Source organism: Oncorhynchus kisutch, linkage group LG30, assembly GCF_002021735.2.
Source record: "Oncorhynchus kisutch isolate 150728-3 linkage group LG30, Okis_V2, whole genome shotgun sequence".
Lineage (NCBI taxonomy): Eukaryota > Metazoa > Chordata > Actinopteri > Salmoniformes > Salmonidae > Oncorhynchus > Oncorhynchus kisutch.
The window spans coordinates 14,313,741-14,374,688 of NC_034203.2; the positions used below are offsets into that span (position 1 = coordinate 14,313,741).

Consider the following 60,948-nt stretch of genomic DNA (forward strand, 5'->3'; position numbering starts at 1 on the left):
AATCATCTCATCATCTACCCTCCTTAGATTGGAAGAGGAAAACAACTTACAAGCCATGGCTACAAGTAAGTATTCCACTCAGGGAAACAGCACAGCAGTACTATACACTCACTCCTTTCTGAAATGTTACTGACAGTTGCCACAGTCACCTGACATGCATGGCTCTTCCACACAGGACAGCTCGTCCAAGAGCGACGTCGATCGACCAAAGAACGCCAGCGTCCATCCACTCTGGTAAAACAACATAGCAATTGAAATCGCATGAACTTAGGAGGTAGACTGACACCATCAAACAGTAGGGAATTGGACACAGAAGAGACATGAAACACAACCTTAGTGGCAAAAATAACTGCAATGAACACTTAGCCATCCTAGAAGTTGGCAGATTTGGGATTGTAGATCCTCAACTGGTCAGATATTTGGGGATGGTGTTTAAAATATCCACCGTACAATATCTTTAATGCGGAGTGCCTAACAGAGACTCATATGGTCACATGTTCTAAAAACTTGGTATGGCTTGGCCAGGATCGAACAACCAACCTTCTGACTTCAAAAAATAAACTTTAACCACAAGACTACAGGGTAGGCCCAATATATGGGAATAATACCAAAGTTTAGGATGATGACTGACAGGTGCAAGCATCAGTTTTTTTGTTGGCTGTTTCATTATTCACCTCCTGCATCTGTCTACTTTCTGTTCCACTGTCTGTTTCTTAGTGATCTGCCTTCCTTCATGTTAACACTACGGCTATAAGCCTCCTTCTGACCTGGGTATCTGTTGTGCTTACAGGGAAACAATGCAGGTGGAGACAACACATATGGACAAGGCAGGGACATCATAAATCAAGTCAGAGGACAAGGAGGGGGGGGGAGAAAAGGCTAAATCTATCCAAAAGAAAAATGACTGAAGATGAGTCTCTGTTCTCAATACTCTGTTATGCTCTAAGACACACAACCACCAAGATAGCTCTCAGTAATTTATTGGACATTATACATCTCCGTTGTCCAAAGGGGGAAAACGGCATTCCCAACAGCCAGGTGTATGAAGTATTTTGACTGTAATGACACTTTTGAAATGCAGTATATTTGTCCAACATGCCAGTATTTCTTTGGCAGTGAAGTGCCAGATCATTGCACATCGTGTTCTTGCCTCCCTGGGGATATGCCATCTCTTGTCAAGAGTGGATCAGTGTTTATGAAATTGTCAGTCAAAAAACAACTAGAGGAAAAGTTATCAGATCCCATATTCTGAGAGAAATAGAGTGCATAAAGAGAGTGCATAAACAAAAGATTGCTTGCCACAAAACCACCTGTAATACTTCACACCAAAGATTTTAAAGCACAGATCAATAGCCAAGATACTCAGCTTTCCGCAGACACCATGCTTTTGCAGATAGATGCTTCTGTTCTCATACCAGACTACATTAAATGTTTTTAAAAATCAAGTAGGGTCCCCAAATATTGGGACTTTACATTTAAGAGGTACTTTACACCACTGGTATCCGCTTGAGAGTGAGCCAGAACCACGCACAGACACTAAACACCTCAGAGAGGTTGCCTTGGTGATAGTCAGGGAACATCATACATGGTGTTAAGGGCCCATCTCCTTTAATGTTTCTTACTGTTTTCAACATGATTGCAGGGTTTGCTTTTGATTACAAGCATGGCATCTTATATGGCATATGTTGGCAAATGACTACACTGTGTTTTGAGTCCAAATATCCAAATATCCAAATATCACCCTGAGTCCTGGTACATTGGTAGAGAAATAGAGTGCATAAACAAAAGATTGCTTGCCACAAAACCACCTGTAAATGTGACAAGACCACCACGCTCAATTCATTTACTCAAATATTGGAAAGCCACAGAGTTCTGACACTTCCTGCTACAGCTACTTTTAGGTCTCTCCAGAGATGTTCGATCTGGTTCAAGTCCGGTCTCTGGCTGGGCCACTCAAGTACATTCAGAGAATTGTCCGGAAGCCACTCCTGCATTGTCTTGGCTGTGTGCTTAGGGTTGTTGTCCTGTTGGAATGTGAACCTTCGCCCCAGTCAGGTGGGTGACTGTTGTTGATGTGTGCAGAGGGTCCCTGGTTCGCGCCCGGGTATGTTCTAAAGTTATACTGTTACACTCAGTTTGGCCGGGTGGCCAGCTCTTTACAGCACAGTAAAGAATGAAAGTCTTGGTGGTTCCAAACTTCTTCCATTTAAGAATGATGGAGGCCACTGTGTTCTTGGGCACCTTCAATGCTGCAGAATTGTTTTGGTACCCTTCCCAGTTCTGTGTCTTGACACAATCCTGTCTCAGAGCTCTACAGACAATTCCTTCGACCTCATGGCTTGGTTTTTGCTCTGACATGCACTGTCAACTGTGGGACCTTATATAGACAGGTGTGTGCCTTTCCAAATCATGTCCAATCAATTGAACTTACCACAGGTGGAGTCCAATCAATTGAACTTACCACAGGTGGAGTCCAATCAAGTTGTAGAAACATCTCAAAGATGATTAATGGAAACAGGATGCACCTGAGTTCAATTTCGAGTCTCATACCAAAGGGTTTGAATACTTATGTAAATAAGGTATTTCTGTTTGAATTTTTTATACATTTGCAAAAATAGCTAATAACCCGTTTTCACTTTGTCATTATGGGGTATTGTAGATTGATGAGGAATGTTTTTTTACTGAATCCATTTTAGAATACGGCTGTAACGTAACAAAATGTGGAAAAAGTAAAGGGGTCTGAATACTTTCCAGATGTTCTGTATAAACATTATTACATTGACTGAACTGTGGGCCTCCTGAAACCATTATCAAATGTGTTGAAATCAAATAAAAATAGCATTCATATTGTATGTGGACATTGTAAGACATTGCACTATATTTCAAACGTATCTTTTCTCTGTTGTCACAACATACTGTATCTCAAATCCTGTAGTTAACTTGAAATTGCCACATCCTGCAGGAATATCAAAATCCTGCAGGTTTAGGTCCTGCAGGATCCCTGCAGGAATTTATTTGGTCCTGCAGGTATTGCCATATCCTGTATGAATATCAAAATCCTTGTTTCAGTCCTGCAGGATTCCTGCAGGAATTGCCATATCCTGCAGGAATATCAAAATCCTGCAAGGTGTGGTCCCGTAGTATTCCTGCAGGGACGCATTTCTTAGGACCTTTTTTCTTATATTTTTAACCACAGATCATGAAACATACTGTTTTCACATACAGTGCCTTCAGAAAGTATTCATACCCCTTTACTTATTCCACCATTTGTTGTGTTACAGCCGGAATTCAAAATGGATTAACTACATGTTCTTTCTCACTCATCTACACAAAATAGCCTATAATGACAAAGTGAAAACCTATTTTCAGAAATGTAAGCACATTTATTGAAAATGAAATACAGAAATATCTTATATACATAAGTCTTCAACCCCTGAGTCAATCGCTACTTGTAGAATAAACTTTGGCAGTGTGTCATGCCCTGACCTTAGAGAGCTGTTTTATTTCTCTATTTGGTTAGGTCAGGGTGGGATTTGGGGTGGGCATTCTTTTGTTGGGTATTTCTATGTTGGTCTGATATGGTGCCCAATCAGAGACAGCTGTTTATCGTTGTCTCTGATTGGGGATCGTATTTAGGCAGCCCTTTTTCCCACTTTCTGGTGTGGGATCTTATCTACATTTAGTTGTCTGAGTACACAACAGTAGCTTCACGTTTGGTTGTTTGTTGTTTTTGTTCAGTGAGTTTCGGTTTATTAAAGTTATTTGGAACTCTACTCACGCTGCGCCTTGGTCTCACCATTACAACGAGCGTGACAGAAGATCCCACCAAAACTGGACCAAGTAGCGTGCCCAGGAGGAGGAAGTATCCTGGACTTGGGAAGAGATCCTTGATGGGAAGGGATCCTGGACTTGGGAGGAAATCCTGGCAGGACAGGATTTTAGGTTAAGGTCCTGCTGAAAGGTGAATTCATCTCCCAGTGTCTGGTGGAAGCAGAATGAACCAGGTTTTCCTCTAGCATTTTTGCCTGTGCTTAGCTCCATTACGTTTATTTTTTATCCTGAAAAACTCCCCAGGATACCCATAACATGATGCAGCCACCACTGTGCTTGAAAATATGGAGAGTGGTACTCAGTAATGTGTTGTATTGGATTTGCCCCAAACATAACACTTTGTATTCAGGACAAAATGTTAATTGCTTTGCCACATTTTTTCCATTATTACTTTAGTGCCTTGTTGCAGACAGGATGCATGTTTTGGAATATTTTATATTCTGTACAGGCTTCCTTCTTTTCACTCTGTCAATTAGGTTAGTATTGTGGATGAACTACAATGTTGTTGATCCCTCCTCAGTTTTCTTCTAGCACAGCCATTAAACGTTGTAACTGTTTTAAAGTCACCATTGGCCTCATGGTGAAATCCCTGAGTGGTTTCCTTCCTCTCCGGCAACCGAGTTAGGAAGGACGCCTTTATCTTTGTAGTGACTGGGTGTATTGATACACCATCCAAAGTGTAATGAATTACTTCACCATGCTCAAAAGGATATTCAATGTCTACCAATAGGTGGCCTTCTTTGCAAGGCATTGGAAAACCTCCCAGGTCTTTGTGGTTGAATCTATGTTTGAAATCCACTGCTTGACTGGGGAACCGTACAGATAATTGTATGTGAGGGGTACAGAGATGCAACTTATCATGTGACTTGTTAAGCACATTTTTACTACTGAAATCAATTAGGCTTGCCATAACAAAGGGGTTGAATACTTGCCGACTCAAGACATTTCTACTTTTACGTTATGGGGTATGGTGTGGCCAGTGACAAAAAAACAAATATATTTTTAATCAATTTAAAGTGTTGCCTGTAACACAACAATGTGGGAAGTCAAAGGGTTTCTGGAGGCACTGTACAGTATGTAGACACTGGGTTGGTGCTGGAGATAATAAGAGGATGAAAAGTGGTAGAATTGCCTGCTTATCCTTTGTCCAGTGTTAACTCAGAGGACATTGATTAAGTTCTTTGCTGTTTCGTCTCTCTCATACAGGGTTATGAAAGAGTCGAAACTTGTCCCCAGAAACTTTCACATTGTAGCATCTCTATCTCAAATGAGAAAATAAGTGCAAAATAGAACTGTGTATGTTGTTACAGAAGCTCTAGTCCATTCCCTGTCTTTATATGAAATGGTCCAAAGGTCGACAATCTGTCCAGGTGGACAGTGCGCAGGGTGTTGAGCTTGGTTGGGTTCTCTCACAACAGTGTTTTTTTAGCCCGGCTGGACTCTTTCCCAGTCTGTTGTGTTGTGTTTGTCTGGGTACTCTCCTCTTCTTAACCTTCGGCCCTTTTCTAACTGGTCAGTAAACACTGGACGGTCGACATGTACATTTTGGCCTCACCTGTAGTGCATAAGTCCTATGTCAATGTTTGAGGAGATTCTATCACTTTTGGACCATGGATTCATTTAATCATTTAATCATCAGTTTTATTTGAGTCCGTTTGTTTGGAGTTTGGGAGCAAGATAAGAGCAAAATGACTTTTGATGAAGTGACTCTTGTGGTGTTCTATTGACGTTTTAGTTGAGGCTTGTTTGGAACACACTGCTTGCTACACCTCTATGAATATATATATACACAGTGGGGCAAAAAGGTATTTAGTCGGCCACCAAAAGTGCAAGTTTTCCCACTTCCCAATTTTCATCATAGGTACACTTCAACTATGACAGACAAAATGGGGAAAAAAATCCTGAAAATCACATTGTATGAATTTATTTGCAATTTATGGTGGAAAATAAGTATTTGGTCAATAACAAAAGTTTATCTCAATACTTTGTCATTGCCAACAAAGGGTATATAACAGAGGTCAAACGTTTTCTGTAAGTCTTCACAAGGTTTTCACACACTGTTGCTGGTATTTTTGCCCATTCCTCCATGCAGATCTCCTCTAGAGCAGTGATGTTTTGGGGCTGTTGCTGGGCAACACGGACTTTCAACTCCCTCCAAAGATTTTCTATAGGGTTGAGATCTGGAGACTGGCTAGGCCACTCCAGGACCTTGAAATGCTTCTTACGAAGCCACTCCTTCGTATGTGTGTTTGGGATCATTGTCATGTTGAAAGACCCAGCCACGTTTCATCTTCAATGCCATTGCTGATGGATTTCACTCAAAATCTCACAATACATGGGCCCATTCATTCTTTCCTGTACACGGATCAGTCGTCCTGGTCCCTTTGCAGAAAAACAGCCCCAAAGCATGATGTTTCCACCCCCATGCTTCACAGTAGGTATGGTGTTCTTTGGATGCAACTCAGCATTCTTTGTCCTCCAAACATGACGAGTTGAGTTTTTCCAAAAAGTTATATTTTGATTTCATCTGACCATATGACATTCTCCCAGTCTTCTTCTGGATCATCCAAATGCTCTCTAGCAAACTTCAGACGGGCCTGGACATGTACTGGCTTAAGCAGGGGGCACGTCTGGCACTGCAGGATTTGAGTCCCTGGCGGCGTAGTGTGTTACTGATGGTAGGCTTTGTTACATTGGTCCCAGGTCTCTGCAGGTCATTCACTAGGTCCCCCCGTGTGGTTCTGGGATTTTTGCTCACCGTTCTTGTGATCATTTTGACCCCACGGGGTGAGATCTTGTGTGGAGCCCCAAATCGAGGGAGATTATCAGTGGTCTTGTATGTCTTCCATTTCCTAATAATTGCTCCCACAGTTGATTTCTTCAAACCAAGCTGCTTACCTATTGCAGATTCAGTCTTCCCAGCCTGGTGCAGGTCTACAATTTTGTTTCTGGTGTCCTTTGACAACTCTTTGGTCTTGGCCATAGTGGAGTTTGGAGTGTAACTGTTTGAGGTTGTGGACAGGTGTATTTTATACTGATAACAAGTTCAAACAGGTGCCATTAATACAGGTAACGAGTGGAGGACAGAGGAGCCTCCTGAAGAAGTTACAGGTCTGTGAGAGCCAGAAATCTTGTTTGTAGGTGACCAAATACTTATTTTCCACCATAATTTGCAAATAAATTCATTAAAAATCATACAATGGGATTTTCTGGAATTTTTTTCTCATTTTGTCTGTCATAGTTGAAGTGTACCTATGATAACTACAGGCCTCTCATCTTTTTAAGTGGGAGAACTTGCACAATTGGTGGCTGACTAAATACTTTTTTGCCTCACTGTGTGTATGTGTGTGTGTGTGTGTGTGTGTGTGTGTGTGTGTGTGTGTGTGTGTGTGTGTGTGTGTGTGTGTGTGTGTGTGTGTGTGTGTGTGTGTGTGTGTGTGTGTGTGTGTGTGTGTGTGTATATATATATACATCAGTAATTCAAAGGAACTTTGTCATTCTGTGGTTCCTGATACAGTCATCTGGGAAGACGACGTGGGTGTCAATGAAAGCAGCCCTCCGCACGTCTTTCATTCAGAGCGGTTGGGTTAAATGCGGAAGACAAATTCAGTAGAATGCATTCAGTTGAACAACTGACTAGATATCCCCCTTTTCCTTCCTTCCTCATATGGCTAAGTTTTATTGTACCTACTATTATTAGTACTGTAATTAGACAAATTATCCACTAATTTGAAAGTTTACTATACCCCTGTAATTTGACTGTATCAAGTGAGTATTCTATTTTAAGAAACTACAAAATAATATTATTACCCTCATTTGTAATTTTTCTTGTTCTTACCAATGATATTTTAACTTCCAGGTTTTCTGAATTTCAGTCTATGCCCTATGCTCCAATAAATAGAAATCCATAGAAGTAGGGGAAAAAAGCAACAGGAGTCTATCAACCATATATTCAACAAGTTATGGAGTGTAACCCTTTTTTTTCTCCAATGGAATGGAATGGAATCACCTTCCAAGGTGAAAGAATGTGGATATGGAATAACTTTTACAGTGGAATAGACTCTAGTGTCCACAGACATGTGGTTGTGTGACTGTTCAATTATGTTTTCCATGAAATGTCATAAAATGACGCGGCTAAAAAGCATAAAGCACAAAAGTTACAGAATTGTTTTTACTGAATACTTAACCGGTCAAGTGTTTCCATCTAGTGGCGAAAATAGGAGTCCAAACGTGCATGAGTTAGTATTTTTATAAATCCCAATGTCCCTCATCCTTATCCTGCATTCATTCTTTACTGTGCTGTAAAATACTTATGACTATCAATTATCATTGTCAAATGACTCGTAGGTCTACTATTAGACATGACCCCATGAGTTGTACAGACCTCCATAAACGTACTATCAAGATATCATCTTCATTGAATGTAATATTTTACAGACAGAAATGGTTATTTCAATGACTATTTCAGTCCTCTGAGGGATAAAGATGAATATGTCTTGCTATTATTTTACATTTTTTTATTTATTATTATTTATTTATATATATATATATATATATATATATATTAAACTTGCTATATTGTATTTACTTCGTCACCATGGCCTTTTTTCCTTTACCTCCCTTATCTCACCTCATTTGCTCACATTGTATATAGACACATTTTTCTACTGTATTATTGACTGATGTACACCTTCATATATGCATAATGTACACCACCTCTATGTCAATACCAGCATATAGGCTAATGCATATGGGAACACTCCATGTGCTCTATGTATCAGTGAGTGACTCAGTGTGAGCTGAACTGCCGTCATGAAGTCATACAATATTGTCAGCACAGATGACATGATGTGATTTTAGACATTTACTTAGGTATCACAAAGTTGATAATCCCATTTCACAATACCTGGAGTTACCTCTTTGATGGTTCTGGGATATCTTTATTAATAAACCGGTTTAAAGATGTTTCTTTGTTCAGATAAAAAATAAAGCATTAAGATTAGCCCTTTGGTTCTGTAAATTCAAATTAAATAAACCATTGACACAATGATGAGCATTGTGTGCCAGTAAAACTAGTAAAGACGGTGTTGGGCACTGATTCCAGTCTATACAGTCAATTGGACATTGAACTTGAATGCTTCAATTACTTAGAATGTAAATCTATCATGTGCATTTTCAGTCTGATCAGCAACTGTAAACCATTGATAGATCTCATCCACATGTTGATACTATATACTAATTTACAGATCAAACCCCTTAGGACACATACAATTTGATTTTGAAAAATGTATTTAACCAAATTCTTATTTACAATGATAGGCCTACCACAGCCAAACCCTAACCTGGACGATGCTGGGCCAATTGTGTGCCCCCCTTTGGGACTCCCAATCATGGCCGGTTGTGATACATCCTGGAATCAAACCAGGGTCTGTAGTGACGCCTCTAGCACTGAGATGCAGTGCCTTAGACCGCTGCGCCACTCGGGAGGAATAGATATAGACTTGGCCTATTTGTACAGTATTTAGCCAGGGGTGTTGGAAATGGGACTACAAAACTCAGGCAGGGAGGGCCAAAGAGGTCCCCACAATAGTCCACTATCCCCCCCTCCAACATTCCATCCAGGTGATTGGATCATCCCTCTAGCACTTTCATCAACACCCTGTCCACACCCCAACAAAATACAAAAGTGGGTGAGGTGATCAGGTCATACCAAAGCCTTTTGTCCTTCCTGTTGTCTCTGTCATTCATGCAGTATGTGAGAAACCCACACCCACTACAATATCAGACCCCCATCCAGACCCCTCCCCCACATCGTACCTGACCCCCCCCCCCCCCCCCCCTGTCCTCCGCACCCCGACCCCACTCCTCCCAGGCCACTGCCTTATCACAGCATTATCTGTGAATCTGGGGACTGTTTGGATAGGCAGGCAAGCAAACGGAATCTCACTACTGGGTCTACTGTTGGGATAGTTTGGTATGGGTCTTTATGAAAACTGACATGGAGGTGCCAAAATACATTACATTCAACTAGCTTCATTCACACCAGGGCTTGGTTTACATTGACAACAGAACCTAAATCCTGACACACACAACTGACTGAATATGTACTCACTGGTTACACTTGGGAGTCCAATCTTCTGCAATAGTTGAGAAATAAATTATAATTTGAAGATTGAAAATATGAGTGATAAGACTACAACTCTTTCTTTCCCCTCCTTGCCTCTTTTGACCTCACCCTTCCCCAGACCCCTCCCACTCACAAGGCAGGCAATACGCTTGACCTCATCTTTCCTAGAGGCTGTTCTCCTACTAATCTCACTGCAACCCTCTCCAGGTCTCTGATCACTACTTTGTCCCCCCCCCATCTCTTCCCCTGTATCCACTTCTAAAGCCACTTTCTATCACTCTACATTTCAAGCTTTTGCACCAACGGTCCACCTTCTCCTCCCTCTTTAATCCTCCACCCCCCCCCTCTCCTTGGACGACTGTCAGCCACCTTGAAAAGAAGGTTGGAAGGTTGACGACATCTGCTCCTCATTCATTCTGCCTATTGCCATCCCACTCACACTGAACTACCCTACGCTTTGACTTCTCTCTCCCCTCTCTCTCCAGATGAAATCCTGCAACTAGTGAGGTCTGGCTGCCCGACAACCTGCCTCGACCCCACCCCCCCTCCCTTCTCCAGACCATCTCTGGAGACCTTCTCCCATTCTTCACTACCCTCATCAACTCATCCCTGACCACTGACTGGGTCCCCTTCTGACTTCAAAATGGCTCGAGCCGCTCCCCTCCTCAAGAAACCAACATTTGACTCCTCTGTCATCAAAAACTACAGACCAGTACCCCTGCTTTCTTGTGCTGTCTCTGACCAACTCTCTCGCTATCTCTCTCAGAACATTCTCCTTGACCCTAACCAGTCAGGCTTCAAGACGGGTCACTCAACCGCGACCACTCTTCTCTATGTGACGGAGGCTCTCTGCATTGCCCGCTCCAAGACCTCGCCGTCACGGTTGCCAACTCCACAGTGACCCCTCCCTAAGTGCAAAGGACCTTGGCGTGACCCTGGACAACATCCTGTCGTTCTCTGCAAACATCAAAGCAGTAACTCGCTCCTGCAGGTTCATGCTCTACAACATCCGTAGAGTATGACACCACCTCCCCGCTTGTGCCATCAAACCCCCTGCAACTTATCCAGAGCGCTGCAGCCCGCCTGGTGTTCAACCTTGCCAAGTTCTTCCATGTCACCACGCTCCTCAGGACACTCCACTGGCTTACAGTCAAAGCTCACATCCACTACAAGAACATGGTACTTGCTCCCGAGTGGCGCAGTGGTCTAAGGCACTGCATCTCAGTACTAGAGGCGTCACTACAGACCCTGGTTCGATTCCAGGCTGTATCACAGCCGGCCGTGATTGGTAGTCCCATAGGGTGGCACACAATTAGCCCAGTCGTCCGGGTTAGGGTTTGGTCGAGGTAGGCCTTCATTGTAAATATGAATATGTTCTTAACTGACTTGCCTAGTTAAATAAAGGTTAAATAAAATTAAAAATAAAATACGGAGCAGCAAGAGGAACTGCCCCTCCTTACCTTCAGGCTATGCTCAAACCCTACACCTCAACACCCTACACCCCCTTAGTAGCGCTGATAGAGGCTAAATGTACTTACTATGACTGTAATATGTGGTTGTCCCACCTAGGTATCTGAAGATGAATGCACTCTCTGGATAAGAGCATCTGCTAAATGACTAAAATATAAAAGTAATAGAAAACATTCACTGAAAAGCATTCTAACATCAGTAATGCACCAAATGCATGAACCTGCCCCTTACACAACGCAACTCCGGGGGCAAACTACAGTTGAAGTCAGAAGTTTACATACACTTAGGTTGGAGTCATTAAAACTTGTTTTTCAACCACTCCACAAAGTATCTTGTTAACAAACTATAGTTTTGGCAAGTCGGTTAGGACATCTACTTTGTGCATGACACAAGTCATTTTTCCAACAATTGTTTACAGACAGAGTACTCCTCTTATAATTCACTGTATTACAATTCCAGTGGGTCAGAAGTTTACATACACTAAGTTGACTTTGCCTTGAAACAGCTTGGAAAATTCCAGAAAATGATGTCATGGCTTTAGAAGCTTCTGATAGGCTAATTGACATAATTTGAGGCAATTGGAGGTGTATCTGTGGATGTATTTCAAGGCCTACCTTCAAACAGTGCCTCTTTGCTTGACATCATGGGAAAATCAAAAGAAATCAGCCAAGACCTGAGAAAAAAATGGTAGACCTCCACAAGTCTGGTTCATCCTTGGGAGCAATTTCCAAACGCCTGAAGGTATCCCGTTCATCTGTACAAACAATAGTATGCTAGTATAAACACCCCCAGGACCTCGCAGCCATCATACTGCTCAGGAAGGAGACACATTCTGTCTCCTAGAGATGAATGTACTTTGTTGCGAAAAGTGCAAATCAATCCCAGAACAACAGCAAATGGCCTTGTGAAGATGCTGGAGGAAACAGGTACAAAAGTACAGTGAGGGAAAAAAGTATTTGATCCCCTGCTGATTTTGTACGTTTGCCCACTGAAAAAGAAATGATCAGTCTATAATTTTAATGGTAGGTTTATTTGAACACTGAGAGACAGAATAACAACAACAAAAAATCCAGAAAAAAACGCATGTAAAAAATGTTATAATTTGATTTGTGTTTTAATGAAGGAAATAAGTATTTTACCCCCTCTAAATCAGAAAGATTTCTGGCACCCAGGTGTCTTTTATACAGGTAACGAGCTGAGATCATGAGCACACTCTTAAGGGGAGTGCTCCTAATCTCAGTTTGTTACCTGTATAAAAGACACCTGTCCACAGAAGCAATCAATCAATCAGATTCCAAACTCTCCACCATGGCCAAGACCAAAGAGCTCTCCAACGATGTCAGGGACAAGATTGTAAAACTACACAAGGCTGAAATGGGCTACAAGACCATCGCCAAGCAGCTTGGTGAGAAGGTGACAACAGTTGGTGCGATTATTTGCAAATGGAATACTTATTTTCCACCATGATTTGCAAATAAATTCATAAAAAATCCTACAATGTGATTTTCTGGATTTTTCCCCCCTCATTATGCCTGTCATAGTTGAAGTGTACCTATGATGAAAATTACAGGCCTCTCTCATCTTTTTAAGTGGGAGAACTTGCACAATTGGTGGCTGACTAAATACTTTTTTGCCCCACTGTACATGCCCGTCTGAAGTTTGCCAATGAACATCTGAATGATTCAGAGGACAACTGGGTAAAAGTGTCGTGGTCAGATGAGACCAAAATGGAGCTCTTTGGCAACAACTCAACTCGCCGAGTTTGGAAGAGGAGGAATGCTGCCTATGACCCCAAGAATACCATCCCCACCGTCAAACATGGAGGTGGAAACATTATGCTTTTGGTGTGTTTTTCTGTTAAGGGGACAGGACAACTTCACTGCATCAAAGGGTCGATGGACGGGGCCATGTACCGTCAAATCTTGGGTGAGAACCTCCTTCCCTCAGCCAGGGCATTGAAAATGGGTCATGGATGGGTATTCCAGCATGACAATGACCCAAAACACACGGCCAAGGCAACAAAGGAGTGGCTCAAGAAGAAGCACATTAAGGTCCTGGAGTGACCTAGCCAGTCTCCAGACCTTAATCCCATAGAAAATCTGTGGAGGGAGCTGAAGGTCCGAGTTGCCAAACGTCAGCCTCGAAACCTTAATGACTTGGAGAAGATCTGCAAAGAGGAGTGGGACAAAATCCCTCCTGAGATGTGTGCAAACCTGGTAGCCAACTACAAGAAACGTCTGACCTCTGTGATTGCCAACAAGGGTTTTACCACCAAGTACTAAGTCATGTTTTGCAGAGGCGTCAAATACTTATTTCCCTCATTAAAATGCAAATCAATTCATAACATTTTTCACATGGGTTTTTCTGGATTTATTTGTTATTCTGTCTCTCACTGTTCAAATAAACCTACCATTTAAAATCATAGACTGATATTTCTTTGTCAGTGGGCAAACGTACAAAATCAGCAGGGGATCAAATACTTTCCCCCCCTCACTATATCTATATCCACAGTAAAAACGAGTGCTATATCGACATAACCTGAAAGGCCGTTCAGCAAGGAAGAAGCCACTGCTCAAAAACTGCCAGACTACGGGTTGAAACTGCACATGGGGACAAAGATTGTACTTTTTGGAGAAATGTCCTCTGGTCTGATGAAACAAAAATAGAACTGTTTAGCCATAATGACCATCGTTATGTTTGGAGGAAAAAGGGGGATGCTTGCAAGCCGAAGAACACCATCCCAACCGTGAAGCACGGGGGTGGCAGCATCATGTTGCGGGGGTGTATTCGGCATCATGTTGTATATGTATTTGGCTAAGGTGTATGTAAACTTTCGACTTCAACTAAAACTAAATGTCCTTAGTTCAATCAAAAAAATTGTGTATACGTATGTGTAGTTTTATACAGGCAAAGTGTGTCTAGGATTTTCACATTGCCTGGAAAGGACCCATCTGCACTGTCTTTGATGATGTGGACAATTGAATAAATTGGGGAAGGGCACAATGTATGGAACATCAACCTACAGACACACAGTATACTAGGCTAGCACGTGTAGGCTACATCAGAATTGAATATTGAACTGGACAGTAATGATTTAGATTTAGTATGTTGTCGATGGAATATTTGCCATTTATAAAGGGGGTTCTCTACTTTGATAATAATATATATTGGTTTCTGATAAGAGTAGAATCACCACCGTTGACACTGGATTTAATTGCGCAAGCACTACTGAGCTCATGGAAGCTAGGCTACTCTATGTGATTCATTCTCTGCACGTTCTCTGATCCGTGTGACGCTGACGGTGGTCATTCTCTGCACGGTCTCATCTCTGTGATACTGAGAGTTCTCTATCAAATGCACATAAAACATCCATCAATCACATTCCACAACAAGATTACGTGGTTTTAAGACACATATTTGTTAAAAACTGGTTACAACTGCACAAAGGCTCAGAGATTACATAGGTTATGTAATAACAAGCTAATACAGTACTGTGAAAAACAGTCAGTTCTCGCGATGGGTGTATCTTCCATCTTGCCACGTTCGAGTGCTGACGTAAAACGGTTATGTCTAGATGGGATACAGCTTTTGTCAAATGAATGTCAAAAATATATTTTTTTGCATTTTAGCTAACCCTAACCTTAACATAAGTATCCTAAAATGCTACGTTAATTATACTAACATGCTGCGTAAGTTCTTCTAAAAAACTGCCGCACACTAGGAGCTCAGATGCAATCATTTAATAACCTAATAACCAACGTTTCGACAGACAAGCTGTCTTCTTCAGCGTAGTTCTCATAACCTATGAAAAGTCCATTTTGACAAAAGCTGTATCCCTTATAGTTAAAACCACATAAAGGGGGGATAAACAAGGCGGTTCTAGCCTGCGGGGGTATCCCAATGACTGTATCCATACGATTGAATAAGACAACCACCTCTGAAAGCGAATTGGACGAGATTTTCCTTTCCTCCGCCCACCTTGTCTTCGTGAAGCTCGCACTGGCTGAGGGCGCATTCACGAAACAGTGGACGGGGTTGCTATGGGCTTCGGGTTATGAGGGCAGAGATTTGATTTCTATTGGGCCACCTTTAGTGCAAGAAATTGAGAGTGAAGCTCGTTAATTTTGAATTTGCACATTTCTACTTCAATTCAAGCAACTTCGAATAGCCATGGCCCCGAAGAAAAACGCACGAGGACACAAAATGAAAGGTTCGTAATTTTAATAGTGGCAGTGGTGCATGGAACCAACCTTCACTTAGCTGCAGAATGGCTTTAAAAGTTAATCGGGGGGCAATATTGACATTTTCATTTAAGCATTGCAAGTTAGCCTACAACAATACGATACACCAAATACAATAAATAATACGAAGCCTATACAACTGGACAGTATGTAGCATAACGTCAACAATATACCAACAAAGTAAGCCAGCAATTGTGCCCCTTTTTACGGAACCATCAACTGTACAGTACATTGTTTCGAGTTATAGTAAACAACACAAACAGTGTCTCTTTATATCCAGATTTCAGACGCTTTCCCTATCTTACTATACATACTATTCATTTATTCGATTTGAAAAATGTTCGTGCAATTCGTCAGCTTGCAAAGAATAGTTTGCACAACCAAAGCCCGTGCATTTTAGATTGGCTATGGTATCTGTATCATCTTGTGCTCACGTATGACAATATGTGTCATTTTACGCAGCTAGACCAATTACAATATCAACCTCGTAGACTTCAGCGGAAACGGCATCCGTTGCGTGTATTGTTCCTCCGCATTTACTTTTCCTTAATTTCTCCCAAGTGCTCACGTGTCAATAGTGGGAGAACGTGGGAGGGGTTACACGTGGCTTATATCGTCACTGTTGCGAACCAGGACCCATATGGATCCCTTTGAAATTATATGGACACCTCTTTTTCTCATCGCAGGACCGCTCCCCAAGTTATCGAGATGATGAATTATATTGGCATGGGCTAAGCTCCCTGCTTTAAACTTTCTAAACTATTGGTTTCAGGGCAGACTGCAAGGGGGTGCTTGTACAAGTCATGCTAAATATTGGGCCCCTTTTCAAAAACTCCAGTGTCATTGTGACACGTGTCCTTAGAAAAGTTTACCCGAAATTTTATTGTATTTAAAAAATAATATATTTAACCTTTATTTAACCAGGCAAGTCAGTTGTTTTTCTCGTAGACATCTAGTTCTTGTAGACTTATATAACCTTAGAATGTGTTGCACAAAGGTAAGTAGATTGTGGCAATCTTCTGTTACTATCAGTGTTTCAGTGCCCCACATTTTTAGGCTACTTCCATAACTAGTTTTTCTTATTCATCTGATATAGAACGCAGCATTTATACCATGTTTTGTTACACTTTCAATAAGATGATAATCATCAGGCCACTATCATGCAAATCGATCATATCGGTGTGAATATTATGGTTCCTGCCATAAGGGAACGTTTAGAAGTCATCAAGTAAGCAATTGCAAACTTTTTATCAACTTCAAGTGGTTGCAAATGAGTTGAAGGTACACACTTTGCATGTTATGCATGATCAAACGGTGGTTGTATTAATAAAAAGTCCTTTGGAACATTATGTACTGTTCTTATCGGAGCGTTTCACAACTCAAGGCTCCTCCCCTTACATGTATGTTGAAGTTGTACAGGGGCATATTCATTAGGTGAACTGTTCAGGAAGTTGCTGATAGTTCAGGAAGTTGCTGATAGAAATGTAATTTGTAGAACTGACACTATTCACTATTCAACAAGAAAGACGCATCTGTGATACATTTCTGTTAGTTAACATGGGTTATGTTGCACCCCCCCTGAACAGGCCTCATACTCACTTCCCAACATCTGATGACTACCAACTGCGTGCCTATAGCTCCCGTGTGGCGCAGTGGTCTAACAGGCTGACTACACCTCTCGTGTCGAGTGCGCGAGCATTGCAAAATAAAATTTGAAATCTATATTATTCAATAATTGCACCCACACTGCTCGCACGCACCAACGAGCGTCTGCGTTGCCAAGGGCTAAAATAGAAGTGAGTTCTATTTCTGACGCAGATTGCGCTGCAAGTCCTGCCTCTCCCATCTCCTCATTGGTTTATAGAAGCAGGTACCCACGTGCCATCTCCTCATTGGTTATACCCACGTGGCTGACTGAAAGACAAACGAGGTCAGTGACGGTAATGCACCTAATTTATGAAAGTTGCCAATCGCAATATAAAGTCAAGAGAAGAAAAGGCCTGGAAGGAGGAGAGATGACTAGAAACGATTCGGTTGACCGTTTTATGTGTGAATTAATTGGTGGAGTAGAGGACCTTGTGCATTTCAGGTAAAATAACAACTCAAATGTTTATATCCCAGGACAAATTAGCTAGCAACAGCAAGCTAGCTAAATAGGACAAATTAGCTAGCAAGTGCAAGCTAGCTAGCTAAATTGCCATAAATGTTTAATGCTTTTCGACCTGTCCCCAAATTAATATAATTGAACCTGCTTGCCGTGATCGCATTTGGTGTGGGAGGACAAAATACATTTATGCGCGATGGGGCATGCGCGCAGCCGGGATTGGGTTCCGTGTAAGGCACTGCATCTCAGTTCTAGAGGCATCACTACAGACACCCTGGTTCGAGTCCAGGCTGTATCACAACCGGCTGTTATTGGGAGTCCCTTAGGGTGGCGCACAAATGGCCCAGCGTCATCTGGGTTTAGCGGGTATCATTGTAAATCAGAATTAGTTCTTGACTGACTTGTCTAACTAAATAAAGTTTACATTTCAAAAATAATTTAAAGCTATAGGGACTTATTGATGCCTCAACGTGAAAGCTATTTCCTAGTGTCCCTTTCAACATGCTGCATTTATGTAATAATACAGAAGAAGTATGTGGACGTCAGTTACTATACTGTATGACCAAAATATAAAAACAGCTGTTCCTTTTGAATCTGCATCCTTTCAACATATTGTTTGTTCAGAGGTTGGGTTGTCATTGATATTCTACACAGTGTTTCTATTGACATGCCATATTTTATTATGCCTTGTCATATTATTATTTATAAACAATGAATTTGCTCCCTCCAGCCTCTTCTCTCAGCCTGATGGTTTAATTGGACGAAGGCCACAGAACTGGTAAAGGCAACAACTGACATGTGACCTTGTGTGTTTTCTTTGCAGTGTATCTCCCACCCCCCCAAACTAAATACTATTCTTAGTTAGGGAATAATCTTGCATGTGTGGTGTGAGCTTGTTTGTAGGGGATGTTGTTTTGCTTGCCTGTTCTGCTTTGGATTTTGCACCGAGCTGTACAAGAGTTGTAGGACTGAAAATGTTGTATAACTGATGAATGAGGGTTGTAAACATTTCGCACATTCTTGTCAGCTATGCTGACGTTTTTTTGTTTGTTGCTCTCACTGATCCTTGAGTTAATTTTTACTGCTATTGAATTGATGGCACCGAAGTATCAGTATTTGAATAAGTCAATTTGCCCACTTTATTACTAGAGTCCTTTGTACAGTATGAGGTCCTGCTGCGTCTCAGAGACCGGACTCTGTTTGTTCAGTTTGCACTATGGTTCTGCTGAATGTCTTTGTTCTACAGACGTTAAAAGACACAAGCATGTCTTTATGAAGAGTCAGTAAGGTGGTTTTGAAACGATTTAGGCTAATTGCTTTTAAATTGTGTCTGGCGCTACATCAGCGAAAAAGCTTCATTTTAGATTTCAACTGAGCATCATAGTTCATTTCCTGATGCTCCCACATAGTCCATAGAATGCTGTTATGTTACTGGTAATGTGAGCAGTATCTCTAAAGGTAACTTTGGTTATGAATGGAGGCTGGTGTGTTGGCCCTATGTGCTTGAAGGAAGTATTTAGCAGCATCAAATCACATGTTATCTGTCACATGCGCCGAATACAACAGGTGTAGATCTTACAGTCAAATCTGACTTACAAGCCCTTAACCAACAATGTAGTTTTAAGAAAAATAAGTGTTAAGTTCAAAAAAATAAATAGATAAGTTCAAAATAACCAATAGTTAAAGAGCACCAGTAAAAAAAACAGTAACGAGGCTATATACAGGGCGTACCGGTACAGGGTCAATGTGCAGGGGCACCGGTTAGTCGAGGTATTTGAGGAGGGGGACGTGTAGCCATTTGATTAGTTTACCCTGTATCTTTCCTGTATCTGGTCTGGGAGTCTCTTCCACTCCCCTTTCTGTGGACTTGGTAACTTGTGACTGGCCCTTTTAGCCAAACCATGACAGTGTATGAAGTAACCAGGTGGTATTAGTTGGGAAACCAAACAGATCGTGATTAAATCAAACTGGCCTTGTGTGAGAGCCAGGAGGTGGGGGACTCGAGGACGGTGGTAACATTATCTTGTCAATGTGACCACATGCACCAACTTAAGTCCCTAAAATCGAGGTGTGTGTGTGTCTGTGAGAGAGAGAGAGAGAGAGAGAGAGAGAGCATGTGTTTGAAAGAGAAGGGGACTGTGTCAAAGCAGACATTCCACAGGATCCTTATGCAAGCTCAAACAGAACAACATACCCACAAATGACACCAGCAGAGAAAGAGAACAGAGAGAGCGAGTTTCTTACAACTAACTACACAATTAAAAAGGAAGTAACAGTATTCAGTTGGTAGTCTGTCTGTGGCCAGAAACAAGTCTGGCCAGTGTGAGTGAGGGGGTATGTCTCTCCAGAGAGAGTCGGTAGGGAAGGTTGTAGTAAACGCTTCGGCAGCAAAAATTGGATTGATACAGAGATTAGCATGGCCCCTCTGAAAGGATGACATGCAAAATCCGTAAACGCCTGCACAAATGGCTTAGGGGCTTTAAAACGTAGGTCTGCTAGATTAGGGCTGCAACCTTTTCAGGACTGTCAGTACCCATGTTCCAACGGGGAATGCAAACAGTTTAGACAGTTTGTTGGCATTTATTTTTAGGCTCACTTGGTAGGCTATTTTCATTCTCTTGTAATCTTGTGAAGGCTAAGTGTTTGAAAATGTGAGCGAGTAGCAAATACCTTATACAAAACAGATGCAAATAGTTTAATATTGAAAACGGATAGTAAAATGTTTCCTTGTACCTTTATTTAACTAGGCGAGTCAGTTAAGAACAAATTCTTATTTACAATGACGACCTACCCCGGATGACGTTGAGCGCTGCCCTATGGGACTCCCGATCACGGCCGGTTGTGTTTCAGCCAACCTATCATCTGCCAATATCCTGTTATTTCTGTATTCTGTATCAGCTAAAAATATGTGTATCACTTATACAGTATGCAGGCTTTTAGCATGTCCCCTTTTACACTAGGGATGGGCGATTTTTATTTAATCAATTTGAATTGATGTTTTTACAAAATATTCCAAATGCCTTGTTTAGCAAGAATAACATTTTTCTTTTAGTTTTTTTATGAGCGATTGTTCTCATGTTTTCTTTTTGGTCTCGTCTCCTTCGCTTCTTCTGTGCTGTGTGCACCTTCCCATTTACACCAGAGATCTGTATGTAATGAGGTGATGCTAGGGCAGGGCGGTATACCGTTTTTTATGATATACAGTGTGTTTGGAAAGTATTCAGACCCCTTGACTTTTTTCCACATTTTGTTACGTTACAGCCTTATTTTAAAATTGATTAAATAGTTCTTTCCCCTCATCAATCTACACACAATATCCCATAATGACAAAGTAAAAATCCAAACCGGTCCGTGCATCAATACTGGTTGGTAGGAAGGTAGGTATTTATTTATTGGAGGTCGGCCGATTTAATCGGAATTGCCGATTAATTAGGGCCAAATTCAAGTTTTCATAACAATCAGAAATCAGTGTTTTTGGGCGCCGATGAAAAAAAAAATATATATTTTTTTGTATACCTTTATTTAACTAGGCAAGTCAGTTAAGAACACATTCTTATTTTCAATGACGGCCTAGGAACGGTGGGTTAACTGCCTTGTTCAGGGGCAGAACGACAGATTTTCACCTTGTCAGCTCGGGGGATCCAATCTTGCAACCTTACAGTTGACTAGTCCAACGCAATAACGACCTGCCTCTCTCTCGTTGCACTTCACAAGGAAGCGCTTGTTACGTGAATGCAGTAAGCCAAGGTAAGTTGCTAGCTAGCATTAAACTTATCTTATAAAAAAAATCTATCATAATCACTAGTTAACTACACATGGTTGATGATATTACTAGATATTATCTAGCGTGTCCTGCGTTGCATATAATCTGACTGAGCATTCAAGCATACAAGTATCTAAGTATCTGACTGAGCGGTTTTAGGCAGAAGCAGGCGCGTAAACATGAATTCAAACAGCACTTTCATGCGTTTTGCCAGCAGCTCTTCTTTGTGCGTCAAGCATTGCGCTGTTTATGACTTCAAGCCTATCAACTCCCGAGATAAGGCTGGTGTAAACGAAGTGAAATGGCTAGCTAGTTAGCGTGCGCTAATAGCGTTTCAAACGTCACTCGCTCTGAGCCTTCTAGTATTTGTTCCCATTGCTCTGCATGGGTAACGCTGCTTCGATGGTGGCTGTTGCCGTTGTGTTGCTGGTTCGAGCCCAGGGAGGAGCGAGGAGAGGGACGGAAGCTATACTGTTACACTGGCAATACTAAAGTGCCTATAAGAACATCCAATAGTCAAAGGTTAATGAAATACAAATGGTATAGAGGGAAATAGTCCTATAATTCCTATAATAACTACAACCTAAAACGCCTGAGCAAGGAACTTAAACATTAGCTTTCTTACATAGCTTATATTGCACTTTTTACTTTCTTCTCCAACACTTTGTTTTTGCATTATTTAAACCAAATTGAACATGTTTCATTATTTATTTGAGGCTAAATTGATTTTATTGATGTATTATATTAAGTTAAAATTAGTGTTCATTCATGTATGTATGTATGTATATATGTATATATGTATGTATGTATGTATGTATGTATGTATGTATGTATGTATGTATGTATGTATGTATGTATGGTTGAAAGAATTTCAAGAGTGTGCGAAGCTGTCATCAATGCAAAGGGTGGCTATTTGAAGAATCTCTAATATAAAACACTTTTTTGGTTATTACATGATTCCATATGTGTTATTTCATAGTTTTGATGTCTTCACTATTATTCTACAATATAGAAAATAGTAAAAATAAAGAAAAATACTTGAATGAGTAGGTGTTCTAAAACTTATTTAGTCAGCCACCAATTGTGCAAGTTCTCCCACTTAAAAAGATGAGAGAGGCCTGTAATTTTCATCATAGGTACACTTCAACTATGACAGACAAAATTAGAAAAAAAAAACAGAAAATCACATTGTAGGATTTTTAATGAATTTATTTGCAAATTATGGTGGAAAATAAGTATTTGGTCACCTACAAACAAGCAAGATTTCTGGCTCTCACAGACCTGTAACTTCTTCTTTAAGAGGCTCCTCTGTCCTCCACTCGGGAAGCATAGGAACTGAGAAGTGGTCTGTTGTCACCACCTGCAGAACCACTCCTTTATTGGGGGTGTCTTGCTAATTGCCTATAATTTCCACCTGTTGTCTATTCCATTGGCACAACAGCATCAATCAGTGTTGCTTCCTAAGTGGACAGTTTGATTTCACAGAAGTGTAATTGACTTGGAGTTACATTGTGTTGTTTAAGTGTTCCCTTTATTTTTTTGAGCAGTGTATATATATGTATGTATGTATGTATGTATGTACACATACACACACAAGTAATGGACATTAGACCTGGAGAAATTTGTCCTTTGGTCTGGAGTCCAAATTGGAGATTTTTGGTTCCAACCGCCATGTCTTTGTGATATGCGGTGTGGGTTAACGGATGATCTCTGCATGTGTATTTCCCACCGTAAAGCATGGAGGAGGAGGTGTGATGCGTGGGTGTGTTTTGCTTGTGACATTGTCAGTGATTGATTTAGAATTCAAGGCACACGTAGTCAGCATGGCTACCACAGCATTCTGCAGTGATACGCCGTCCCATCTGGTTTGGGCTTAGTGGGATATCATTTTTTCCCAACAGGACAACTTCCCAACACACCTCCAGGCTGTGTAAGGGCTATTTGACCAAGAAGAAAAATGACAGAGTGCTGCATGAGATGACCTGGCCTCCACAATCCCCCAACCTCAACCAAATTGAGATGGTTTGGGATGAGTTGGGCAGCAGAGTGAAGGAAAAGCAGCCAACAAGTGCTCAGCATATGTGGGAACTCCTTCAAGACTGTTGGAAAAGCATTCCAGTTGAAGCTGGTTGAGGGAATGCTAAGAGTGTGCAAAGCTGTCATCAATGCAAAGGGTTTCTACTTTTATGAATCTCAAATAGAAAATGTATTTTGATTTGTTTAACACTTTTTTTGGGTTACTACATGATTCAATATGTGTAGGTGTGTCCAAACTTTTGACTGGTACTAAAAAGTACAAATAAAAGCTAGGGGCGTGAATCAGAAAACCAGTCTATTTTGTGTGACCAACATTAGCCTCATGCAGCGCGACACATCTCCTTCATATAGAGTTGATCAAGCTGTTGATTGTGGCCTGTGGAATGGTGTCCCACTCCTCTTCAATGGCTGTGCAAAGTTGCTGGATATAGATGGGAACTGGAACACGCTGCCGTACACTTCAATACAGAGCATCCCAAACATGCTCAATGGGTGACATGTCTAGTGAGTATGCAGGCCATGGAAGAACCGAGACATTTTCCATAGGAAAAATCCCACTCCTCTAACAATAGGGGGAGTCATCCCAAACTCGAGAAGGCCGGTGACACGCTTAGGTCCAAAATAAGCTGATAAAATGCATTGGGCTTATTTTGGACAGATTTTGATGAGTGAAACCTTGCCTCACCTCTTCCTCTCTGTTTATACACGCACACAGCAAGCCCCCCCCCCCCCCCCCCCCGCCACTCCCCAAACACAATGAGAGGTCACTTCTTCCTCCCCGACAAAAAGTTTTAACTTGCTATTTGCATTTGAGGTTTGGTCCATCAGAATGGGTCATAGGCCACTTGATTTCAACATCTGAACAAAGTGGACAGGCTAGCCTGCTGTTCAAACAGTTGGAGATGGACAGAACGGTGTGTTCATAACAATTCAACTGTTCTGCATTGTTAACTAGCAAATAGATCGAAGTTGGCTAAACTTAGTGTTCATTTTCCATAATGCCAGCTACAAGACCTAAATGTGCATTATACATGGTGCTGGTTAAAATTGTAACAAATAGGGCATTTTCATGGACAGATTTGAAAGCCAGATCAGTGATTATTGCAACTATTTTGATAAAATAATGTAATTATTCGTGGGTCTTGTGTTTGTGGAAGGCTTATTTAGCCTAAGTATAATTTCACAAGCCCTGAATTCATTAGATTATTGCTGACTGGGCCTCTCGAGTGGTGCAGCGGTCTACGGCAATGCATCGCTAGTGCTAGAGGTGTTACTACAGATCCAGGTTCGTTCCAAGGCTGTGTCACAACCGGCCGTGATCGGGAGTCCCGTAGGATGGCGCAAAATTGGCCCAGCACCGTCCGGTTTGGGCGAGGGTTTGGCAGGGGGGCTTTACTTGACTCATCGCACTCTAGCGACTCCTTGTGGGCGCCTGCAGGCTGACCTCGGTTTGTTTTTGAACAGTGTTTCCTCCGACACATTGGTGTGGCTGGTTCCCAGGTTAAGTGGGTGTTAAGTAACGCAGTCTGGCGGGTTTCGGAGGGCGCACGACTCAACCTTCGACTCCCGAGCCCGTTGGGGAGTTGCAGCGATAAGACGAGATCGAAATTGGGGAGAGAAAGGGGGGTAAAATAGACCCCCAAAATAAATAATAATAACTAAGATTATTGCTGACTGTTTAAAGTACAGTGTATTTGACCTTTAATTGTACAACAAATCTTATTTAGAGATTAAAAAAAATAAAATTCTGTGAATAGCCCATAAGTTTGAAAAAGGCCATATTTTACACCCCTGCTGGCTTAGATTTGTGGAGTCTCTCTCTCGTGCAACCTTTCCTTTTAACATGACCAACAACTTTCCGACCAGGGTTGTGAGGACCGGGATGGTACCAGTATTGTAAAAAAAAATTTCCATGGCAAAAATGATAACACAGAAGCAGAGCTCTCTTTGGTCCTTTCAAAACAATAAAATACTGTATGTTATAGCTTGGAAAATAATGAACTGTGAGACTTGATGACAACATAATGTTTGTTTCCAATGTTTAGGGATGTTTTCCTAAAGAAGTCAAATCCGCTTTGTGCTTTGTTTCCTTGCCACGATACTAACAAGTATTGCGATACTAGTATCTCCTGGCCCTGGTGATTTCCATGTGTGCTTGGCAATGTGAGGCACATTGTGCGTTTTGCTGTGATTTGTGGTCATGTGAGAGTATTCTGGATGAGCAACATTTTTACTTTACCCCCTTTTTCTCTCTTGTGATATCCAATTGGTAGTTACAATCTTGTCTCATCGCTGCAACTCCCCTACAGACTCGGGAGAGGCTAAGGTCGAGAGCCATGCGTCCTCCGAAACACAACCCTGCCAAACCGCACTGCTTCTTGACACACTGCACCAATGTGTCAGGGGAAACACCGCCTGACTGACGACCGAAAGTCAGCTTGCAGGGGCTCGGCCCGCCACAAGGAGTCACTAGAGCACGATGAGACAAGGAAATCCCGGCCGTTAAAACCTTCCCCTAATCCGGACGATGCTGGGCCAAATGTGCACCGCCCCACGGGTCTCCCAGTCACGGCCGGATGTGAAAACAGCCTGGGATCGAAATGCGATGCTGTGTCTTAGTCCGCTGCGCCCCTCTGGAGGCTTGGATGAGCAACATTTAACACATTGGCAATAACCCAGCTCCTTCCCCAAAATGCACACACTTCTTTGCAGCAGATTTGCTTTGTTCTCTACCTATGTCAGGCTGGTGATGTACGTTTGTGAATGACGTCCCTCAATCCTGAGTGTGCAGAGAAGTTTTGAAATGCCTCTACTCTCTCGGAGAGCCTGCTTAAACCGCCCATGTAGGTCTAATGAGTATCCCCCTGGCAGCCAAGCAAAGTCCCTGAATGTCTGCCAGGATTTGCATGGGCTGTGGCCTGTAGCCTTTAAATCCCTCCCCCTCAGCCCGCTCCACCACACGGTAGTGTGTGAATGAGTGTCAGCCAGTTCAATTAGTGAAGCTCTCCCCTTCTCTGCCTGTTGCTGTTTTATTGTTACTGGGGTGGGAGGTAAAAATGACAGCCATTTTTTTATGACCCTTGAATCCCTGGGGTTCTGTCCTGAGGGATGCCGGATAATGTCACATTGGCATGGCGTTAACACCGCCTCTCCATATCAATGCCTGAATGTCTTCTGGTGGACGAGCAGACAGCTCTAAAAATAGCCCTATTAGCCGGTTCAGGTCCCATATCGGGTTCCTGCTGAGTTTGCCTGGAACAAATAGAGGAGGGTAGCTGTTGCAAAGGGGTTTGGGGGAAGGATAAGGGAGATAAGACTCACTGAAGCTTTTCCCATTCGGACGGGTCAGGGACGGTCTGCACGGATGGAAATGCCGATAGTCAAGCCCACCCCGGTGTTGGAACCCGCGGTGGTTGTCGAACACACAGAAGGTAGATGGAGAGATGTCGTCAGTTAACAACCTTCTCCGGAATGAGGGTTACTTTTATAGACATTGGTTCGACCCGTGAAATGTTCCTTTTTCGGTGATGGTGGACAAACCGTTGTTATTATGAGGGGTGCACATCTGGGCGTTTGTTATACTGTCAATGACATAAGCAGGTGCTGTGTGTCTATATATGGTGTCCAGTAAGCGTTTCACTGTTACCCTACACTTGTTGATTACGAAGCATGTGACGAATATCAGTTAATTTGATCTGTATGTGTGAAATGGTTTGACCTAGCTTTAGGTTAGCAGACTCTGCACCTGTTCATTATTCCACTGCCGTCTCTTCGAATATACTGTTGTTTTTACCCATACAGTGCTCTGTGTTCAGTCTCAACAGAAACCTGAATGATTACTCCACTGCTTTTGTATTTTTGCCTCTCTGGGGACCATACTGAATTCTGAATTCAGTTACTTGAAAGCTCTAGGCCTATGTTCAGGCCTCTTGAGGTTTGCAATGTGGCATTCTTAGGTTTTCATGCTATATATAGGCAACATTTTATCTACTTTTCTTTTGTAAGTATCAAAAATGTGGTCAGTGGCTTATGAGATTTCTCCATTCTTACCCATTTAACTTCCCATTTTATATCTCTGACTGCAAAACAAAACAAAAAAAATGCATAAGTCATGAGTATTATCGCAAGATATCTCTTTGCCGTCAGCTTCTTTTAACCACAAAAGCTTTCTGATTTCTGGAACATTTAGGCCTAGGCCTGTATTTTGACCACCTTACACCTCAAATGGAACACATTGCATTTGTGTGTGGCTCATGTATACACATGTCTTTATCCTGTATAGTATTAGTTTCAGGTCTGACTCATCTCTCTCCCACCCACCATCACAGAAGCCAAAGCACAGCTGGCCAGTAAGAATGGCAAGAAGCCTGAGGTAGCAGGAGGAAGTTCCTTCTTCACCTGGTTCATGGTTCTTGCCCTCCTGGGCGTCTGGACCTCTGTGGCCGTCGTCTACTTCGACCTGGTCGACTACCAAGGCGTCATCGGTAAGTGACACCTTAAAGGAGCAGCGCAGTGGAAAATGTGATTTCCCTGTGTGTTTTTTATATATATATATACATACACATACACACACACACATACTGAGGTTGTAATAATATTGTGAAAATGATAATGCACTATAAGTGTAAGAGCTGTTTGACAAGACAGCCTGACATATTTTGGGATATCACCAGGCAGTATAAGTTAATAGACCAATAAATAGTTTGCCCTCCTCTCTGCCAATAATGGCTAGTTTTCAGGTTACATATCCCTACAAATAGGCTCCCCCAATAAGGTCCCTCACTCAGGCCACTCCCAGACAGTCCTAGCAAAAGTCTTGCTTGAGAAATTGCTTTTCTGCTAAGAAGCTGTTTTTGTTTCTTTTTGACCATTTCAATTGAAATAAATCAAAGTAAGGTACTTAATTGTAACCCAGAACCCATTTGATATTGAGATAAAAACGGCTTCATTGAACCTTTTAACAGGAAACATAAATGCTACAGTACTGTAGCAGGGCTACATTTCCTGCTAGCTACAGCAGTCTGTCACAGTCAGTTGGTAGAACCTTCAGCCTTTGCTCCAGTCATGAATGCCATTGAGGACTAACCCAAAGTGATACTGAGTGCTTTGAGGCATTTTAACATTGAACTTTCAACTTCTCAACCATGACGTAGTTTTATCTATAGTGCATGTGTGCACTTGCTCAGTGTGTGGATCTGAATATGTCTGTTTACTAACTCATGTTTGGATCTCAAATTGATAGTTAATCATTTATTAATCTTGCTAATATTTTTATTTCTCCAATGTGAATGTTTTTGTCTGGTCTTAATCTTGCATGCAGCCAATGCAAAGGACTTGCACATTAAGCTCTCTGAGACACTGCAAGGTATGATATTTGCGCCCATGATCATGCCCCCAAATAACCATGAGACTCACCCGCCCTCCAGTCCCAATTGAAATAATCAATTTATTTCCCATACATATCGTCTAATCACTTGCTTTTGACTAAATTCTTATTTCAAGAAAATACAACATTTTTAAGTTGCATTTGTCATAAAAGAGATGTAACCTTTTTTTAATAGTCACACTGTATTTTTTTAATGATGCAAAGCTGGCAAAATAATATTTTGAATCATTGCTTCCTTGCTTTTTTATGCTGAGCTAGTCATGTTTATTTAAATAAGACAGTGTGGCTATGTTGTGATAGGGGTTGGAACCGGTTCAGGGAACAGTTAATAACGTTCTTTTACGTTCGGGGCATTTTTTGGGGTCCCACAAACGCAACAACTCACATGTACCAAAGCACTCACTCTGTCACTCAAACTTATTCCAGGGTCTGCCTGCCAGCTGAAAATCTTTGCACGCTCTTGTGTGTGTGTGTGTGTGTGTGTGTGTGTGTGTGTGTGTGTGTGTGTGTGTGTGTGTGTGTGTGTGTGTGTGTGCAACTTGCCTCTCCCCCTCCGAAGCTTAGGCTACTGTAACCTGCTGACATTCCAAGCGTAGTTCAGAAATTGAGAAGATTTTTAATTAGAGAAGAATGGATTCACTTTTTCAGTGCTAGTTATGGATAATATAGTATCACGTTTCACATTTGATATATTAACTACTACAAGTTGAGACACGTTTTTAATTCTGCACTAACAAGCTCGTTAACTAGCTAGCTCTGGTCCAACTCTCAGAAGTTGAAAGACATTCAAAGTTCCTCTGTAGAAGCCGCTCCTCTGTAGGTGTAATTCTGTGGGTCTAATTCCGATAATGCATGTCATAAGATGCCCAGTGCCTCAAGCCAATCCTCCTCCTCCACCCACTCTCGCTCTCTCCCCGCAAAATGTCAGTCCCATCTAGCGCCCTACACTTGATTGTCTATTGCGCATTGTAAACAACTATTGCTACGCAGCCAATAGCACCCAGGCCAAAATGACTAGGCCTATACCGTGCACGCTCCATAGCAAGCGCCTGTATCCACATTGATTGGTGAAGTAATTGAATGTCAGGCTAATGACTTTTTTGTTCGAATTGGTTCAGGACTTTTTAAATTTTTCCGGTAGGAACAGAACAAAAAAAAGATTGGTTTGTTTCAGAACGAAAAATGTGTAACTCATCATTAAAACATTTAAATATTGAAATGCTAACATGAGGCTAATCTCTCATTGGCAGATTCTGCGCGTAGGCTCATGCTATTCTCGGATCCCGAAATTGAGATCCGAAAGAACTTGGATCTGTGAAATTCCCAGCTCACAGGATCCTGTTATTTCTTTTGAAAGTTAGTATCTGATTCGGATCCGAGGTGGACCAGATCCTACCCAAAATATATCAGATGAATCGGATCCAAATTGGGTCGGGTCTGTATCGGACCCAAATGGATCCAAAATATTAAAAATGGCACATTATTGTTGCGCAAGCCCTGTCTGGCAGGCAGTGAACGTTAAAGTTTCACATGCATTTTCTGTTGTCGGCCTATTTAAAATAATTGAGTTGTGGTCTACACTACAGCTTAGTATTTTGATCAATTACATCCCTAATTTAGAATGTTGACACAAGAAGGGAAGGGGGTGTATGTGTGGAGAAGGCTCACTAGTAGGAACATCTCTCTCCAGAATGCCCTCTGTCTCCAGCTAATTTGTGTGCATTTATTGTTTCATTACGTCAATTGTTTGCTCTTTGTTAATGTTTGTTAAAAGAAATGACTTGAGCACATACAGACGTGCCTGGCCTGTATACCAATTACCCCACTGAAGGCATTCTTTCAAAAAGTATACTCTGCCATAAGACTTTATATGGGTAAATAAAAATGAAAGTTTTACATCTCCCCAAGTCTAAGGGTGGTTTTAATTGTATCAACACGCCACCCAAGGCTTTTACTTGAGACATATTGTTAAATGCACTAAAGAGGAACAATGGGTAATTATACTGAAGATGCGCATGATCACCCCCAGAATATTTTCACATGTATATTTTCAAAGAACATTAACAACTTCATAGTTATATGGAAGAAGAAGATGAAACAGATTCTACAAGAACAAATATCACTCCCAAAAACACTATGGAACAATCCCTGGGAACTGTCAATTACTTGGTAATAGGAAGTAAGTATATTTCCAAAACACAATTAAAAAGCTATTTTGGACTGGCCAATGTAGATATCCAACTGACAACATCTTCGGGAAAAAAATATATGAACTATTGGAACCATGACTTAAACATAACTGATATTGGCACAAGATGCAGAAGGGGGGGGGGCAGCAGTTTCCTTTTGCGAGGGTGGAGACTTCTAACACACATAGACCCAGAAGTTTATCACACAGCTGACCAAATTACACAAGATTTAACTTCTGGGTTAACCAAAATGTGATGTTTTATTACTTTATTATGTAACCAGATTTACTAGAAACGTTAATATGAAAATTTAAAAAATTACTCATGATAATATTGCTTATCGTAGAAATAAATAGCAATACTTCTGGAAATGCAGAAATGAACAGTGATGATTATCCTCATCCAAGAACGATAGCAATTAACATACTGTTTTGTTATTATCATTTAAATGCTAATATCCCCCATCCTATGCTATTTTCATTGTGTAGGGTATAGTAACCCACCCCCATTTCACCATACATACCCAACCCCCACTGACCCGGGGATAAAGACTAACTCCAATTACTTTACTAGGTCAACTTTCGTCCTATGATGCTGATGGAGATGGTGACTTCGATGTGGAGGATGCTAAAGTACTGCTAGGCAAGTTCATCGATTTGAACTGGATTGTTATTTATTGACGTGTGTTTGTGTGATTACATAACTGATTTGGGTTTTCTTTTGCATGACTGACTGGTTTAAGCGATCTCTGCCACAAGATACTATTTTAGTCAATTCTACCAAACTGGACAATGAATCAACAAAGTCTGCATGTGCCTGTTGTGAAAAGGGGTTTCGAAGTTTGATTCCATACTGACTGTTGCGTTTCACTTCCACTGACATAACATCCAGGGCCTATTGCCGCATGCTTTAAGAATGACTCAGTCATAACAAAGACTTCTGTGTTCTCTCATCTCTAAGTCACTTGTTATATGATCTTAAAGTTGCTCATTTCTTTCTAATCAAAAGGGAAGAACCTACTTCAGGAGTGTTTGGTACAATGAGTTGGTTCCATGTTCTGGTACTCGGTCTACTCTGCTGCTGTCTGCCATAAAGACTACTGCTCTGCTTTGTCACCCAGGCCACTGCCTGTCTGGCACAGCTGTGGTCCCTGCTGCTAGTGATAGATTCTATAGAGTCCCTCTGCATGCCCGCCCACCCACCCCCCTCTAGGCTATGCTATTGCTATTCTCTCCTCTCTTTAGTCTCCAACCCTGCTTCATGCAATCTTAGACCTGCATAGTTTCCCTCGCTGCCTGACCTCGCTTAAAACTTTCCACCCTTTCCTTTCCTCCCTTTTCCCCCCCTGCTCTACCACCTTTTTCTCTTCTTTCTTTTTCCCCCTCCCCATCTCCCTTTCCTTGTTTTCCCCTCTGTTTGCGTAGGCCTGACCAAAGATGGCAGTCAGGAAAGGTCGGACTCCCTCGAGGAGGTCCCGGATATGTTAGTGGAGGAGGGCTCCGATTGGTTTCAAGGCTTCTTCACCTTCCTCTATGGCCTCATAAACCCGTTTGAGGATGAGGATGGAGCGGCGGAGGAGGAAAGTGCTGGCACTTCTCAGACTGACGGGGTTCAGGGAAAGAGTTGTGTGATCTTAGGCCTCCACAACCAGTAGGCCTTGATTACCATAACCAGTAGCCAGTTCCCCCGTGGCATGAAGTTCCAAGTGGACTTGTTGCTCCTTTAGACTTGTTTCCCATTTGCTTGAGGTGCGTTTGTTGAAAAACACTCCGTAAAAATCACCATTCCCTGGAAGAATAATTTGAAGGGTTAAGTCGTGTAGATGTTGACCTCTCAAGTCTTTTTTGAAGATGTTCAACGGTGGGACGAAGACTATGCCTTCGGGATTTTTGCAGCAGTTTTAAATGCCAGCCAGCTTTTCTATGATGTGCATTTCCACTTAACAGACTGCAAACACCCGATTTTATGCAATGAACAGCTGCACTTGGGTAACAGATCGGTTCTCTTTTTTCCAACCACAGTACTGCATGCCCTAGGGCCCTAACGTTCGCACATTTTTATCCACTTAGCAGGAATTATATTTATACTTTTTGACTATAGTTTGACCTTTCGTCTAAGTTTTTACTTTATTGAAAGTTTTGTGGAAGATTATAATTTTTTTTATCAGTGAAACATTCCCTCATTATCATGTTTATTTTTCTGTTGTCCATATTAGGATTACCATTCATGTTCTGTGTTTGTTGGTTTTTGAACGTATTCAGGTCTGCTATTTGTCCCTAATCCCTGTCTTCATCATCCATTCGTTAAACACAATTAAAAACGTGTTTTTCAGATGATTATTCGCTAATGTTTATGTGTTTTTTTGTGAATGTTCTTTTTTTCCTTGCATGGTAAAGTATAGATTTGGGGGGTTGAAACTTTGCACATAAGATATTTAGAGACCGGCTTGCTGGAGCACTGCACAGGTGTTAATCATTTCTTGTTAGCTGTCCACTTTTGTTAAAGCCAACCCTTTGAGAAACTAGCTTTCAACTGTTCCTTAAACCAATTTTTTAGACGTCCTGGGACAGGGTTAGGAAATATGATGTTGCATACTTAGCCCGAGGTGGTTTTGGAAAAACGTGCTCCCTGATGTGGAGGATTCCATGCTTTTTAAGCCCGACTATGAGTTCAAGGACTTTTACCGAATTCCACACTCCGTGGACCTTTTACCTGCTTTGAGACGCCGATCATAACCTGAACCCCAGATCTCTGAAATGTATCAATGCTGACTCCCACTCGCCCTAAAGAGACTTACCCAGCTAGTTTAGATTTCAAACTCTCAACATTGTGGTCTATAGATGGAACTCAAGAAATTCCAGTCATTTGTATTGGTATGTATGGTCAAAAATATGTTGTCTATGACAACATTGAAAGCAAACGAAGACAGGTTTCTTGTAAGTACTAGCAAACACATGTCTGGCACAAAAGGTATAAGGAATGGCACTGTCAAAGATACAATAAACCTGCTGAGCAAGCTTTTGGGTGGAATCCATTCGGATTTCGTATTGGCTTTCACTCATTTAGAGGTTTGACTTAGTACTCAAGTACAATGACCAAGCATTGACCGTATAGCTAGGAACAGGTTGAACTGGTGAGATTCATGCTCTCGTGTGAAAATAAGTCATAGTGGCTGTAGTAGATTATGTCGCCGCAGCTCAAGCAGGTCATGTAATACTTAACTGCCCATTTTAAAATAGAACTAGACAAGTGACCCAATTGGTGAGGTGTGGTCATGTTGCGTGGCCTTTTGGGTTATTAGCATTACCCTGTCAAACAAGCCCTGAAGGACTTGATGTTGCTTTTTAAGTCGTCGGGGCTGGCGAAGAGGCAAGTGGAGTATGCGCACAACCAGTGACTCCTGGATGGCCATTGTACAAATGGTGCTTTGACGCCCCTTTTGATTGTGGACAACTGTAAAAATGTATTTCCAGGTGAACAAAAGAAGAGCAGTCGCAGATAAAGTCAATCATAAATCAATTTGGTTTAATATAAGTTGCAACAGGGAAACAACACCAGCCCAAGACGCTTGTAGGAAGCAAAAAACTAAAGGCAGTGACTGTCAGCTGCTACAGAATCATTGTTTCACAGAATACAATAATAATCAGTGTCCTCGGTCCTTGTACCTCCAATCACTATCAACAGATATGAGTTTAATCCATAACATGTGACCAACCAGTGTGTTAAAAACAGAACACTGGATATCATGTGTATTACAGAAAGGGAAAAATATATACATTTGCTAAACATTTTGTTAATCACTCTAAACTGAATATGAACTTTTCTAATCTTACATATTTCCATCGCAACTACCCATCTATTGTTTGGGCTTTGATGATGATTGGTCTTTGGCACCATTGACAAATATGATGTAAACCAAATGTATTGATAAAGTGTAAAATGAGTTATACAGTAATGTCACACTCACATGGTCATCATTTCCAACTCATACTCTTACAAGTAATGTAATAAAACCATCAGAATAGGAGGTACGGGTAAACACAATGCAATCGTGAATGTGTGGCAGGGGTCCACAGTGGGACCATTTTACTTGTATTTTGCACCTAAATATTTTGCTGTAAGACCTGGAATTGTATTTAGGAGCACCAGTGCGTCTAGAAAAATGAAGGATTCTAGCTTTATTACCTCAAAATATTTTGGATTGTGCTCCCAAATTTCCTGGTGTGTTCCTACATTTTTTCAACTTAGGCGCACATGCTGCTTGTAAAAATGGTCAGCGTAGAGCCCTGAATGGTAGCATCTGTCCGTCCGCCTTTGGGGTTTGGCATGGGCATGTTTTGAGTTGTCAAATTTTGTTCTGGTCATTTTTGGATATTAGTTTTGCCTGGTGTTCATTAGTAATGGTCACAGAAAGGAATGGTCATTGTTAGATTCTAATGCCATGTTCCTTTTGAAAAATATCAGATGAATCTCGACCCGATCGGAAAAGTGCGAGACACAGAGGTACTTCACCTGCTCCCCTTTTTTTATTCTCTCTGCTGAGAGCAAAACTTCAAGCAGCTCTGAGTAGCCGACTACGCCACATGTCAATTTTCAGATGCGTGAATGCATGGCATTCCATTCATGGAAAGCAGGTCTGCTAGTTAAAAAATCCTGTATATTCTGCTAAAGTTTTGAAATAGAACATTGCTAGGTTAGTGTTGATTTATGTTGGTGGTCATAGTTTTTTTTTTTTATCTTCTTAGCCAGCTTAATCGAACCAGAATCTCCAAAAACAAAGGTCAAGAAAAAAGACGTGGCTACTGAGACCAAAGGTACTTTGTTGTGGATGAATGTCCAAATTGCTTTGTAGTCTAGTCCATGCTCTCAACATGTGTTGAAGCATTTTGTCTGCTTTTCCATGTTATCAACATGCACATTTAGTTTTTTTTGGGAGGGGGGCTGTAACTTAGAATCTGTTTGAGGTCTGGCTGGTTTTTAGTTTTGTTAATTCGTACTGAATTTGCCCCTGATTTCGTGACTTCACCCACAGCCACTATTTGGCAATGCCAGACGAGGGGTGGCCCAAGTAGATTCTGCCTGCATTATTACTACCAATACTCCCGAAAGCTCTATGTCAAAGGCTTTACTATTAGATTGTGAGAGAAAATCTTAGCCCCATCCATGAGTGAGCTTGCCACGGGTGTCAATGAAAGCTGAGAGAGGTACAAGACTTCCCTCCATCTGTTATTGGTTGAGCCTGGTTTTGTTCTGTTGTAACGGTTGCTCTCCCCTACTATAGGCAAGCTCTGCGATTCGGCTGTTCCTATTGGCGGTTGAGCACCAAGCAGATACACCAGTCTTACTGAGACTATATCCATATTTTAACTATTTGTTTTCCAAAACCTCAGATGAAAATCCAGGACATGTTTCCAAGAGAAAAGCCCAAAAAGGTATTGCATGAGGAACAGTGTGGGTTCCAGTGTGCAGTAGAGTTTGAGCTATGAAGATCTTGCTTACCATAGTTCTAATAACCACATTGGGATCTTTTGAATTTAAGTGTACTAGTAGAAAAAATATGATTGCTTCTTGACATACAATCATGAATTGGTTTCTAGCCGCATGCTGTATTTGTTATGAAATCATTGAAATCCATCATGTCTGCGTGGTGTGCTGAGTGTAATATTGGACAACATCATATAACTGTTGGACCAACTGAATCCCATCTGTGTAGTAAAATGTGTTTGACCACAGATGTTGTCTGGAAAGCGAAACCTTTCCAAAGTGCAGCAAAATGCCAGTGCTTTGCAACCTACTAAACGCTTGAAGTGTGGTCAGCAATATGCTTGCGTTGTGGCCCTAGCAGCGAAAAAACCGTCAAAGCCGCTAAATGGTATTCTCGTGTCCCAGAAAACCCTCTTACCAAAGACGTGGGCTGGAAGCTGAGGGAGGCCCTGAACCAGCAGCTGGCCATCATCCATGAGCGATTGGAGGCCAAAAAGATTGCCAAGATGGCGCTGGCCGAGGTGAGGAACATCCTGGCCAGGGAGAAGGAGAAGGTCCTAGGGGTGACGAGGGACGAGGTGGCAAAGAAGGCTAAGGTGGCAACGGCAGCTAGGATGGAGGACAAGCCAGAGAAGGGGGAGTTTAAGAAGGCCTTGGGCAAGATTAGGAGAGACAAAGAGAAAAAGGGAGAAAATAAGAAAGATGGAGAAAATAAGAAACAGGAGCAGGGCAAGAAAGATAAGAAGAATGCGACAAAGCCAGACAAGAAGTCAGTGAAAGAGGTGAAGGGTAAGAGGGTGGAGGTCCCCAAAGACACCAAAAATAAAGAGTCCCCCAAAGCGGCTGCTAAAAAGCTCAAGATGTCTGATAAGGGGGTCCGGAAATGATGCTAAACTCTTCACACCTGCACTGATGTCGGTGATCTTTCACTCCCTCTGCTGACACAGATGTTAAAAGATTCAGGAGAAACACCACCTGTGAGAGGTCTCCAGTGACAGACCCCTGCGAATGGGAGTAGGAAACCCCATACTGTGCAGGACAGACATTTCTGCAATGTATAGTGCATAGTGTTTTAGCCACTTCCTGCTTGTGGTAAAAATCATAATGCTGTCCTCTATAGAAGTATGAACTGGACAAGGAAAGGCGCCAAGAAGATGGCAAGGTGCTGTAAGCTTAGTTTCAGATGTGGTTTAGTTTTATGTTAATTTACATCAGAAAATATAGCTTTATTTAAAGTCGCTAGACAAGATATTTGTAGAATTATACAATGATTTATTTTGCATTTGGTGGAGAAGTGGATTTGAAAGGATCAGCTATGTGCTTGTTCTTTGTTAATAAAGTTGCTGGATTCTTGAAGGTTTCCTGTTTTTTAATACTTTTTAATAAGATGTTTTGGTGTTACACAAATGGCCAATTGTATGCATACATCCACAAGGTTTGGGTTAGACAGTGTGCCTAAATGGGCATTCCCTCCCAGTCGTTTGTATTGGAATACTCATTCCTTTTTTTCTCTCTCCCCTGTCTTGCTATCTCTTAGCACTGCAGACCTCACCTTTTCACAGCATATCAGAACACAATACCAATTCAGTGTTTAGGTGCAAATGTAAACCCAAATCAGTCTTTCAATGTTATATTATTGTTTTTAATTATGTTAATTTCTAAAAGTGTATGCATATGACCTCCTAGACCTAAATCCCAATGTACATTACTGTATTGTTTCTAGCCATATAAACTCAGCAAAAAGAAGAAACGTCCTCTCACTGTCAACTGCATTTATATGCAGCAAGCTTAACATGTGTAAATATTTGTATGAACGTAACAACTGAGACATAAACTGAAAGTTCCACCGACATGTGACTAACATAAATGGAATAATGTGTCCCTGAACAAAGGGGGGGGTCAAAATCAAAAATAAGTCACCAGCTGCATTAAGTACTGCAGTGCATCTCCTCCTCATGGACAGCACCAGATTTGCCAGTTCTTGCTCTGAGATGTTACCCCACTCTTCCACCAAGGCACCTGCAAGTTAACTGACATTTCTTAGGGGAATGGCCCTAGCCCTCACCCTCCGATCCAACAGGTCCCAAACGTGCTCAATGGGGTTGAGAACCGGGCTCTTCGCTGGCCATGGCAGAACAATGACATTCTTGTCTTGCAGGAAATCACGCACAGAACAAGCAGTATGTCTGGTGGCATTGTTATGCTGGATGGTCATGTCAGGATGAGCCTGCAGAAAGGGTACCATATGAGGGAGGAGGATGTCTTCCCTGTAACGCACATCGTTGAGATTGTCCGCAATGATAAAAAGCTCAGTCCGATGATGCTGTGACATACCGCCACAGACCATGACGGACCCTCCACTTCCAAATCGACCCCGCTCCAGAGTACAGGCCTCGGTGTAACACTCATTCCTTCGACGACAAACGCGAATCCGACCTTCACCCCTGGTGAGACAAAACCGTGACTCGTCAGTGAAGAGCACTTTTTGCCAGTCTTGTCTGGTCCAGCGACGGTGGGCTTGTTCCCATAGGCAACGTTATTGCCGGTGATGTCTGGTGAGGACCTGCCTACAACAGGCCGACAAGCCCTCAGTCCAGCCTCTCTCAGCCTATTGTGGACAGTCTGAGCACTGATGGAGGGATTGTGCGTTCCTGGTGTAACTCAGGCAGTTGTTGTTGCCATCCTGTACCTGTCCCGCAGGTGTGATGTTCGGATGTACCGATCCTGTGCAGGTGTTGTTACACATGGTCTGCCACTGCGAGGACGATCAGCTGTCCGTCCCGTCTCCCTGTAGCGCTGTCTTAGGCGTCTCACAGTACAAACATTTCAATTTATTGCCCTGGCCACATCTGCAGTCCTCATGCCATCTTGCAGCATACCTAAGGCACGTTCACACAGATGAGCAGGGACCCTGGGCATCTTTCTTTTGGTGTTTTTCAGAGTCAGTAGAAAAGCCTCTTTAGTGTCCTAAGTTTTCATAACTGTGACCTTAATTGCCTACCGTCTGTAAGCTGTTAGTGTCTTAACAACCGTTCCACAGGTGCATGTTCATACATTTTTTTAATATATATATTTTTACCTTTATTTAACTAGGCTGATCTGTGAAGTTATTTGGATTTGTACGTATTATCTTTGAAAGACAGGGCCCTGAAAAGGGGACATTTCTTTTTTTTGCTGAGTTTACATGAATATTACTATGCCAAATACAGTATACATTATACAGAGTTGTAGCCTCTGTAAAGGCACTTCTCCTGAACAAGAGCTGTTGCAATGTCGTCCTCATCCCCCTGCGTCACTTGTAAAACCCTCAGGGCTGAAAGAGAAGGCTACCGTCGTCATTACCAGAGATGCAGCACCAGAGGAGGCTCCTGCAGCACCTGTGGAAGAAGGTAGAACTCCTGCTGGTCTACACGTGTACACACACACACCTTAACTGTAGTAGATGGTAAAGGTCATGAGAGGAAATGTGTGTAATGAAACACGCACACTATAACCACAGACACAGGAGAAGGCTCCAGTAGCACCGTACTGGATACAACAAAGGCATCTTCTACACTGTTTTCATCTGTACATAAACAATGTGACCAGTGGTTATTTTTTTTGAAATACTCAAACATAGCCTACTACTTAATTTCCTCATTACAATTCCATTCAACATCCCTTTGTCAGATGTTTATGCAGTATCCTGCATAAGTTATTCATCACTATTCTCATTGAATTTGAACTGTGGGCTTGACTAGACAAAACAGCATCCATCTACAACGTCACAAGCTGTTAAGGCCTTCCCGCAATGTATGTCGGATTCCGTCTTTTACGATTATTAGATGCCGCACTGTGTGACGTTACCGAATTTTAAAAAATCTTGACGTCAACCTGGCCAGATTGTACGATTTGCTTCAGTTCATTTGTCACATTCTGTGATTGGCTTGCGAGGCTGTCAGTCGACGTAGGCTATGTCAACTGCAGTGGTGTGTTTGATCTGAGCGTGTGCAAGCCTCCCTCTATGCTTATGCGCCAGTGAAATGAGTTCGGGAAAAACTGAAAGTATGCATCTTAGAAATAGTTTTCGCATCCAAACTTTGTCTGAACTCGGAATCAAATAGACGTCCCAAAAATAACACGGTCGCTGTGGTAGAACGTTTATTTTGATTGCCGATTTTGTTCGTTTATCAAAATCCCGTCAGGTGGCCTGATTTTCAGATGTCAGGTAAACAAGTTTATTAAGGGAAATCATTCTTCTTGCAAAGCACGTCAATGTTTAAATCTAACCGTGACATGAATATAGCTATCCACAATCATATTATGGTGTGCATACTCTGTGTACCTATTGGTCAGTCACCAGGATCATCTCGTAAACACCAGCCACACGCTACACGATAAAGACACTGACAGAACTTTGTCGGCGCCTACGACCGCACGTGGTGGTACTTAGTCGGCAGACCTAGACCCTGTCACCCCGAACGAGCCAGGACGTCCGACCAATTGTTTACGCCCTAAGAACGTGGACATTTCCCGGGACAGCAGAGTCGTGGCGTAAGACGGCTAAAATCATAGTATGTGTGGGCCTTAATGTCCTCCACCAGACACTCACATGGTGCTGCTACGACTATCTAAGTCAAGAGCTAACCATTAAACTCGTACATGTAAACTGTATTGATTTCATGTCTGCCACCTGTAGGCTCTATACATGAGCCATTCTCTACCCTTTTAACCATTGCCTCTGATAAGCTGGTCTTGCCGCAAGTTGTTGTGTAAAACATGGACGACATGTACACCACATGTTTACACCTACGGTCAACAAGACACCAATACCTGTTATACAAAGTAATGTTACATACATACATACATACAGTGCCTTGCGAAAGTATTCGGCCCCCTTGAACTTTGCGACCTTTTGCCACATTTCAGGCTTCAAACATAAAGATATAAAACTGTATTTTTTTGTGAAGAATCAACAACAAGTGGGACACAATCATGAAGTGGAACGACATTTATTGGATATTTCAAACTTTTTTAACAAATCAAAAACGGAAAAATTGGGCGTGCAAAATTATTCAGCCCCTTTACTTTCAGTGCAGCAAACTCTCTCCAGAAGTTCAGTGAGGATCTCTGAATGATCCAATGTTGACCTAAATGACTAATGATGATAAATACTATCCCCCTGTGTGTAATCAAGTCTCCGTATAAATGCACCTGCACTGTGATAGTCTCAGAGGTCCGTTAAAAGCGCAGAGAGCATCATGAAGAACAAGGAACACACCAGGCAGGTCAGAGATACTGTTGTGAAGAAGTTTAAAGCCGGATTTGGATACAAAAAGATTTCCCAAGCTTTAAACATCCCAATGAGCACTGTGCAAGCGATAATGAAATGGAAGGAGTATCAGACCACTGCAAATCTACCAAGACCTGGCCGTCCCTCTAAACTTTCAGCTCATACAAGGAGAAGACTGATCAGAGATGCAGCCAAGAGGCCCATGATCACTCTGGATGAACTGCAGAGATCTACAGCTGAGGTGGGAGACTCTGTCCATAGGACAACAATCAGTCGTATATTGCACAAATCTGGCCTTTATGGAAGAGTGGCAAGAAGAAAGCCATTTCTTAAAGATATCCATAAAAAGTGTCATTTAAAGTTTGCCACAAGCCACCTGGGAGACACACCAAACATGTGGAAGAAGGTGCTCTGGTCAGATGAAACCAAAATTGAACTTTTTGGCAACAATGCAAAATGTTATGTTTGGCGTAAAAGCAACACAGCTCATCACCCTGAACACACCATCCCCACTGTCAAACATGGTGGTGGCAGCATCATGGTTTGGGCCTGCTTTTCTTCAGCAGGGACAGGGAAGATGGTTTAAATTGATGGGAAGATGGATGGAGCCAAATACAGGACCATTCTGGAAGAAAACCTGATGGAGTCTGCAAAAGACCTGAGACTGGGACGGAGATTTGTCTTCCAACAAGACAATGATCCAAAACATAAAGCAAAATCTACAATGGAATGGTTCAAAAATAAACATATCCAGGTGTTAGAATGGCCAAGTCAAAGTCCAGACCTGAATCCAATCGAGAATCTGTGGAAAGAACTGAAAACTGCTGTTCACAAATGCTCTCCATCCAACCTCACTGAGCTCGAGCTGTTTTGCAAGGAAAAATGGGACAACATTTCAGTCTCTCGATGTGCAAAACTGATACAGACATACCCCAAGCGACTTACAGCTGGAATCGCAGCAAAAGGTGGCGCTACAAAGTATTAACTTAAGGGGGCTGAATCATTTTGCACGCCCAATTTTTCAGTTTTTGATTTGTTAAAAAAGTTTGAAATATCCAATAAATGTCGTTCCACTTCATGATTGTGTCCCACTTGTTGTTGATTCTTCACAAAAAAATACAGTTTTATATCTTTATGTTTGAAGCCTGAAATGTGGCAAAAGGTCGCAAAGTTCAAGGGGGCCGAATACTTTCGCAAGGCACTGTATACAGTGGGGCAAAAAAAGTATTTAGTCAGCCACCAATTGTGCAAGTTCTCCCACTTAAAAAGATGAGAGAGGCCTGTAATTTTCATCATAGGTACACTTCAACTATGACAGACAAAATGAGGAGAAAAAAAACAGAAAATCACATTGTAGGATTTTTTATGAATTTATTTGCAAATTATGGTGGAAAATAAGTATTTGGTCACCTACAAACAAGCAAGATTTCTGGCTCTCACTGACCTGTAACTTCTTCTTTAAGAGGCTCCGCCGTCCTCCACTCGTTACCTGTATTAATGGCACCAGTTTGAACTTGTTATCAGTATAAAATACACCTGTCCACAACCTCAAACAGTCACACTCCAAACTCCACTATGGCCAAGACCAAAGAGCTGTCAAAGGACACCAGAAACAAAATTGTAGACCTGCACCAGGCTGGGAAGACTGAATCTGCAATAGGTAAGCAGCTTGGTTTGAAGAAATCAACTGTGGGAGCAATTATTAGGAAATGGAAGACATACAAGACCACTGATAATCTCCCTCGATCTGGGGCTCCACGCAAGATCTCACCCCGTGGGGTCAAAATGATCACAAGAACGGTGAGCAAAAATCCCAGAACCACACGGGGGGACCTAGTGAATGACCTGCAGAGACCTGGGACCAAAGTAACAAAGCCTACCATCAGTAACACACTACGCCGCCAGGGACTCAAATACTGCAGTGCCAGACGTGCCCCCTGCTTAAGCCAGTACATGTCCAGGCCCGTCTGAAGTTTGCTAGAGAGCATTTGGATGATCCAGAAGAAGATTGGGAGAATGTCATATGACTTTTTGGTAAAAACTTAACTCATCGTGTTTGGAGGACAAAGAATGCTGAGTTGCAGCCAAAGAACACCATACCTACTGTGAAGCATGGGGGTGGAAACATCATGCTTTGGCGCTGATTTTCTGCAAAGGGACCAGGACGACTGATCCGTGTAAAGGAAAGAATGAATGGGGCCATGTATTGTGAGATTTTGAGTGAAAACCTCCTTCCATCTGCAAGGGCATTGAAGATGAAACGTGGCTGGGTCTTTCAGCATGACAATGATCCCAAACACACCGCCCAGGCAACGAAGGAGTGGCTTCGTAAGAAGCATTTCAAGGTCCTGGTGTGGCCTAGCCAGTCTCCAGATCTCAACCCCATAGAAAATATTTGGAGGGAGTTGAAAGTCCGTGTTGCCCAGCTACAGCCCCAAAACATCACTGCTCTAGAGGAGATCTGCATGGAGGAATGGGCCAAAATACCAGCAACAGTGTGTGAAAACCTTGTGAAGACTTACAGAAAACTTACAGAAAACGGGTATAATGGGCCAAAACTTTTGTTATTGACCAAATACTTATTTTCCACCATAATTTGCAAATAAATTCCTTAAAAATCCTACAATGTGATTTTCTGGATTTCTTTCCCTAATTTTGTCTGTCATAGTTGAAGTGTACCTATGATGAAAATTACAGGCCTCTCTCATCTTTTTAAGTGGGAGAACATGCACAATTGGTGGCTGACTAAATACTTTTTTGCCCCACTGTGCCTACCATGGTTTAAGTCAGCCGTTTCTATTCTGAAGGACTACGGGTTAGAAATCTATATTTGAAGGAGCATACACTTTTTTTTCTCATTATTGACACACCATGGAAAGTCACCTCATAAAGTTAGTGCACTTTCTTAAATGTGCCGTAAGACATTTGGAATGTTCTGTGCGAGAAGAAAATTATGAAGTATACCAGATAAGGCCGTAGTTCAAGTAAAAGGATGAACTGCGATCAGGATGGTCTTAACTGTTCCCCTTTACCTCCCTTATCTCTTTCCCCGTGTCCCTTTGCTTTAGCCGCACCAGAACCTGTTGTTGAAGAAGTGATCGAGGCCACAGAAGCAGAGGAAGTTGCTGCTCCCCTACCAGGTCTGTAAGCTTGAAGAAGACATTGAAATTGTCTTTTTTTTAAAGGAAAAAGTCAGCCAATATCATAGACATGTATCAGACATATATCACGTAGTGTCATTTTCAGTTATCAGCTAAGTTGCATAATGCTTTCACTTATTTACAGAGCCTGAGGTTGTGGAAGAACCTGAGGTGGTTGAGGAGGAAGAAGAGCCGGAGGTGGATGAGCCTGAAATCATTGAGGAAGAGCCTGAGGTTCTGGAGGAGGAAGAAGAGCCTGAGGTGGATGAGCCTGAAATCATTGAGGAAGAGCCTGAGGTTCTGGAGGAGGAAGAAGAGCCTGAGGTGGATGAGCCTGAAATCATTGAGGAAGAGCCTGAGGTTCTGGAGGAGGAAGAAGAGCCTGAGGTGGATGAGCCTGAAATCATTGAGGAAGATCCTGCGGTTCCGGAGGGGGAGGAGGTCGCCCCAGTCGAGGAGGAGGAGGTCGCCCCAGTCGAGGAGGAGGAGGTCGTCCTAGTCGAGGAGGAGGAGGAGGAAGAAGCCGCCCCAGTCGAGGAGGAGGAGGAGGACGCCCCAGTCGAGGAGGAGGAGGTCGCCCCAGTCGAGGAGGAGGAGGTCGCCCTAGTCGAGGAGGAGGTCGCCCCAGTCGAGGAGGAGGAAGAAGCCACCCCAGTCGAGGAGGAGGAAGAAGCCACCCCAGTCGAGGAGGAGGAGGAGGCCGCCCCAGTCGAGGAGGAGGAGGAGGCCGCCCCAGTCGAGGAGGAGGAGGTCGCCCCAGTCGAGGAGGAGGAGGACGCCCCCATTGAAAAGGTAGAGGAAGCCGCCCAAGTCGAGGAGGAAGAGGCTGCCCCCATTGAAAAGGTAGAGGAAGCCGCCCAAGTCGAGGAGGAAGTCGCCGCCATTGAGGAGGAAGCCGCACCAGTTGAGGAGGAGGTTGCTGAAGAGGCTGCCCCGGTTGAGGAAGTGGATTCTCCCACAGAAGAAGCTGTTGAGGAGGAGGCCGCTGAGGAGGAAGTTGCTGCATCAGTTGAGGAGGAAGTCGCTGTTGAGGAAGAGGCTGCCCCCGCAGAAGAAGAGGCTGCACCAGTTGAGGAGGAGGCCGTGGAGGAGGCGGAAGAGGCAGAGGAGGAGTCAGCAACAGAGGAGGGTAAGGAAAAATGATCCAGAACAGAACAAAAGGTTTTTATTCCAGGGGTAGGCTTAATCCAGGGGTAGGCTTAATCTGGGTCCAGAAATTATTGTAAGAAAATCCTTTCAAGGACTCGGTTTTTGCTGATGAGGTGTTTGTCTTCACACAGTTTAAAACGAGCACAGTTGAACACCAGGTGCTGCATTGCAGAAGTGTATGCACACATTGTCTTTTCTGATAAGAGTAGCTACATGTTTGTAGAGAGGTCGGGCAGTGGCCCCTTTCCCATCTAATCTTGGGGTAGTGGATAGGGCACTCACTTTTCTGTCTCTCCTATCTGCTTTTTGTGTTGCTCATGTCACCTCATTTTGTATTATTTCTTATTGTTTTTGCATTGTGGAGAAGGAACCTGCAAGTAAGCATATCGTTGGATGATGTATACCATGCGTATCCCGTACATACGACTAATAAAACTTGAAATTTAAGTCTCTCTGCTCATTTTGTGGATGAATTCGTCAATTCTCAATGTGAGGCTGTCATTCATTGTCTTTTGAAAAACAGTGTTCTAATAACTTGTTCCTTTGCTCCACAGAAGAGCTGGTAGAAGAAACAGCAGCAGAAGATTCAGAACAAACAGAAGAAGCAGAATCAGAAGCTGAGTCAGAAGAAACTCAACAGGAGGAAGCTCTTCGGGAAGAGTTTGTAGGTACGTGTTGAGTGTGATTTTATGTACGTGTACCTCCACTCAGTTGAGGGCAAGAATATTCAGAAGACATTCTTCAGTGCCTCCTCTCTCTCTCCGTTTTAACTAACTGCAACTGCTGGTTTTCTGTTGCAGAGGAAGCAGCTGAAGTAGATGAGCTGGAGGAGTTGATAGGTTGGTGATAAGATTATTTTAACTCCAGTCCAATGTTATTACTATGAACAGTTCTCCTGCATAAGCTTTCATGGTGGTCATTGACCCTGTTCTCTGAAAGCATGTCCAGTAAAAAGCATGTGTGTTGAAGCATTTTTATTAGAATTTTTATTCTAACTTTGGCTTGTTTCGTTTCAACAGAAGAGCTTTCCCAGGCAGAAGAACAGATGGAAGATGAGCCAACAGGTACACTTTAATTTAAAAACTTGTCATAAAGCAATTGCATCTTCTCATTCCTTTTTACTCTATTGTATGACTGCACAGCAGGAAGTTTAGAATCAGACATTCAACAAGTTCAGAATCATCATTTCATAGAATCGACATTTCACAGCTGAATGCAGGCCTACTGTAATTAGTCCATAATCATTGTTTAATAGATAGTTTGCACTTTGGCTATTAACCAGCAGTATGGTTTCATGCCATCTAAGAAGCCTAGCTTTCTCAGTGAAGCTGACCTGTGGGCATGTATCCACAGCAGACACAAATAGGCGGTCTTTCTTTGTATGTCGTACAATAAGATATTCCTGACTTTGAAGCCCATGCCAGTGAGGAAACACGTGATTAGTAGGTAGCGTGTGCTCTAATATGTGTAGGCCACATGTAGTCTGTGGATTAATCCTATCAAGGTAGGTAGACTTAACTCTCCCTTGTGGTGAGTAATGAAGGCCAGTGAAGCTATTTGTAGAGTATGCTATAGCTCCCCCTTGAGGCTGGTTTATGAAACACAGCTTATGAAATGGCTCTCACAGGAGTCGACTAACTAGTCAACTAGTCATTCCATGCATTTTCCATATCTTGATATTGTTTGAGGATTTTTGTTAAATGACTTGTGATGTGACTACAACTGAAATAGAAGGCCTCCATCCTGTTTTTGTCTGTTAGATTGTGTGGTGAATTCTTTATTATATGATGTATCAATCGTGTAAAGTGTTATATTGTCAAAATGTTTTTTCTACATGATGTAATTGTATTATGAATTAAATTGAATGGTAACTGCTTTTTTATTCCATCACTGTCACTTAGTGAGGTCAGTATCTTCTTTCCATAGAAACGCAGAGCCTGCGGTCTCAGCGCGGTAAGACTGATTGAGGACCAGCCCACATCGCATCCCACTGAGCACATGCAGCCGCGCTTTCCCACCTCCAGAGAATGAAAAGCGCCATCACGGCCTTCAACACTCTCTCCTATTTGTCCTATTTCTCACTCGCATACCCAGAAACTTGTTTTTCTCACTTCCAGAACTTGTTAGATGTTTTCATTTACCCTATATATATTTTTTTCTTTTCTTTTTTTTCCTTCTTATAATGACAAGTATCAATGAATTTCTCTTACAGATGTAGGTAGATAATGGAAGGGTAGCTTTTCGCGAATGGAATGTAGGTTGTTTTCCATTTCCTGTGTATAGCAAGCAGAGGTACATGTTGCTAGTCAAAGAACTTCACGTCTGAGCCGAGTTCAGTTTTTTGTTAAATGTGAAGATGCAAAGCTGTAGTTTTGTATTACCAGTATGTATTGAGTCTACATGTCAAGATGTTGCATATCTAGGGCAAAGTTATGCTGACAGGTGAACAGACGAGTCTGGTGATGTAGGGTGAGTGTGTGAGCTTCCATATGTGTATGACTGAGAATGTGTATAGATGTACACTACATGACCAAAAGTATGTGAACACCTGCTCGTCGAACATATCATTCCAAAATCATGGGCATTAATATGGAGTTGGTCTCCCCTTTGCTGCTATAACAGCCACCACTTCACTCTTCTGGGAAGGCTTTTCTACTAGATGTTGGAACATTGCTGCGGGGACATTCTTCCATTCAGCCACAAGAACATTTGTGAGGTTGAGCACTGATGTTGGGCGATTAGGCCTGCCTCGCAGTCGGTGTTCCAATTCATCCCAAAGGTTTTCGATGGGGTTGAGGTCAGGGCTCTGTACAGGCCAGTCAAGTTGTTCCACACTGATCTCGACAAACCATTTCTATATGGACCTTGCTTTGTGCATGGGGGCATTGTCATACTGAAACAGGAAAGGGACTTCCCCAAACTGCTGTCACAAACTTAAAGCACAGAATCTGCTAGAATTTCATTGTATGCTGTACCATTATGATTTCCCTTCACTGGAACTAAGGAGCCTAGCCCGAACCAATAAAAACAGCCCCAGACCATTATTCCTCCTCCACCAAACTTCACAGTTAGCACTATGCATTGGGGCAGGTAGCGTTCTCCAGGCATCCACTAAACCCAGATTCATCCTTTGGACTGCGAGATGGTGAAGCATGATTCATCACTCCAGAGAATGCGTTCCCACTGCTCCAGAGTCCAATGGCGGTCCGCTTTACACCACTCCAGCCAAAGCTTGTCATCGCGTATGGTGATCTTAGGCTTGTGTGTGGCTGCTCGGCCATGGAAACCCATTTCATGAAGCTCCGGACGAACAGTTATTGTGCTGACAGCACGTACAGTTGACTGGGGCAGCTCTAGCAGGGCAGAAATTTGACTGCATCCTATGACGGTGCCACGTTTAAAGTCATTGAGCTGTTCCATTCTACTTCCAATGTTTGTTTATGGAGATTGCATGGCTTTGTGCTCAATTTTTATTAACCTGCCAGCAACGGCAGTGGCTGAAATAGCTGAATCCACTCATTTGAAGGGGTGTCCACATACTTTTGTGTATATATAGTGTATGTTTGCGTGTGTGCATTTTATAGACTGTATGTCTATAAAACAATCCTATGAGCCGTAGTTCTCATTAAGATGCGTTTGAGACTCGTTTCAATTTCAGTTTTGTTTGTTCCAACTCCTAGTACCTTGCTCTCACTGTTACTTCTTTAATACTGAAAGTGTTTTTGACTTACTCATACCTCCAGCCAGAACGGTGAACATCTAACGGAACACAATGAGTTATCCCCAAGCCAGGCTTGTTTCCATTTTTTTACTATTTTATTTATTTTGTGGTCTTTAAAAAAATGTTTTTTACTGTATTTGGGTTGGATGTAAACTCTCCAAATGGGAGAAATGTTGGCATATGCCATTTGTTCTGGGAAAAACAGATTTTTACCTGGAGACGAAGGAAGGGCATGTCTCAGAGTCTGGTAGTAACTCTTAGGTGCAGCTCAGTGTGGGCGTAGCTGTTATGGGTTAATGGTCTGACCCAACCCAGTCTCCTGATAAAACAGGCTGCTGTGCAGTGTCCCAGGTCCTCCAATAGATCTGCTCTCCACACGCACACGTGGTCCAACAGGAACATGATTATTCGAAATTCATCATTCAGTACACGTAAACTGTAAAAAAATATATAAATATATATATTTAAAGTCTGCGTCAGTAATGTTCATAAACTTTTGTTCCCTTTCTCTCTAAATGTACAGTTCCACTTTCACTTGTATATTAACTGGCTCATGCCCAGGGTGCTTCATTTGGAACAAAGGTTTTTGAATGTCTGTAATTGTTGCTGATTTAGCAGACACCCGGACCACCTCTTTTTGTCCCTCTGCATGTGTTTCAGTGCGTGACCCCCCCCCCCCCCAACCCGACTGTTTAAAGAGAAACACTGTTGTACATCTAGAAGGGAACTTGACAGTGTAACCTGCTCACTCTGTCCTAGCGACATCTAACTCGACTTGTGCTAGTATTTAATATTGATGTTGTCGTTAATGATGTTGTCATGATTTGTTTTTACTACAAGGATGATGCTAGCTCATGCTTTGAACTTAAGGCTGTACGGTGAAGAAAAAGAAAAATGATTTAATTTTTTTCAAGGAAACTCAGTCGTGTGCTTAGTTTGTGTTCCTCCAACGATGTAATGTTTCTGTGAATTCAGATGAGTGCGTTTTTGTTTGAAATGTTTCCATTGTAGAAGTTTTCTGTACATTGTGGTAATAAGGGGCCTGCCGGATGATATAATGGTGATAAGGTGAGGGACTGTAGGGAATGCTGCAATGCAAATCTTCTCTGAGGAAACCAAATAACGGTTTGTTTCGATGTACACGAAAACAAGTGGTTGCAATCTATTTCTTAGGACTTATTTTGTCTTTTTTCTATAACACTAGTGGGTCTTTTTCTATTACCTAACACTTTTGAAGTCAATGTGAATTTTTAACGTGGTGTTAATTTTACATTATACAAAACTTTACAAGATAGATCTGTTCTAGATTTTTAAATAAAAATACACTTTTTTAGGATCAGACCTTTTTAATTATGAAAATTTAAATAAAAAGTGCTTCACTTTTTTCAAAGCCATATGTGACAGTTGAGGCTCTGCTGCTCAGAATGGACTGTACTCCAAGGGAAAGACATTCCACAACCAGCAGTAACCGAAAACATCACTACAATCTCAGTGTTGAATTTTTTTATTGCAGTTCACATATGAACAGGGGTTTACACACAAAAACATGTTATACATAGAGGTAAACAGCTGTATAGGCTAACAGGTTTTTAAATGATTGTGAAAATGCATTCTGTATGCAGAGTTGGACGGCTGTCACAGTTTCTATAAATCAGGGGTGTCGAACTCATTCCATGCAGGACCTAGTGTCTGCGGGTTTTAGTTTTTTTTTTTCAATGAGGACCTAGACACCCAGGGAGGAGCGAAAACCCGCAGACACTCAGCCCTCCGTGGAATGAGTTTGACACGTGCTGTAAATGTTCTGTTCGAGGGCTGCAATAAAGGTTTGGGACAACACCATGGTGTCGTTTATCATTGTGTAACTGTTTATTGGAATACCTTGACATGGGCATAGTTAGTCCGCCATCCCATGCATGATAACACTTCACTAAGGTACCCTTTAAAAGCCCGGTGTTGTCAATGTGATTTGCTTGTGTTTTATATATACCACACACTAGGAACACCTTCCATATATTGAGTTTTATGCCCTCCTTTTGCCCTCAGAACAGCCTGAATTTGTCAGGGCATGCTCTACAAGGTGTCAAAAGAGTCCCACTGGGATGCGGGCCCATGTTGACTCCAATCCTTCCCACAGTTGTCCACAGTTGTCAAATTGGCTAGATGTCCTTTGGGTGGTGACCATTCTTAATACACACGGGAAACTGTTGAGTGTGGAAAAAACCCAGCAGTGATGCAGTTCTTGACACAAACCGGTGCACCTGGCACCTACTACCACCTACTACCATAGTAGTTCAAAGGCATTTTCAATATTTTGTCTTGCCCCTTCACCCACTGAATGGCATACATACATACACAATCCATGTCTCAAGGCTTAAAAATATATTTTTTTTGACACAAACCGGTGCACCTGGCACCTACTACCACCTACTACCATAGTAGTTCAAAGGCATTTTCAATATTTTGTCTTGCCCCTTCACCCACTGAATGGCATACATACATACACAATCCATGTCTCAAGGCTTAAAAATATATTTTTTTGCCTGTCTCCTTCCCTTCATCTCACTGATTGGAGTGGAGTAAGTGACATCAATAAGGGATGATAGCTTTCACCTGGTCAGTCTGTCATGGAAAGAGTAGGTGTTTAATGTTTTATATACTCAGTGAATTTCCACACTATGGAGTTGGAATAATACAGTGAAATTGTGAAAATGATAATGCCCTTTTAATGTAAGAGCTGTTTGAATAGCCTGCCTGAAATTCAGCCTGTTTTGGTGAGATTGAGTTTTGGTCTGCCTGGTGACATCACTAAGAAAGAGTTCCAAAACTCTGTCAATAACAGCTAGTTTTTAGTTCTCTCTCCACTCAGACCACATTAGTGACACAGCTACCAAAATTCTTGCTTGAGAAATTGCTTTGTTAATAAGAAGCAATTTGTTTCTTTTTTTACCATTTTAATTGAAAACAATCACAGTACTTGAGTAGTTCTTATTAAGGTGTGTTTGAGAAATAGAAATAATTTGATCTTGAGATAAAATGGCTGCTTTGGACCTTTGAAGGGCAACTTCGCCACTTAACATTTGGGTTGTTATTATGACTTATTTAGTGATGTCCTACACAGTTTTAGTGTATTCATGTTTATTGACTGTTTAGTCGCGAGCAAAAAACAGATATTGCTTCTCTGTGAGGTTTTCAAGTAGAATCCCTGAGATAACTAAGAAAGTAAATTATGGACAGTCATTTTCAGCTATTTATATAACCTGTCTATAGATTTCTGATCATATTGGAACTCCCTGCTACATGTTGCTCTGGTTGTCTTCAAATAACATTTTTAAATAGACGCTCAAAAACCTATAGTATGATATTTATAGTTGGCTTGCTACAATATTTTTCTGTTGTTCAAGGCTCAAACTCCCATGATTCCATTCGGCACAACCACTTCCACCGTCACTGTCGCAGCTTTGGCAGCCGTTGCATTGCGCCCTTTCCAAAGAGAGAAAATAGTAATGGTGTATTTTTAGTAGGTACTAACTCCGCCATCGTTCGTTGGACATAGCCCATGGATTAACGCAGAAAATTAGGTTTAGTAGATTTTATATGTTGTGTTCTATCTGATAATCTTCATCAGCTAACTTCACTTTTTCTGAATTTTGAAGAATTTATGTAGTACTAAAAACAAATCCCATAAAGGCTTCTTAATTCATAACGTTCATGTTAACTGACCTCTTATCTCAGAACAAAACGTATATTTAAAAAAGCCCGTGTTAACCTCTGACTTTATTTTCGGTGTTTATTCCCGGAACCCTATTCTTTCCCCATGGGGATGGCTGAACAGACCAGATCTAACTTATTTCCGGGGTTTAAGACTACAGGCGAGCGAGCCTATATTTTCGTAGTAAATGACTTGTAAAATTCACATTGTTGTATTAGTTCCAATATGCCTACAGTGTTGCTGGCTGCTGGTTGCTTGGACAGTAGCTAAGGCTGTATTTGGCAGATAATTTTTGAAAACGCGAATACAGAGGCAACAGGGTTAGCTACTTAGCTAGCGTTGTCAATGTTAGCACCAAAGATGCAGAAGTCTTCAATCATGAGACTATGATTCCGTAGTGATTTTCCTGTACATGTAATAATACATGTTGTTTGGACGGTTATTTAAGACAGTCGCTAAGATTAAACTGGGGTGAAATTGTTTTAATCTATTATTTCAGATGTAGCAGTCGGCTAGCTAGCATGCTAGCTAACCAGCATCAGACACCAATTTATTGTTGGCATCTAATGTCGTCTCATTGTTCAATCTGAATCCGTACTGTTATGGCTGACTGTAAAACAACATGCATGCAAGCATTATAATACGATTATAACCCAAGAGCAATGTGAAATGCACTCTGAATTTATGACAAACTTCAGCTTGGTTTGATTACCTGCTATATGTTGTGGAGTCCGTCGACTCCCATTACTGGATGTGAAGCTTCGATCTACTCCTAAATGTCTATTTTTGCAACGGAGGAAACTATTCTCCGTAGTCTATTTCGAGAACAAACATATTTCACAGCAAAGAAAGAGAGATATAGGGGCATAGGTAGGCATATCGGCCACCAGGCAGCACAACAGAACCGTGTATCGGTAATCAGAAGATGTAGGCTATAGGCCTACAATGCTGTTTTTCGCAATTTCTTGGCTTGCAATCTCTCGCGCAAATTAATTAAAGTAGGGGATATCTATGAGTAAGCGTAGCTATTTTACAAGCAACAGTCCGAAAACCAAACACTAGCTTTTTTTTGCTGGAGAGAGAGAGGATGAGAACCGTACACGTAGGCTATATCTTGGGAATCTGTATCTAACAATGCTTCGTAAATTCACCAAAACTGTATTCAAGTATATATTAGGCTATCAGTGAGTATGGCTCGGCTATTCTTCATAGTACCAGTGAATTGAAGTTGAACGTCGCCAAATGCATGTTTAATTAGGCCTAAATATGCAATAAAAAAGTATTGCCTATAGTTTATTTAATGAAGCCCTGGCTGGCTGTTGATGACCTAGGTCAGGGTTCTCCAACCCTGTTCCTGGAGAGCACCTTCCTGTAAGTTTTCGCACCAACCTCAGTGGCCACGTGACAACAATTTTGGACCCCTTAAATGTGGAGTATGAAATCATTTTTACATAGCAAAGAATAGTTATCGTTTTTTTTTTTTTTTACATCCATTATTAGACAGTGGCAACGATGATGATTATGAACGTGGTATTTTGAAGAAATGCCAGTGAAGAAAACAATGACAACAATAACGTATAATGTAACTGGCTCGTAACAGTACAACTGGCCCCAGCTTGCCCCCCCCCCAGTTGAAATGGTCTAGAACCGCCACTGTTCAGCAGCTCAAATCATCAGGATGTAAGGCATGGATGGATAGCTAAAATAATTATGATCACACTTAATCAATTTAAATATAATGGAGAGACCTATACATTTGGCAGCCAAGCACGAGTTGTCAGTGTGTAGCCTATTATCGTCTAGAAATGACGTTGACATATCTTCACGGATGAAATAAAGTCCGTCATAAGAGTCAAATCAATTTGAAAAAAATAAGAATTACGAATCGTGTGTGAATCGTCCCCTGGAATAACGCACATGCTTGAATAATAGCTTGGATAATGATGACAAAACCAACGTCTCTAGTAATACCGGTCCGAATAGGGCTACAGCCTAACATGGCAAAGAATACGTTTATCAGCGAAGAGTGCGCCACATCATCCCATTGGATCCGTCAAGACTGCACACAGCAGAAATATCACTGAAATATTCTAGTTCCTACACAACACCTATATTCACACAAAATATGCATTTTATAGGCAGCATCATGCTCATGTCAGTCCTCTGTCAAACTGCAGCAACCTTATTCTTGTTCATATAAATTATATTTAGACTAGATTAGGAGGGGGATTTCTGCTACCCAGACACAGAGACAACTGATAGGCAATATAACTCACAGGGTTGAGCTTGCTTTATGTATGTTTGCATCATGCAGGCATATGCAACTGTCGGCCTTGTAAAAAATGTACTCACATCTGTCATCACGTATGTTGATTGATTAATTCCAGTTAATAATTTTGGATTAAATGAATAGACAGCCCAGTCAGCCCAATTTTGAATATAAACCAAATTGGATCACAATCACATTTTCTCCTGACACACAAATGGACTAGAAATACATGAAGTTACCAATTAGTTACCCTGACCAAATGGACAGTGCACATAGGCTGTATGCACATGCTCTTATTAGTAGCCTACAGTTGATCAGACTGAAAAATTGTCTCGTTTTCATACCATATAGCATGTCAGATCTCTAACATTTAGGTGTAGCCTAGGCTGCTGCAACATTTATGCAATTCGTTTTTGCTTCTTTCTGTCCAGAGTGATTGTGTTATCATCTTTGCTAAATAAATACCGGAGGAAAAAATGCGCTGCGTCAACCTCTCTTTAATCTAACTTTTGATGGATGATGGGATGGAAGCTATCAAATAATTCTGAATTCCAGAAAAGACAGTAGAAAGTTCTATATGTTCAACAAGTAAAGCATCCTAACTTGCAATTAGTAAAGCATCCTAACTTGCAATTACCTCTGCAAGCTGTCACTGATTTCCCCGGTACTACTTCTCATTCCGTGCATCAAATCAAAATCAAATTTATTTATATAGCCCTTCGTACATCAGCTGATATCTCAAAGTGCTGTACAGAAACCTAGCCTAAAACCCCAAACAGCAAGCAATGCAGGTGTAGAAGCACGGTGGCTAGGAAAAACTCCCTAGAAAGGCCAAAACCTAGGAAGAAACCTAGAGAGGAACCAGGCTATGTGGGGTGGCCAGTCCTCTTCTGGCTGTGCCAGGTGGAGATTATAACAGAACATGGCCAAGATGTTCATAAATGACCAGCATGGTCAAATAATAATAAGGCAGAACAGTTGAAACTGGAGCAGCAGCACAGTCAGGTGGAAGTTGAAACTGGAGCAGCAACATGGCCAGGTGGACTGGGGACAGCAAGGAGTCATCATGTCAGATGGTCCTAGGGCTCAGGTCAGTTGAAACTGGAACAGCAGCATGGCCAGGTGGACTGGGGACAGCAAGGAGTCATCATGTCAGGTAGTCCTAGGGCTCAGGTCCTCCTCCGAGAGAAGGAGAGAATTAGAGAATGCACACTTAGATTCACACAGGACACCGAATAGGACAGGAGAAGTACTCCAGATATAACAAACTGACCCCAGCCCCCCGACACATAAACTACTGCAGCATAAATACTGGAGGCTGAGACAGGAGGGGTCAGGAGATACTGTGGCCCCATCCGAGGACACCCCCGGACAGGGCCAAACAGGAAGGATATAACCCCACCCACTTTGCCAAAGCACAGCCCCCACACCACTAGAGGGATATCTTCAACCACCAACTTACCATCCTGAGACAAGGCTGAGTATAGCCCACAAAGATCTCCGCCACGGCACAACCCAAGGGGGGGGCGCCAACCCAGACAGGACGACCACAACAGTGAATCAACCCACTCAGGTGACGCACCCCCTCCAGGGACGGCATGAGAGAGCCCCAGCAAGCCAGTGACTCAGCCCCTGTAATAGGGTTAGAGGCAGAGAATCCCAGTGGAAAGAGGGGAACCGGCCAGGCAGAGACAGCAAGGGCGGTTCGTTGCTCCAGAGCCTTTCCGTTCACCTTCCCACTCCTGGGCCAGACTACACTCAATCATATGACCCACTGAAGAGATGAGTCTTGCATCAGTTCTGGAGTTCTAGTCACCGGCATCTAAGCTTCACTGAACTGTCTCATTACGCACACCTGGTCCACATTCCCCCCCGAATAGTAATTGTATATTTAGTGCCCTCTGTTCACCATTGGTGGTTATTGTGCCCTTGGTCTTGTGAGTACCTGTACATTGTGGTTTCAACTTTTGTGCTGTGTGTATTGTGTACTTGTTATTACCTGTGTATTGTGTCACGTGTATTTATTAAAGGTTTAACCTCGCTCTTTTGTTTGGGTTACATCCCTGTGTTTTTGTATGCGTGTTTGTTTTGGGCTTCCCCCTGTGCCTTTCATGGCATGTTGTATTTTTGGGTGGAGTATTAAAACCCCATATTAGGTATTCTTGCTCCTGTCTCCAATCATTGATACCATGTGACAGTATTACCGACCCTAACACAGAACCCAAACCGGCTTCATGCAAAAATATATTTTGTCCCCCCACACCAAAGGCGATCAAGACACGCAGGTTAAAATATCAAAACAAACTGAACCAATTATATTAATTTGGGGACAGGTCGAAAAGCATGAAACATTTTTGGCAATTTAGCTAGCTAGCTTGCACTTACTAGCTAATTTGTCCTATTTAGCTAGCTTGCTGTTGCTAGCTAATTTGTCCTGGGATGTAAACATTGAGTTATTTTACCTGAAATGCACAAGGTCCTCTACTCCAACAATTAATCCATTCTTATCTTGACTCTATATCGCGATTGGCAGCTTTCATAAATTAGGTGCATTACTGCCACTGACCTAGATCATCTTCAGTCATCCACGTGCGTATAACCAATGAGGAGATGGTACGTGGGTACCTGCTTCTATAAACCAATGAGGCGATGGGAGAGACAGGACTTGGTCTCAGCTCCTCAAATGTCGATGCCTGCGTGAAGGCCACATGTGTTCTCCACAACTACCTGCAGAGATCATTCCAGTAGCCGCTCCGGATGAAGACGGGCACTCCAAATGGTTCCCTTCCTGATGTCACCAGGGCAGGTGCCAACAACGCCCCCAGACAGACACTCCAGGTGAGGGAGAAGCTGACCACCTAACTTCTCATCACCAGCAGGTGAAGTCCCATGGCAGTATGCCGTGGAGTGAAACGGCTGTTAGGAGCCCCCTAACAACCAAGGTTATTTTAAGAACCATCCTACATTGTCCATAAAATAGCATTTTTCCCCCCCAGATTATTTTTTCTCCTTGTCCCTCTTCATTTGGAGGTTATACGGCACACAGTTAGTATGATAACAATGTGGAAAGGCATAACCTAGGGTCCATACAAATAGTACAGTTTACCACCATCTTCACTGGTCTGACAAAATACAGGTGAAAAAAACTTTTGAAAGTGTTTACTTTCATCTTGTCTTAGATCTGCAATGGTGTAGGGAAGAAATAAGAAGATTAAGTCTAAATAAACAAATTTAACAACTGACTAGGAAACATTAGAATGAATCACTATTCAAGTACAGGAAAGAACATGACATGTACGTGTGTTGTAAAAAGGTTACTAAAAACAATTGAAAAAGGTGTGTGCGTGTAAAAATCAATGTGCAATCTGTAAGAGAACAAGAGCATGTATTTTTGGCACAACTGCAGACCGATACAGGGACTACTCAAAGCCTAGATGTAGTAGAAGAGCTTCAGACATGGCCATAAACAGAGAGAGGGCAGGGCACTGGAGATCTGATGTACAGAGAGGAGTGGAGGAGAGGTGTGTCTGAGAAAAAGTGAACATGTAACCACAATACAGGTAAACATACATTTCACCTTTAGTCTTGTAAAATAACAAATGCATCCGAATTCTCCAGTGTGTCAGTTTCAATTCAGTCAATGTTCATGCAATCTATGTACAACTAATAATGAATGCTATCCTAAGTATTGAGAAATTACTAACCAGGACATAACAAGTGGAATAAGGACAGTTGGAAAATCTGTTGCATTTCCTTGATTCCCATGGGGGGGGGGGGGGTACTGTCACATATTCCCCCGGCAATGATGTTCATTCTGTGCACTAGTTCCGGAGTTCTATGTCACCGGCCTCTAGGCGTCACTGAACTGTCTCATTATGCACACCTGGTTCCCATCCCCCCCGATTAGTAATTGTGTATATGTGCCCTCTGTGCACCATTGTCTGGCCGGTTATTGTTCCTATGTCGGTTGGTCTTGTGACTACCTGTGGTTTCAGCTTTCGTGCTGGGTGTATTGTGCACTTGTTATTTCGGGTCTCATCCCGTGTATTGTTATTACAGGTCTCGTCCCATGTATTTATTAGAGGTTTAACCTCTCTCTTTTGTTTGGGTTGCATCCCTGTGTTTTTGTATACGTGTTTGTTTTGGGCTTCTCCCCGTGCCTTTCATGGCATGTTGTATATTTGGGTGGAGTATTAAAAAAACCTATTGCGTATTCCTGCGCCTGTCTCCAATCATTTATAAACTCTGCAAAAAAAGATATGTTCCTTTTTCAGGACTCTGTATTTCAAAGAATTTGTAAAAATCCAAATAACTTCCCAGATCTTCATTGTAAAGGGATTAAACACTGTTTCCAATGCTTGATCAATGAACCATAAACAATTAATGAACATGCACCTGTGGAATGGTCGTTAAGACACTAACAGCTTACAGGCGGTAGGCAATTAAGGTCACAGCTATGGAAACCTAGGACACTAAAGAGGCCTTTCTACTGACCCTGAAAAACACCAAAAGAAAGATGCCCAGGGTCCCTGCTCATCTGCGTGAACGTGCCTTAGGTATACTGCAAGGAGGCATGAGGACTGCCGATGTGGCCAGGGCAATAAATTGCAATATCCATACTGTGAGATGCCTAAGACAGGACGGACAGCTGAACGTGGCAGACCACGTGTATCAACACCTGCACAGGATTGGTACATCTGAACATCACGATCTAGAAGGAAAAACATCTGAACATCACACCTGTGGGACAGGTACAGGATGGCAACAACAACTGCCTGAATTACACCACACAATCCCTCCATCAGTGCTCAGACTGTCCGCAATAGGCTGAGAGACGCTGGACTGAGGGCTTGTAGGCCTGTTGTAAAGGCAGGTCCTCACCAGACATCAGCGGCAACGTCGCCTATGGGCACAAACCCTCCCTCGCTAGACCAGATAGGACTGGCCAAAAGTGCTCTTCACTGACGAGTCAACGTTTTGTCTCACCAAGGGTGATGGTCAGATTTGCATTTATTGTCGAAGGAATGAGCGTTACACCAAGGCCTATACTCTGGAG

The 60,948-nt window shown here is 42.1% G+C and overlaps 1 protein-coding gene across 12 annotated transcripts; it reads left to right on the forward strand.

Annotated features, from left to right (window-relative positions):
- The first annotated feature begins 15,422 nt into the window (after positions 1 to 15,422).
- Positions 15,423 to 57,939, forward strand: asph (aspartate beta-hydroxylase). 12 transcript variants are annotated; one of them, XM_031809974.1, is made up of 12 exons: positions 15,427 to 15,638; positions 18,504 to 18,551; positions 27,902 to 28,057; positions 28,894 to 28,938; positions 31,722 to 31,790; positions 39,944 to 40,021; positions 44,973 to 45,044; positions 45,190 to 46,173; positions 46,748 to 46,861; positions 46,994 to 47,032; positions 47,213 to 47,257; positions 48,120 to 57,939. In XM_031809974.1, the coding sequence occupies exons 3-12, from the start codon at positions 27,979 to 27,981 to the stop codon at positions 48,158 to 48,160; spliced, it is 1,566 nt and encodes a 521-aa protein (XP_031665834.1). In that variant the 5' UTR covers positions 15,427 to 15,638; positions 18,504 to 18,551; positions 27,902 to 27,978; the 3' UTR covers positions 48,161 to 57,939. The 12 variants fall into 12 exon arrangements, with proteins under 12 accessions (XP_031665826.1, XP_031665834.1, XP_031665825.1 ...); XM_031809966.1 differs by lacking the exon at positions 18,504 to 18,551 and having other exon boundaries at positions 15,423 to 15,638; positions 44,982 to 45,044; XM_031809965.1 differs by lacking the exon at positions 18,504 to 18,551.
- The last annotated feature ends 3,009 nt before the right edge of the window (positions 57,940 to 60,948 follow it).

Bases quoted from the DNA above. Each gene is read 5' to 3' on its own strand.
- asph (XM_031809963.1), top strand. From the start codon at position 26,938: ATGGAAATGCCGATAGTCAAGCCCACCCCGGTGTTGGAACCCGCGGTG. The intron at 28,058-28,893 runs GTAAGTGACACC...TCTTGCATGCAG, and splicing joins CGACTACCAAGGCGTCATCG to CCAATGCAAAGGACTTGCAC. The intron at 46,174-46,747 runs GTAAGGAAAAAT...TTTGCTCCACAG, and splicing joins GGAGTCAGCAACAGAGGAGG to AAGAGCTGGTAGAAGAAACA.